The sequence below is a fragment of the Haliotis rubra genome, unplaced genomic scaffold (genome assembly GCF_003918875.1).
Source record: "Haliotis rubra isolate DU_JTF1 unplaced genomic scaffold, ASM391887v1 Scf201, whole genome shotgun sequence".
NCBI classification, from domain to species: domain Eukaryota; kingdom Metazoa; phylum Mollusca; class Gastropoda; order Lepetellida; family Haliotidae; genus Haliotis; species Haliotis rubra.
In genome coordinates this window covers 1,383,672-1,443,662 of record NW_025766015.1, presented here as the reverse complement: position 1 = coordinate 1,443,662, position 59,991 = coordinate 1,383,672, and the positions used below count along the sequence as shown (strand labels likewise).

Sequence of the window (59,991 nt, the reverse complement as noted above, 5' to 3'; positions counted from 1 at the left end):
GTTGGTGAAAGGAAACACCTGCAGTCACTAACTATACTAACTAAAGAATCGTGAATATTTGTCGATGTATTCTGTCAGGCGCGTAGCTACCATTATAAAAAAAAAAGCCCGGGCTTACTCATGATTTTTGCTTTGAAAGTTGGATAAGTCCTCCATACTATCTAAATATAAAGCGTTGCAACCTATCGGGCTTACACGAAAAAATATGCCTATAAATATAAATATATTTGTTCAGTATATATGCACATGTTATAGAGATCGTCTTGAAAGAGTGAATGAGTGAGTTTAGTTTTACGTCGTTTTTAGCAATATTCCAGCCACACAGCTGCTGAGGACACCAGAAATGGGCTTCACACGTTGTACCCATGTGGGGAATCGAACCGGTGTCTTCGGCGTGATGAGCGAACGCTTAAACCACTAGGTTACCCCACCGCCCCTCTTCTTAACACAATGGCGGATGCAATCACAAAAGCACTGGATTTGGCAAATTTAGTAAACTGATGTATTGACATGTTCCATGCTTGAGAAGAGTTCCCTTCAATGTTTCTGCGTTGCTCTATGATAATTGTCTGTTACACTTTTATGTATTTTGGAGTTTATTTAAAGCGAAGGTGACTTAGAAATGCGTTGAACTTTTTAGAACCATCTTCTGAAAAAGTGGTAATTAACAACGGCGAGCGTGAAAATTTTACTATTCTCCTCTCAGCATCCCTCGGCTGTTTACGCCCTCGTGATTTTACTTTCCTTTGGTGTGCCGATTGATAGACATTTCGACTCGAGTAAAACCATTGTAATCCCTAGACTGGCCGAATGCAGGGTTTTCTCCTTTTGACAAATACAGTCATGAAATATTTATGATTTTAGCAACTTCTGACAGAACATTCTATTCTACACAATATTAAATACATTTTGAACGACAATCAGTAACTGTCCGAAATTCAGCTAATAGCAATGCGTAAGTTACGGAAATTGCCGAGTCACCGAATGACTCGTCTGTATCGTAAATATTACGCAATGTTGATGCTCTCGGGTCTAATTGGCGTCAGGCACAAGTTTAATAAGTTAAGTATTTGTTTTGGGAGTGATGTAAAAGTGTTCTGCCCTCTTACTGAGAAGGGAATTTCAAGTGAGCAGACGATAGACGCTCGAGAGACACGGTTTTAAGTCTTGTTAAACTCCCATTAATATAACCTACGTGACATAGTCCATTAACCATGGCATACCTTTATAAACAGATAAAGTCTCTGGTCTAAATGTTCAAGTGGGCTTGTCCATTACGGGAATGTGGCGGTGGGGTAGCCTAATGGTTAATGCATTCGCTCGTCACGCTGAAGGCCCGGGTTCGATACCCCACACTGGTACAATGTGTGAAGCCCATTTCAAACTAAACTCATGAAGACATGTTTTCCCCGGTCTACACGGGTCTCATATCTGTTGTATAAGGGACGTGTTTGTTTGTTTGTTGTTTAACGCCGCACTCATCAATATTCCACCTTCATGGTGAAGCCCATTTCTGGTGTTCCCCGCCATGATATTGCTGGAATATTGCTAAACGCGGCGTAAAACAATACTCACTCCTACGCCATCATTATATATACTAGGGGTGTCGCGATACGCGAATGTATCGATGCATCGATACATTTTTACTGACGATACGATACGCGATACATGCTTGCGTGTATCGATTCCTATTTGAAAACTTTATCGATTCAAATTTTTATGCTATATCCATCTCCTTCAAAGTCTTCATAGTAAAATTATACGAGACAGCTCCGATAAATAGATGTAGCTAGCTTTACTTAAAAATAGGTTGGAAACTAACAGCTTTTGTGATTGGCTAGACTATTTTGATGGGCCAATCAGCAAGCGCGTACGTTGCCGGTAAGGTAATGCTATGAAAAGGTGCGAAAATTATGTATCGCGATACGTATCGTATCGTGACCTTAAAATCGTGATACGTATCGTATCGTGACACCCCTAATATATACTGTTATAGTTAACCACCGTATGGTCATGTTATAGCAGAATCAATAACAATAATAATGATTATAAAAATAGTTTAATAATAGTTTGTGTATGCATCTCCTTATGGTTTTGTTCTTTGAGCGTCCATTCGACAAATCAGAAAAAGTTCTACTAAAGAATAGTATTGGCATAAGACAGGAGATGTATGGAGCATTGTAACTTTCAAGTTTATCTCAACTTTCTTCAGAGAGGCCAGACGATGTTTGTTAATGTTGATTCATCTTTAGCCTGTCACACTCAGTCACACTACGAAGGCCTCACGCCCACCACCCCCGTCAGCACACATACGCATGCACGCACGCACGCACGCACGCGCGCGCACGCACACACAACACACACACCAAACCCTCCTCCAGCTCACCCCTGTCCCCGTATCCCCATAACAATAAACAAAGATTATAATTATTCAGGTTCAAAGTAACCTGGTGAAAGAGCATTAAAGCCAATTGCAAGTACATTCAAACAAATATTTAATGTAATTTAAAAAGAGGAGGAAACGGCGAATAATCTGTTTGATCAAACATTGGAGGAAAGGTTGTTATATTTGGGCGTGGTCGATCTGTTGTTGACGACGTTGAACTCAGTACTTATATGTAATCCTTTGTTCTCTATCGGCCACGCCCAGATTTACCCCCCTCTAAGGGGCCATTACCACGTGACATCAGGGAATGAGGTGGGTGGTTCTCTAATCATGTCGCTGGATGCCTCAACTTTACTCTTACAGTTTGTCAGTGGTCGAAAGCGTCGCACAAATGTTCAAAAATATACAGTTTGTATCGTCTATATGGCACAATGGTCTTAGAGCATGGGGGCCGGCCAGTTAGCCTAGTGGTTAAAGCTTTCGTTCGTCACGCCGAAGACCCGGGTTCGATTCCCCACATGGGTACAATGTATGAAGCCCATTTCTGGTGTCCTCCGCCGTGGTATTGCTAAAAGCGGCGTAAAACTAAACTCACTCACTCACTCACTCACGATCTCTATAGACGAGAGCAAGGCTGAACATGACAAACCATTCTCAGGTGCACAAAACTGATAACTTAAAACCTGGATACATTCCTCACAAGGTCTTGGTTTATATCAAGATTTGGGATATCTGATCAGACCTGACGCAGTTTACTATCTGGCAAATCCAAACATAAGATCTGAGTTCAATTCAATACTGAACACAAACACTGATCAACCAGGGTGACGAGCGAACCCTTTACCCACTAGGCTACCCCACCGCCCCTTCTCGTGAATAACATATACACTCCGGCGAGGAGTTAGTGAGGGAGTTTGGTTTGACCCCACATTGGCAGTATTCCACCAGCTTGATATGACCGCCATCAAGAATGGGCTTATACATGATGTCCATGTGGGAAACTGAACACAGGTCTTCGTCTTCACGAGCGAACACTTAAACCAAATGGCCAAGGTATTTCTGACATAACGCAGAGAGGATATAAGGTGATTGGAAGTCGTATATATATTAACTGCAATAAAATAATGTATGTAACTGAAAAATTTCTTGTATATTAGTGAGTGAGCTGAAAAAAATATTGGATTATTTAGTTCGTTCAAACACAAAGTACACCATGAAAGAATGGGCAATTGAACTATGCTGCACCAGCTATTTATCTCCTACGTAGGACATTTTAAGTACTATGTAGGACATACTATGTCCTACGTAGGAGATATCAAGTACTACGTAGGAGATAGTATGTCCTACGTAGGAGATATATAGTCCTACGTAGGAGATAGTATGTCCCACGTAGGAGATATCAAGTACTATGTAGGATATAGTATGTCCTACGTAGGAGATATCAAGTACTATGTAGGAGATAGTATGTCCTACGTAGGAGATATCAAGTACTATGTAGGGAGATAGTATGTCCCTACGTAGGAGATATCAAAAGTACTACGTAGGAGATAGTATGTCCTACGTAGGGAGATATCAAGTACTACGTAGGAGATAGTATGTCCTACGTAGGAGATATCAAGTACTACGTAGGATATAGTATGTCCTACGTAGGAGATATCAAGTACTATGTAGGAGATAGTATGTCCTACGTAGGAGATATCAAGTACTATGTAGGATATAGTATGTCCTACGTAGGAGATATCAAGTACTATGTAGGATATAGTATGTCCTACGTAGGAGATATCAAAGTACTATGTAGGAGATAGTATGTCCTACGTAGGAGATATCAGGTACTACGTAGGGACATAGTATGTCCTACGTAGGAGATATCAAGTACTACGTAGGATATAGTATGTCCTACGTAGGGAGATATCAAGTACTACGTAGGATATAGTATGTCCTACGTAGGAGATATCAAGTACTACGTAGGAGATAGTATGTCCTACGTAGGAGATATCAAGTACTACGTAGGATATAGTATGTCCTACGTAGGAGATATCAAGTACTACGCAGGAGATAGTATGTCCTACGTAGGAGATATCAAGTACTACGTAGGAGATAGTAAGTACTACGTAGGAGATAGTATGTCCTACGTAGGAGATATATAGTCCTACCTTGGAGATAGTGAGACCAATTTTCTTTTCATCGTGGCCCTACTACGCTTCCGTAGTTTAACGCCATTTTGGAAAGAACCCCAATTATAGGAAAACGGGAATATACGCAGGTCTCAGACAGATTCGAACCCATGATCATCGGCCCAAGGGACGCAACTCTGCAGGCGAATGACGGTGCCTCAGACGTCTGGCCACAATGCGCCCTCCATACAGTGACACAATCGCGTCATTTCACTGGGTCTGTGAAGCGAATTAACCCTACTTGAGTGCATGGTCGTTCCTTTGAACGCATCAGCCTCAGCCTAGTGATGGAAACCTTCCTTGGAACGAAAAGTCCTGTTGAATGACAGTTACGTTGAGTTTCAGAAGACGGATTAACTAGAGACAAACAAAGAGTTTTGAGTGAAATAATTTGAGATTGATGAAACCTCCCGAAGCACTTCACTTCAAATACGCGTTTGTGAAAAACGTCATCACTGGGACAACTTCTCTTTAACTATGATTATCACCAGAGTGATTACAGTCCTGTTGATAATTACTCGTAATCTTGAAAGTATTTCCCGAGAATGCAGTACAAAAACACGTTAACATGGCGTGGGATGTGGTCGGCCATGTTGTTTTGGCGAGAAACAATACACACTTCAACAAATGATATGGATGATTTCGATAGATTCTTAAACTTCTTTTTTTTAAACCCTACAGTTTGCCCTTAGTTAATACATTCGTAAAACTGATTTCGTTTATCTTGGGGAATATTTGTACAACGTTATAGGTTGACGACTTCTTTCATCTCAACGACGCGGTATGTTGTCTGCTTACTACATCTGTACAACGTCCTCTGTGTTCTGCTTACTACATCTGTACAACGTCCTGTGTGTTCTGCTTACTACATCTGTACAACGTCCTGTGTGTTCTGCTTACTACATCTGTACAACGTCCTGTGTGTTCTGCTTACTACATCTGTACAACGTCCTTTGTGTTCTGCTTCTATATCTTCTCTGTGTGCTTACTACATCTGTACAACGTCTTGTGTGTTCTGCTTACTACATCTGTACAACGTCCTGTGTGTTCTGCTTACTACATCTGTACAACGTCCTGTGTGTTCTGCTTACTACATCTGTACAACGTCCTCTGTGTTCTGCTTACTACATCTGTACAACGTCCTGTGTGTTCTGCTTACTACATCTGTACAACGTCCTATGTGTTCTGCTTACTACCCAGTTAACACAAAACATTTTCGAAACATTTTCATAAGGTTTCAAAATAGTTTTCAAAAACATTTTCGTCAAAAATGTTTTTGGAACGATTATAAAAATGTTTCATAATGTTATTGAAATGTTTTAAAATGTTATTCAAAAACGTCAGACTATAACATGAGTGAAACTATTTCATAACATGTCATTGAAATATTTGTAAAACGTTGCAGAAATGTTGTGCACGAACATGTTTGATGAAATATTGTCATCACGTTTAAAAAAACATTGTGCACACATTTATGCCATATCATACGAATAATGTCTAAATCTCTCAAAATACTGAAAATGTTTTGAAATGTTTTCAAAACGTTGTTAAAAAACGTCATGCTATAACGTGTTTGAAACCATTTCACAACATATTAGTGAGATGTTTTAAAAACGCTGCAGGAATGTTATGCAAGAACATATTTAATGAAATATTATCATCACGTTTTAAAACATTGTGCACACATTTATGCCATATCATACGAATAATGTCTTAATCTCAAAAATACTGAAATTTTTTTGAAATGTTTTCAAAATGTTGTTTCAAAACGTCATGCTATAACGGGTTAGAAACCATTTCACAACATATTAGTGAGGATGTTTTAAAAACGCTGCAGAGATTATGCAAGAACATAGTCATACAAATAATGTGTGAATATCTCAAAAAATACTGAAAATGTTTTGAAATGTTTTCAAAATGTTGTTCAGAAACGTCATGCTGTAACATGGGTGAAACTATTTCATAACATATTATTGAAATGTTTTAAAACATTGCAGAAATGATGTGCAAGAACATGTTTAATTGTGATCAAGTTTTAAAACACGGTTTCTGTTGTATCGTTGGTGTGACATAAACAGTACATACACTGCAATCACAAACAATTATCTCACTCAGCCATGTTCTAATGTATGACTTGTCATTAAAGTGCCTTAAAACGTTCCTGAAATGTTTTAGCCGGATCTGTCATCACATTTAAAATGTGTTTTTATTATGACTTGTTCTTAAAGGGTTTTGAAATGATATCACACCTTACACGTTTTGATAACATTTTAAAATGTTGCGACACAATGCCTCATTGTTACCGCGGGAAATGACGTCGGAATGACGTCACCCATCACGTCATAATTTTGCACCCGCCATCTTAGTTGAAGTTTATTCAGGACCCTACCACCACCTTGTCATTCGACTCATGGTGCAACAACTGGAACTGGATCATCGATGTGACCTCGGTTGCGGTGAGTTAATTTTACAGTCATTATTTTCATGTTGATGTACATTTGATATTCACTCGATTAAAATACTGTGTTACTCAAAGGTAGCGGGGTTTTGAGAAACGTGATTCAGTGTTCAAACAGAGAATCCCCGGTGACAGGCTTTTTTTCGACGATGTAAGACAAAACGTAATTTTATTTTACTAACCTTGAGTGAAAAGGGATATATTTATCTATTTCACCAAAAATATCAAGTGTTTCCTACAGAAATAGCGTTGATGATATCTTTTATCGGCGAAACATCTCCACATCTGGGATTTGTATACATTTCGCTCCAGCCATGCGAGTGAGTGTTGTGATCACGTGGCTTCCTGTTTATATCTGGTATATTGCTTGTCACCAGCAGAGACGAGAGATCTTACAGATTTTTTGCTATATTTGGTTATATAGGCAATTGATTTGCATCTGAAGTGGTATTAACGATCTCGGGTAAATAATATTGATATTTTGCATCCGCCCTACCAGTGAAACTGTTTGTGCACTCCGATCGCGAACATAATCCCCAATATAGCGCGAGCAATGTAATCGTCGAAATCACCAGAACATCGAATTCAGCCTCGCTTTGGATATATATTATATCGTTGTGAAGAATGTCTAAGAGAGTTTGTACCTAATTAATTTTATGTTACATAAAAGGATAATTAGGCTATCAAGAGCGAGCAATATATGTGTTCAAGCAGAGTTAAATTAAGGCGGTTAATGCCCCTATTGCGTTCGGTTTTCGATCGTAAACGTATGCACAAGCTTCAGTGGCCCTTATCGTTATTTAATTTTTGCCATGTTATTTCTGAAGGACATTTTATTAATTTAACATTGCGGCTAATTTTCAATTTTAAACTATGACTGAATTTTGCTCGTTTAAGTCGTTGGAAAGTTGCGTCGATTTTATACCACGAAAATGGGGAATCGAGAATAATTTCGAAATTAGTTTCTGATCCACTTGACTGTGGGATAGTTACTGGCTGTCATAGTGTGTGCATGTTATAAAAACTATTTTTTAACAGAAATGACAGACGCATTCTTGTTAATTAACACTGACTAAACTAACTGTTAAATGACCATCCTGCTGGGTTGTCGGATTGTTGTTTGTCCACTATTACCGCATGTTTTCAAGTGCTATACTAAAGCAGAGACCGATATAATAAATAATATTTATTATATGGTCTCTTATTAAAGGTACTCTGTTTTTACCACTGTGTATTCTTAAATTTTCCCCAGACAAATTAATTGATCGGTTTTGATAGATGTATTCCCTCCCAGACAAGAGCCAGAAATAAACTTGTGGGGCCTACACTATAACGGGGCGTTGGCGATGACTAGTCCTCGGCTATGAGTTGTCACTGTATGGCCACTTGCTATACCACAGTGTATGGCCACAGACTATCACAATATATTGTCAGTGAGGTGATCAATGTTTGGTGATGATTTACATAAAAATATTGATCTAATTGCTTTTGCAGGAAGGATATATAAACAATATCGAGGTTTTGACACCAATATATAAGTGACATCGTTTGAAACCGTGTTGATTAGGGTTTTTCATGATTTTCATGGTACAGTATTCCATAGTGAAAATGGCGTGGTCTCAGTTTAGTAAATGTTGGACCAAATAAAGTTGTTACAATTCTTGGTGAAATGATGTTTCAGTGAAACCCGAAAACATCGTGATCGAAAACTGAAGAATCTGGTTACAATGCTCGCCAACGAAATCATACTGCAGCTGCAACTGTTCCGATGTGTAAGGCTTTGAATCATGTAGCTAGTTACAATAGATGTGTAATAAATCAATTCCAGTTTGGATTCTGGGCTAGAAACGCTCGCCAGTAATCCAAGTTTGTTGTAAATGGGCACCCACCAAAAAACTTGAGGCAATTACATGGCAGTATGTTTCAGCTTTAGACTAACTAGATCTACTTTATATGCTTTATGGAAACGGTTCAATTTATAACTTGTGATAATGTGGAACATTGTTATTTTCATTGCAGCAAGGGCGAATATGAGACAAGCATTCCAGGATATACAAACACACTGTTACACATGATGGATTTATGGAGGAACACATCAAATAATCCAGGAGCTGTGAATTATGTAAGTGCAGCTTATAAATACCATTGTCTATAAACATGTTGTCGATATATTTTTGGGCTTTTTATTGCAAGATTTGATTTGTACTTGTACCCAGCCTCTGACCAGTAAGTGAGATTCTGTGCTTGCTACATCTTTGGTATTCAGCATGATTCTGGATATTATCATATCAATCATTACATTCCAATAGTGTGTTCATGTCCACCAAACACGTGTCTGTACAAACGTGGTAGAAGACTTAGTCTCCTGGTTAGAGTGTCACTTGGTTTGGGGTAAATGTCACATTTCAAGTACCTGCTTAAGATTATTGAAAGTTTTCTATATTTCAGAAATATGGATGACTGCAAAAAGCAAAGAAGAAGATAATGAAAACAAACTGAAAAAAGTGTACACGTTTCCAGAATTATTAATAAAATTGTTGATTACAAGTCTGCCATTCTTTTATCTGTTTTGGTGTCCTTGTAAAGATTAACTATATATGTCCATAGGGACAGTCGCTTAGAAACAGTTAGAAAGAGACATATAGAGGTATAGACCCAACCCTATTATATAGTAAATAGGTTGAGTCCAGACATCTATATGTCTTTCTAACGCTGTTTCTAAGGGAGACACGCCCCTATGTATATGTCTAACTATTTGCCACAGACATATTATGTAAATTGTTAACTGTTAGTGTTCTACGTTTTGTTCCAGTGGTTTACGTTTTAAACAAAACACCACCTAATTGTTATCAGGGCTATTCTATATGCTTGAAAAGTTAAAACTATATGTTCAAAGGAAATGTTTTTAAAACGTTTCCAGAACCATACAAAATCACATCTATAAAACGTTTTCAGAAAACCTTTATGGAATATATTCACTGAATGTTGGAGAAAACATTGCTGAAACGTTTCACGTGAATAAAACATTTTAAAAATGTTTCTGGAAACATTTCAACGAAATGTTTTGGGGATATTTTTAAAACATTTTCGTGTTAGCTGGGAAGCTACCAGCCCCCAAAACAAATTGCAACATGGAATCACAGATTCACACCCAAACCAGTTATTTACGGCGTTCTATTCACTGAATGTTGGAGAAAACATTGCTGAAACGTTTCTGGAACCATACAAAATCACGTGAATAAAACATTTTTTTAAAACATTTCCAAAAACATCTCGAAAAAACATTTCAGGAAAACATTTTAAAAACCTTATAGTTAAACGTTTTGAAAAAATGTTTCTAAAACATTTCTGGAACCATACAAAATCACGTGAATAAAACATTTTTAAAACATTTCCAAAACATCTCGAAAAACATTTCAGGAAAACATTTTAAAAACCTTATAGTTAAACGTTTTGAAAAATGTTTCTAAAACATTTCTGGAACCATACAAAATCACGTGAATAAAACATTTTTTAAAACATTTCCAAAACATCTCGAAAAAATATTTCAGGAAAAACATTTTAAAACCTTTATAGTTAAACGTTTTTGAAAATGTTTCTAAAACATTTCTGGAACCATACAAAATCACACGAATAAAACATTTTTTTAAAACATTTCCAAAACATCTCTCGAAAAACATTTCAGGAAAACATTTTAAAAACCTTATAGTTAAACGTTTTTGAAAATGTTTCTAAAACATTTCTGGAACCATACAAAATCACGTGAATAAAACATTTTTAAAAACATTTCCAAACATCTCGAAAAAAACATTTCCAGGAAAACATTTTAAAAACCTTTATAGTTAAACGTTTTGAAAATGTTTCTAAAACATTTCTGGAACCATACAAAATCACGTGAATAAAACATTTTTAAAAACATTTCCAAAACATCTCGAAAAACATTTCATTTCAGGAAAACATTTTGAAAACCTTATAGTTAAACGTTTTTGAAAATGTTTCTAAAACATTTCTGGAACCATACAAAATCACGTGAATAAAACATTTTAAAAATGTTTTGTGGAACATTTCACGAAATGTTTTGGGGATATTTTTAAAACATTTTCGTGTTAGCTGGGTACATCTGTATAACGTCTTGTGTGTTCTGCTTACTACATCTGTACAACGTCTTGTGTGTTCTGCTTACTACATCTGTACAACGTCTTGTGTGTTCTGCTTACTACATCTGTACAACGTCCTGTGTGTTCTGCTTACTACATCTGTACAACGTCCTGTGTGTTCTGCTTACTACATCTGTACAACGTCCTGTGTGTTCTGCTTACTACATCTGTACAACGTCCTCTGTGTTCTGCTTACTACATCTGTACAACGTCCTCTGTGTTCTGCTTACTACATCTGTATAACGTCCTGTGTGTTCTGCTTACTACATCTGTACAACGTCCTCTGTGTTCTGCTTACTACATCTGTACAACGTCCTGTGTGTTCTGCTTACTACATCTGTACAACGTCCTGTGTGTGTGTTCTGCTTTACTACATCTGTACAACGTCCTGTGTGTTCTGCTTACTACATCTGGTATAACGTCCTGTGTTCTGCTTACTACATCTGTACAACGTCTGTGTGTGTTCTGCTGCCACTATAATCTGTGTGTACAACGTCCTGTGTGTTCTGCTTACTACATCTGTACAACGTCCTCTGTGTTCTGCTTACTACATCTGTATAACGTCCTGTGTGTTCTGCTTACTACATCTGTACAACGTCCTGTGTGTTCTGCTTACTACATCTGTACAACGTCCTCTGTGTTCTGCTTACTACATCTGTATAACGTCTTGTGTGTTCTGCTTACTACATCTGTACAACGTCGTCCTGTGTGTTCTGCTTACTACATCTGTACAACGTCCTGTGTGTTCTGCTTACTACATCTGTACAACGTCCTGTGTGTTCTGCTTACTACATCTGTACAACGTCCTGTGTGTTCTGCTTACTACATCTGTACAACGTCCTGTGTGTTCTGCTTACTACATCTGTACAACGTCCTGTGTGTTCTGCTTACTACATCTGTACAACGTCCTGTGTGTTCTGCTTACTACATCTGTACAACGTCCTGTGTGTTCTGCTTACTACATCTGTACAACGTCCTCTGTGTACAACATCCTGTGTGTTCTGGTTTACTACATCTGTCAACGTCCTGTGTGTTCTGCTTACTACATCTGTACAATACAAGTTCTGTGTTCTGCTTACTACATCTGTATACACGTCCTCTGTGTTCTGCTTCATCTACATCTGTACAGCGTCCTCTGTGTTCTGCTTACTACATCTGTACAACGTCCTGTGTGTTCTGCTTACTACATCTGTATCTGTATAACGTCCTCTGTGTTCTGCTTACTACATCTGTACAACGTCCTCTGTGTTCTGCTTACTACATCTGTACAACGTCCTGTGTGTTCTGCTTACTACATCTGTACAACGTCCTCTGTGTTCTGCTTACTACATCTGTACAACGTCCTCTGTGTTCTGCTTACTACATCTGTACAACGCTCTGTGTGTTCTGCTTACTACATCTGTACAACGCTCGAGGTGTGTCCCTTACTACATCTGTACAACGTCCTGTGTGTTCTGCTGACACTTGTTCAACACGTATCTTCATCCCTATCACACACCCGTAATACCCGGTATGCCTAATACCCAAATACCCTCCCTGGTATCGCAGGTATGTCAGCGTCTTTCATGTGTCTCCCCCTGACCCCGAGTTGAGTGCTACTTAATATTTTCGTCACGGCGCCCTGCAATGCTATACCCCCACACTTGAAATTCCATAAACAAAGTCTTTACATTTTGAGATCCTGAAACTCGCTAAGACGCTTAAAGGGCATGTTATTAGATAACACATGGTATAACAATAAATTGTATGTAATGTTATGTACAAACCACCCATGTAATGCACACACGAAGACCGGAGCCAGAACACCTATGTCTGACATGTAGAAAACATGGTAGGGGCGACATGACTTCATAACAAGGCCCCTACTTAGTATTTTCGATCCTGGATGTGCAACACGGTCAACATATACCGTCAGTGCCTGTCTCTTATACAAATGCTCGTGGGTATCGATAGCTATAAGCTTATTTCAATACGGTTAGGGCCAGGGTTTTAAAGGTCTGAATACTTGCATTATGGTTGAAAATTCAGTATTTTGATTTGTATTAATCTTAAAAGCATAATTTACTTTGATACGGGTATCGGTATCTAAGTTACGTAGACACGGGCATCACGTGACAGATTGCAAAGATATCATACACAGTGACAGCTCATCTTTTTTCACAGACAATAGAGTTGTCGTCTGTTTTTTAAATGTTTAACATAAAATAACATTGCAAAATTATTATGTGAGTATCGTAAATGAATTTTTTTCTATCATGTCCCTTTATTATATGGTACGGGTAAAGTCTCTTCGTTGACGTTAATTCACCAGTAGTGAATGGGTACCCGGTAGGACGGATCTGTGCCTCACATGCAGCATCTGTTGCAAAATCCCGATGGAACAAAGACTGCGTGCACACAGATTCCATGGAGAGGCCAATAATGCAGCTCTTCAAACGCTCAAATTAATACCAGCGACCATCATCATCATCGACAACAACAACAACAACGATTTGGAATAAAATCAATTCCCAAACAGTGAAACCACAAAATGGCAGACATTCCGAAAAGAAAGTGTTTTAAAGCCCGATTTTAAGTCTAAAAGGGTTCAACTTATGGGGTTTCATGGCAGTATTTATTATAACGGCTATGGACAAAGGGGGACACTCTAGGATTGCTGATTGTGTTTTAAAGGCAAGATATGTATGCACTTATGTGGGTATATCATGAACAATCGTGCATTGACATGTCTTTCCGTTGTTACGGCCAAGACACATCACAATATTTTATGATATAAGATTACTTCCCCAAAAATATTGGCCGTAAGGAATGTGTTCCAAAAATGAGGATTACGGGACACACGTTTTGAATTGTAAGATTAAAAATACAATTTTGATAAAAGGGGGTGCCCCCATCCCACCCCAGTTGTCCCATCCCACCACACGAGACGCTACTAGTGGGGTATATATGATAAAGCTGTGGTATGGCGCAAGCTCGATAAAACTGGTACAATCCGTGCAGGCATAATATGTGCTTGCGCGTTCAATGTAAATACATGTATACAGTAACCCCAAAGATACCGGTAAATCCCATTCCACCTCAACCACGTTAGTTTCTAATAAAGTAATCTGATAGCAATGATAAAAGATTATATAAAATAAAACAAGATCTGAAGATGCTGACGATCAGAAAAACACATTAATTTGTTGTGGTCTTCATACAGTACACCTACCATTGAGAGTTATCTCCCTTAATGAGCACCTGTTCTATTCTCCGTGTCGAGATGATACACGCTGAAACCGTCTCATGTCATTTATCGTAAACTTTCAAGTATATTTATATAAACCCGAGCTATCTCAAACCAAACACCACTTATGGAATAGTTGCATAACGATCCTCTATTACACAGCATCAAGGAGCACAGGTCCTGCATAGATATTTGTTCGCAATATTATTGAAACTGTTGGCACACTGTGAACCCAAGCCTTGGAGATTTAACTATCACATCAAAGGGAAAGGGGAAGACAAATTTAATCATGGCGCACTCAAAGAATGCCAATACATAGATACTTGTACTTTTATTTAAGGGAATGCGCTTTTGAATTTTTGCAGACAATGTGTAACATCTGCCACGTACTATAACCGCCCATGATTGTTAAACATTTTAAGGTACAATAATCCACCCGTCCCCAGTTCTCGAACGTTGAATGTAGCTTAACTAGGTGATGTTTTCAGTGTGAATAAGAAATATGTGTATGATCTCCCGGTCGCGACAGATTCACTGAAGTTAATATTGAATAACACTCCACTATAAGTGTATATGTCCGCTTGAACACTCCGTAATATTTTCACTACTAAAGACATTATTAGACAAACTGGCATACTGTGGTGTATACACTGCAGATAATACACGGTTTGTTGGTATGTACTACTGAGAAGCTGATGCCTCGGGGGATATATCTCTTACTTCGAGTTGAATCTCGATACTGATATAGGATTAGGGCGGAACTTGTTTGTTGATTATTAGATAATTAAATCACACGACTCTTGGGAGTTCGTATATTCATACTTCGACCATTTAACACTTTTGAAGAAGTTTTTATTTAAGATGTTCCTATTAAGTTTAAAATTGTAGGACCGTCTTGTTGTAACCCTTAACACCCCTTAGCCTCCGTCTCTTCCCCTGTTTAAATCCGTATACTACCTCTCTTCTGATGAGAAGAACTTGAAATATGTAAGTTCAAGTTATTTTCTCATTTGTACCTCTCTCTCTCTCTCTTTATTAACAAGAATGAACTCAAAGGTGTGATTCGGTTCCCTCCCAGTTTTAGATCCCAATAAAACACAATCCTAAACATGATCAGAGCCTTAACGCTCTCTCTCCCTCTCTCTCTCTCCCTCCCCCCCTCTCCCTCTTCCTGTCTCCCTCTCATTCTCTCTCTCTTTCTCTCTCTCTCTCAGATGCACACACGCACACAGAGGGCATGTTGTCAGCTGGTTCATTTTTCCTCCCCTTTTTTTCGTGTTTATGTATTTATTTTATATTTTATTTGATCTCTGCACCATCTTAGTTTGGGCGTTGGAGTTGTGGTTGAAGCTTTCACTCGTCACTCCTAGACTAATTCACTTGATATGGTTTTATAATTTTAGTTGGTTGGTTGGTTCGTGTCTAACGCGGCACTCAGCAATATTCCAGCTATACGACAAACATGGGTTGCTGAAGACCGAATTATAACCCGGACCTGAACGGTTTCAAGAGTTTGTAAATTTAGATGCTGAGACTAATTCCGTGGTATGATGGAGTGAGTGAGTGAGTCCTCGCAGACGGAGACCCAGAAACAAGTGCAAACAGTGGCAGTAAGTTGCAGACCATACCGCTCAAAGACATATGAACAACAAAACCTCTTTAATCCGGTTAATTTCTTTAAACCATATATATAATGAAGTTTCTACACAGGACAAGGCAAAGTTTCGCGAGGAAACCAAACCACATCATCTGCATCGCTCCAGAATTAAGAGCGTCCGGTATAACGGCGTCCGTATTATACAGGGTACACAATACAAATTGCATTCCTTGTGCGCCGAGCGACCCGTGATCCTACTACGCTGAACGTCTCAAATGCCCATATAATCCTGCAAGGAATGTGTAGTTAAGAAGGTGACTCTCGTATTGATTTTAACAGAGACATGGAACAGCTTCATGACTTGTCTCAATTACCCTCTTAAATACACTTGTAATGTTACAATAACTGAAGTATTCTAAATGAAAAAATCTGTGCGGAATTCTTTGCGACGTCACGATCTCGTGTGAGAGTTCAGACCGACCCGCCTATCTCATGTACAACGAGTGTACACACAGTGGTGTCGAGCCGGGAAGGCTAAACTATATTTTTCAGATGTCCCGGGAAGGCTAAAATGTATATTTCGGATTTCCCGGCAGAGCTAATTTCGAAGGAAGTAGGGGAGACCGCCAAAGCTTAAGATACGGTGTCGGGGAGCATAATCCGTGTCGGGAGTAGACAGATTTCTTTTCAAAACATTGTTATAGTATTCGATTCGATTATGCTTCCCGGCACCGTAGCGCCATTGGAAATGAGCTCTAACGGGAAATCCGAAATATACATTTCAGCCTTCCCGGCACGGCTACGCTCATTGAACCGAGAAGAGTCACGATTTTAGCCTTCCCGGCCATCAACCCACACAGTCAGTGGGGGCGTCTCTTAGTGTGGACCTAGCGAGGCTTCCGTTGTACATTGTTGGGGCCAGTGCAGTCGTACAGTGGAATTACTAGAGCCCTTTTAGGCTCATTAGAAATATTAAATCAAATGTTTACTGCAAACTTGAAATCAAGTATGAAATTTAACAGACAACTTTTTAACCTAGATGCTTGATTGTCATTTTAGGAGATGCTATTTGATGAACATAAAGAATTTTCTGGATTTCATCTTCTTTTTATTCTTCCTGTTCCGGTCCCATCATCAGGTAGAACTAATGAACATTAAGATGAAATCCAGATAATTCTTTATGTACTTTTTTCTGTCTCTCTTGTCAACATTCAGACCATTACAACCTGGCTCTACATGTGGCTCTAACCTTAGCATGAAAATTTACAAAGTCAATTTTGAATTCACGGCAAACTTGAAATAACGTTAGGAAATGGTCAGATTTGTTCTTTGCTACGTGTATTACAGACCCACATGATGCTATTACATGAGATGTGTGAAATGGGCAGATTAATAACACTCTCAGTGGCAATCTTACTGTGAGCGAATCTGTCACCTGAGATGTCATTCTTACCTTACCTTGTCCGTGTTTTTACCTCTTTTTGTGTGAATGTACTTGCATGTTTTGGTAGTTTTATCAGAAACATGACACAACTTTAACTAAGCAAGTGGCCCTAAAGTCGTAATACAAGTATCTAATATCTATTAATAGGTAGCGGTCTTATTTGGGTTTTTAATGTATCACCAGGAATCGTGACATATTTTGTAAAGCATGTACCTTCAAACAAACCCTGCATTTGTCAATCAAGGGGGTAAATGATTTTTCTACAACAGTCTTTACATGAGTGTCGTTGTGGTACCTAACTGTCAGCTGAACCTGTGTTGAAAGGTACTTGTTTTTTCCCTGCCTGATAAGATAAGATTATGCGATTGTTTCTTTCTTTTTCTTTTTTAATTTAAAATTTACAATAAATTTATGTTTTGAAATTAAAATCATCTGGAAGTACATGTACTTTGAGCAAAGAACAAACGCCAGTTGGGTTAATTATGGTATACCTTAAAATATTTTCAACTGAAAATGAAATATATTATGAAATCAACTGAGAGGTATAGTTTCTTTCGTTTCTCAGTTTAGGTCTGGGTCCAGATATTCCCTCTTTACACTGAAAATGTGACTATGAAAATGTGGACTTACACTCAGATATATACGGTAACGGATTACATTAGCGCTGACACTAACAGGCAAACAGCCGTTGCTGTATAACAGGTCATTGCCAATGATTCCTAGCTTGCACTTAGGGAAGAATGATCCGCGGTGCAACACGAACACGGTCTTTGATTTTTCTCTGATGCTATGCGCACGCTGAGAGATAGACGCGCTGGGACATTTGTTATCTCACCAAGAAACATTCTAATCCTGCTTTTACAGATAAACCTTCGAGATAAGACATGTTTGAAGTGACAGATATTTGCAGCGCACTTGTATATACTGGTGTAATACACACAAGATTCACTCGAGAGTTTCAAGGGGTCCTATATCTAGAGTGATCTCCCTTTGTAAAGTTATCAGTACTGACAGTGACGGCATCAGGCACATCTGTCGAGTACTTCAGCTCAACATAGGGAGATACAGGTGTGCTTCATAGATACAGGTATGTTTGTAAACTGAGAATCAGGTGATGAGCATGGTCAATAAAACAAGGCAACCAAGCAACCGTGTCTACCGTTGTCTCGAATCAAACACTCATAAGAGTTATCACCCTTGATTGGCTTTATTGACGTTTTTAACGCGATTGGTGGGTGTTATGAGCAGTGATTGAAATAATTTTTCAACTCAACCTGACAGCCGGGCTGGTGGCCCATAAATGTTGCCTGCCCAACTTGAAAGTTGCCTGCCCACTTTTTTAATTTACATTTTTGCAATAACTGACAAAAACAAACACATATCATTCATAAATCAAATTTGTATTGATTAGGCAACATATTATGAGTGAGTGAGTTCATTTTTATTCCACACTCAGCAATATTCCAACTATATGGAGGCGGTCTGTAAATAATCGAGCCTGGAAAGCAACTTATTATGAACAATAACTTAATGAACCATTAAATATTTACAACCTGTGCACTGTGTGCTTATACAACTTTGAGCTAGATATCAATGTCACAGTCAGAGTAGTCACCGAGACAACAGATTCTTCAGAATCATAACAACTATCATCAGAACTGTCAGAGTCCTCTACTGTTGCCTTGAGAGCTGGATCTTTGCAGTTCTGTTTCATTCTCAACATAAACAGTATCATTGTCATCTTTAGCTGTGAGTGGTGAGTTTTTTTTCTTTCTAGGTGTTAAGTGTTCTGCGAGGTTTTACTCGCATAACCAATGATGGATGGCCTGAGGTTGCATCGTAATCTTCCACCTCTTCAGAATTTAGTTGGACTGTCAAGAGATTTGACACTGTGGAGCTGCTCAGTTTGTTTCTGATTTCCGTTTTGATAATTTTAGCTGAGAAAATCCACGCTCACATTCTGCTGTGGAGCCAGGTAAAGTCAACAGAAGGTCAATCATGTAGCAGACAATTCTGTGTGTCTCTCCATAGGTTTCCACACAACATTCCAGGACAGTTCCTGAAGGCTTGTGACTGAAAATAACGATATCACATTTTATAACTGAATGAAGGTTATCATTTTACTTTAGGCAGACTATATTCAAAACCTTACTAACATAAACATTTCTTCTTTACTTTCTTTAGTAATTCAACATAGCTGATGTTTATTTCCCATGTTAGTTACAAGCATCCATACTTGACAGTTCCCTTTTGAACATACCTAAACTGTAGATATGAAATGCAATGTACATCACCAAGTGTATATAAGCCTTTGCATTCATAGAGTGAGTGATAACCCTGAATGATACTTTTCCACAGCATGCATCTTGTATTTGTCTATAGAGACTATAAAACACAAGTGCACTGTAATTGCTGATGTCTATACAATAAGAAGAAGATAAATCATGGCCTGCAGGTTGTTTTTCTTTACCTATTGTAGATCTTAGTTTTTAGACTCATCCACTCCTGGTCAATCAGATCAAGCTCAATGTCAGTACGGTCGGTGAGGAACTCTCTGTAGTGGTCTGTGATGGCTGTAAGTTTGTCTGCTCCAAACTCTTTGAAAAAAGATCACATTTGCAAAATAATGCCATATGGAGCATTTGTTGTTTCATGATTGCAACTGACATGTTTCATGAATTGTATTATGAAATCATCATCTGTTAACATATTAATGACGTAAAAATGCCTCACATACTAGAATGCCTCTCAAAAGTTCATCCATGACATAAATACTCAATAAATTAGGAGTTTTGCATAATATACAACACACCTGAATCAAATGTATCTGGCCATGACTTCAAATCTGCAAGGGAGGATGCAGAAAGTAGAGAATCAGTTATGTCGGAGACTTGACTTGACATGGATATGATGACTTCATTGAGCACCTTTTTCAGAGTGGGCGATGAAACAGCCTCTCCAGACAGTGACTGGCCATGGAAAGTGTTCTTATTCTCTACTGCCGCGTAGATGAAATCCAGGTCTAAAATTAAACACAGTGCAAAGCTGTTAATAATGTAATATGCAAAATCAAAACATAGATGAATTTGCAATATTAAAAAATAAAACAAAAACTTTCTCAACAAAATGACTTACTTTTTCTTTCATCTGTTCCAGAGTAGCAATAGTAGCCTTTAACTGTTAAATCGTGGCACTCATGGATGGTCACATCCTTTCGTTGTAGTTCTGCTGATAGTTTGCTCAATGTGTTCAGGACGTCATGAAGGAAATGAGCATACACTATAAGTGATCTCTGTGTTAGGAGCTTGAAGAGGGACTTTGCTTTGATCTGAGCAGAACTGTCTGCACCACTGCCAGGCCCTGCTGTCTGTAACATGAACACTGAAATTAGTAACATTGGAACTTGATAATTTATAGCAGTAACTCAATATTGTGCAAGATGGTTTTAAACAGGTGAGCTGCTTGTTTAGTTTTGAATTTTAGTTTTTTCGTTTAGTCAGTGCCGAACCGGCAAAGAAAAAGTTTGATATTTTATTAATATCTTTAAAAGATGCCAGAGAAGTTTGATGTTTCACAAATATCATTACTTATGTTACAGAAATATTACCTGGCCAGTATGGTGAACAAAAGCTTTATAGCCTTTCCACAACTGCTGCAGAGCTGTGACAGTATGCCCAACCCATCTGGTGCCCCCAATCCTCGTAGGCATCACTGGTGCAACACCAAGTGATTCAAAAGATCCCTTTAGCATTGATCTGAATCAAAATTTTTATCATTAATAAAACACATAATAAGTTTGACAAATTCAAACAACAGTAAGCTCAACATCTAATTCTTTTATAACTGTCAAACACTGACTGTCACTGACAAGCAGAAAATTTAGAAAAAAGAACATTTGCCAAACTTATGCTCAAAGAAGCCATTATAATCTGATTGTATGATATTTTAAACAGTACTAAATTGATTGAACTCAATACTGAAGCAAAACTAAAAATAAACAAACCTTCAACCTTGAACTTGTAAGTAGCTAATGAAATTATGAAGTTTCATGGCTGTACAATTTACTGAAATTAAACAAAATAAAATTGGTGTACAAATTATAAATTACAAAACAATTATAAAAAGCAAAAGACAATAAAATTATGTACTTCATGAAACAGAAGTTTACAAAACTAAAAAAAAAATTACATAGTCAAATTAAAAAATTTATGAATAAATAAGGGTAAATTAAACCAACAATGAATGTGAAGAACTGAAGCCTTAATTCTTAACTGTCATTACAGTTTTAAAAATGTGTATGCTAACTGCCAAGTCCTTCAGATTTTAATACCTTTCAGTTTGTTGGGTAAAATTAAACACCATGTTTTTTAGTTATTTACAAGAGCAATTGAAACATTTAATTATAATAATCATTTTCACAAATTTGAATTACTTAAGCGGTATCTTATCTTTAATAACAAAAAAAGAAAGGATTGACATTAAAAAGTTAACTTACCTTTGGAGATAACCTTTGTAGAAAGAGTAGAGAAGATGAAGCATTTTCATAACGTCTGCATACTGTTTGATGTTTTGAAAGCTGCCTTGAAGCACAATTCAATCTGTGGGCCATGCAGTGAATCATGACAATGGCAGAAGAAATGTTTTTCTGAAGATGGGACGATGACACCATTCTTTTCCCAGTGTTAACAGATGCACCATCACAACCAAAGGCAATCAGCCTATTCTTGACTGGAATATCTGTGAAAGTGTTCATTGCTTTGAGCAATGCTTGATAAATGCCAAGAGAATCTGCTCTTTTGACATGGATTAACTTGACGAAAAATACAAAGATTTTTCCTCTGATAGCACATCTGAGGGTAGACAATTTCATTTCTTGTGTGCTAACATCTGTGGAGCTGTCCTCAATATTGAAAAGAAATTGGCATCTTTAATCTGTTGTTCAATTTTCAAATTCTCAGTTTCTGCAATAGCTTGTGTAAACGAAGCAGCAGATTTATCTGATGCATATGCTTTACCAGTTTCAATTCCTTTTCTGGCATCAAGTTTTCGTTGCCAAACGTAATCCATAAATGGTCTTGAATTTTTAGCTAGGGCATGACAGTTGCTAAACAGTGTATTCAGGGTTTTGAAAGCTTTTGCATTCAGTTTTCCATCGATTGCTCCGCTGGAGATTCCCAGGTCTCATTTCCTTCGCTTTGTGAAATTCCACGGCCCTAGTATGACCAAATGACAGATGATGGGTTTTAAAGCATCGTGTTTCAAATTGAGACAACCAAGCAAACTGCGGGTCCACGTTTATATCTATCATAAGAGGAAGGAATCCTTGTTTGCGACAGCGGGCCGTAACACGATCTGCATACTTTACAAAACAGAGATTGTTGGTCGGTTATCAACCAGGAAATTCACCGCTCCACTTACTCTGGTATTTACGTGTTCGTTGGGTTGTTTCATACTCCTTACTCTTTTCTTTCTTCTCAATATCCTTTTCTTCTTGTGTTTTGGTATGAAAATCTTTACAATTAGTCAAAAACTGAATATTTTTGACTGCGACATCGTGGTCTCCCTCACGCCGCCATTTTGTAACCAATACAAACGAGTAAGTAACGCTCTCTTTGATTGGTTCTTTTTTTTTAACCATGTGCCTACTGATATCCAATCATAGCGTAGCTTACTAAACCAGCCAGTTTTAGTGTCCTATTACTATCTTCACTGGCAGAAGAGTTGTCCATGTATACTCGTGGCTTCCATTCATCTTTCTTAAATCTAAATATGACATGACAGTTAAAATGGAATGATCGTCCTGAGTGCGAACTGAAAAATGTCAACCATAAAAAATTCCAGCCAGACCATCGGGCTGGTGGAGAGAATTTCCAGGCAGCCCGACTCAACGTTTACCGGCCACGGGCAGTCGGGCAGGCCGTTATTTCGATCACTGGTTATGAGACAGTGTTATACATTGTGCAACAATGTTTCACCTGTAATACATTGCACCAGTCGAGTCAGTGGCGTGTTATATTTGTGTGTGTGTGTGAGTGTGAGAGTGAGTGAGTTATTGCCTCTCATCTCACATTACACCTCAAGTTATACAAGGCCGCCATTGTGTGTGACAATCAATATACCCTGCAAGGCCGAGTGAGTGAGTGAGTTAATATTTAACGTCACATCGGCAATATCTCAGCCATATCGTGACGAAAACAATTTAGACAATAAAAAGTGAAAACATTTGGAAGATTAAAACCTGTCGACGATCAAGGCCGAGTGGCAAGCTGGATTACTGTTACTGAGATGTGAATATCACCATCGTTGCCTTTATTGATATAACTACTGCTCTTGTACTCAGCTTGTGAATGAACACGTACAAGTGTTTGTTAGGATTACACTTTTGAAATTATTCAAATCGAGTGAGTGAATATAGTTTTAGGCCGCCTTTAGCAATATTTCAGCAGCATCACTGCGAAGGACATTAGAAAATTTCTTCACACATTGTACCCATATGGGGAATCGAACCCGGATCTTCAGCGTGACGAGCGAACGTTTTAACCACTAGGCTACCCCACTGCCCGAATTCAAATCGAAAGGAAAGTTCTTTTGGCATAACGGTGTATAGTTTTCAGCTTTTTGATATTTTTGATATATTTTTAATGTGTTATACAGCCTTGAGACTGAAGACTGAAGGATTTTTTCTTACACTTGAAAGAGAGATGCTGATAAATATGTATCAGATAAAGGACTGAGAGGTGAATGTATGTGTTTTTGTGGTGTGGGGTCTTGTGCAAAGAGCTCAGGTCACAAATCAGTTGTCAGGCGCGTAGCAAGTCAATATTTTCGTCACGGTTAGCCCGATAGGTTGCAAAGCTTTATATTTAGATAGTGTTGAGGGCTATCACAACATTTTTAGCAAAAATCATGTGTAAGACCGGGCTTTTTAAAATCTATTACGGTAGCTACGCCCCTGGTTGTAGTTAAGCAACGTTGGAGCCCGATAGGTTGCACAGCTTTATATTTAGATAGTATTGAGGGCTAACCCAACCTTTTTAGCAACAATCATGTGTAAGCCCGGCCTTTTTTTTATCTATTACGGTAGCTACGCCCCTGGTTGTAGTTAAGCAACGTTGGTTACGGAAAGTCCTTGGATGGGTGATCGTGACTGGCAGCTTGACTCCTGAGAGTTTCTATGACTTCAGTCCTGCCCCACAACGCAGAACACGTGGTACATGTAGTCTCGCCTTAAGCAAGTGAGTTTGTTAAAATTGTCTCTGTTCACTCAGCAGAAAATGGGTACCCGGTGGGATAAGATGGCCTCATTGTGACTACTAACCTTCTAGCGCCTCCCAGACATCTTGAGTTAACCGGGGTAATATAATAATGTCTTAAGTGCAACTGAGCGTCTTTGCAATGTTTTTTGGGAGACACTGGCTTTAGTCGACTTAAAAGATGTGATACATCTGCTGCAGTACGTATCGTTCATAGGATGACTATCTGCTGAAAACAGATGTGGATGGACCCCCTATGTGTGTCTCTTGCGATGAGGTGTTCACCATCAAGCATATACTGCTTGACTGTGTGGACTTTTCGACTGCAAGGGACTTGCATTATGAAGCGACAAATCTGAAAGACCCATCTCATTGTTAGCTACCTGAGGGAAGCTTACCTGTACCATAAATTGTAGCTACGTAATGTGAATAATGGATTGCTTGCTTTTGAATTTGGTGTTTTGAATTTCTGTTTTTTAAATAATAATATAATGAATATATACGTTTTTAAGATAAAACTCATTTGTACTTTGTACTTAAAATGTGTATGAAATCAGAATTGATCTCGTCACTATATCGATGAAATAATTCCGATGTGACGTAAAGCCCAACTCAAGTCACGTTCATAGGACGGAAGTACGGCAGCTAGAGCCTGGCTACAGTCTATATACAGTAAAACCGCCTCCGTAGTGTAGTGGTAAGAGCGTCTGCCCGGAGAGCGATCATACCAAAAGACGTTAAAATATCGATCCCAAGCCGCGTCATAACAAAAGACGTTTCAATATGGTACTTGTTGGTCCCTGCCTGGCTCTCGGCATTAATGGGTACAACAAGGACTGGTCGGCCAAGAGTCAGTATAATGTGTCTGAGTGGGGTATTCATGCTTAACTGGGGCATGGTATCTCAGTGAGCTTGCACTATAAAACCAGCTTCAGTCTGGGCTAGTACAATCAGCCACTCATACACACGCATGCACGTCGTCATATGAGCGAAATATTCTTAAGTACGGCGTTTAACCCCATTTGACCTCACTTATATACAGTAGAGTAGATGAGATGACTAAAAGATGATCACACTGCAAGTAGACTGGCTACAGTCTACATACAGTACACAATAGGAGAGAGGTACTGAATCATACTGCAGGTAAGGACTGGCTACAGTCTACACACGGGAGGTGAGAGGAGTGAAGGACTCACACTGCAAGTAGACTGACTACAGTCTAGACATTAGACGGGAGGTGGGGACATTTGGACAGGAAGGTGCCACGCCAGTACCGTGTATTTATCCTCGATATACACCTTTGAGAACCCGCTCCCGAGTAAATAGCAGTCCAGCGTGCGAGATTTGACATCACTAGAGGTAAACAGCACGTTGGCGATATACCTTGATGGTTGACAATGTGAGCCCCTCACTTACCTCGGCAGCTTGACCGAAGACCTCTGACCACAATGTAGCCGGAATTTGACAAATGTAATTCAAATGATTAAAGCTACCACCCTCCCGTATCAGTACGTAGAACAGTGTCACCTTGTGCCAAGCAAAAAATGTCCCCTCCAAAAGCCTCAGAAAGCGCTCAGTCTGGATGTTTATGGAACCACGAGGGGACACTGTCGCGTTGTTGCTGTTGCGAAAACAAGGAAAAGGTGTCAAAATTAACCAAAGTGCGACAATGCGACATATTTTGACCTTAAAAACTGTCGCTATGTCGCATTGTCACCCTTTGGTAGAATAAATATTGTTATTCAAAGCGCGACAATGTGACATAGCGACAATGCGACAAATGTCCATTGTCGCACTTCGGTTTATTTCGACACCTTGTGCTTGTTTTTGTAAGGGCTACAATGCGACTATGTCCCTTCTTGGATTCCATAGATGAAAAATGATTATGAGGATGAAAAGGGCTAGGTGTACTTTTGCTGTGCGACCTTAAATTTTCGTATCAGGAGGTTTGAGTGGGTGAGTGAGTGAGTGAGACTGAGTTTGGCAGGTTTTAGTATTATTCCGCTGTATCAGGAGGCGGGTTGTAGGAGGGTGGGGAAGTGTGGCATCCCAAACTGCCCAAATTGGATACAAACCCGGTACTTCGAGGTTACAAGCAACGCTTTCACCGCTAGGCTATAGTACCACCTCTTTTGGTGTGTGTGTCTCTCTTCTGCATTAAGGGGCGGTGGGGTAGCCTAATGCACGAAGTTCATCCGGGTTCGAATCCCCACATGGGTACAATGTGTGAAGCCCATTTCTGGTGTCCCCTGCCGTGATGTTGCTGGAATATTGCTAAAAGCGGCGTAAAACCAAACTCAGTCAGTCAGTCAGTCTTCTGCATTAAGAGTGAATGAGTGTGAGAGTGAGTGAGCGAGTCATAGGCCGTATCGAGCAATATTCTAGAAATTAGGATGGTTTTCAAAATAGCTTTTACTCGTTGTACCCATTGCTGGAATCCAACCCTCGGGTTGGCGGGGCAATGCTTTACCCTTGAGGCTAACTCTGACGCTCTGAGACCAACATCATCAGTATAAATGGTCATGCTCGTGATTTCATTTCCAACGGTTACCCATATAGACTGACGTACAAAAGAAAGTAAACACCTGTATTTATTTCATGCATTTGAATGTTTTCCTTTTTATTTAAAAACAACATTATCCAACAAAGTCATGACTTTCATGATATTCCAAAGCACCAGGGCCCCATTTCACAAAGCGATCGTGGCGCTAATATGATCGTAACGCCCGTACTTTAACGTAGACTTACGACAGTCGTAGCGCCGCGATCGCTTTGTGAAACGGGCCCCAGGTGCCTACATTTTTTTTGTACGTCAGTTTAGTCGAAGGTGTCGAATGGCTGAACACCACGGGGCGTGAACTCAGTACGTCCTTCGTGGAACCCGAGTCTTAGCCGTCTGCAGAGTTGCGTCCCTTGGATGTTGAATCCATAATGCACCCGACTGGGTTTCTATATTTGTCAGCAGACAAACCCATTGGGTTTCACCAATGTGATAAACGTCCCAGGCCTTCCCCACTGCGGGCTTCGCTCCCATATGAAACTGAAACGCCGTGATATAACATTGTTCAAAGCGTTTAACTTAACTCACTCCCTCACTCACTCCACCCACCCACCCACCCCCACCCGACACGCAAGAAGTCTTTCTAAAATCGAAATTTAAAGGCACTATTTCACGACACATTTTTCTCAAAAATAAACAATGCATTTCTCTCAATAATACTAACTATCAGCCCTCAGGGAAGATACCATGTAATTTATTCCAAAAATAATCATGTATTTAGATTACAATATTAAAATAGAAAGTTCGAATGAATTAATGCAACGTTGCATTAAATCGACCCTCGCTCACTCTACCGGCCGAACGTGTACATCAACATAAACACCTCGGGGTCATCTTTTCAGATGATACTAAATGGTCTCATCATGTACCTGCTGTAATAGAAAAGGCCGCAAAAATTGTTTCCTCATTACGAACGCTAAAGTACGTATAACCTAGATATATCCTTTCTAGTATGTATGAAATGTATATTAGGCCTATTTTAGAATATGCATCTGAGGTCTGGGATAATTGCCCTAGCTTTATTTGTGACAAACTTGAAATGTTACAACTTGAAGCAGCAAGAATTGTAACCGGATTGCCTAAATTTGCTTCAAGATATAGTTAATTACAGTGAAACTGGATGGTTACCATTGAAAGTTAGACGAACACAAAGAAAACTCTGTACATTCTACAAAATTATTAATATGCAAGCTCCTGAGTACCTGATAGATTTACTTCCACCTTTTACTGAAACCATTTCCGGATACAACTTGCGTAACAAATCAGATTTTGCTATTCCTAAATTTAGCACCTCAATTCTCCAAAAGTCATTTATTTATGATTCTGCAAGTTTATGGAATGCTCTCTCCTCTACAACAAAATGTACAAATTCATTACCATCGTGTAAATCAAAGTTACCTGAAAAAAATGACAAAGTTCCAAAACATTTTCTATTTGGTAAAAGAAACTTTAAGACATATATATTACACACGAACTTGAGAAATTCGTGTAGTTCATTACATGTGATCTTTTTCGTGTTAATTTATCAGAGAGTAAAGCTTGCAATTGTGGTGCTCCGGAAGACGCTAACCATTTCTTTTTAAAATGTCCCAAATTTGTCAGCTGCCGTTTTGATTTGAAGCAAGACTTTGACCTATCAAAAGTTCACTTTGACATTGACACTATTCTTTACGGCAACCCTGCTCTGCCAAATACTATTAATGAAAATATCTTTCGTCATGTGCATAAATACATTGTACGAAGTAAGCGCTTCGATTAATGAATAATATGTCTTAATATTATTATGTCCATTCATTACGTCCATTCATTATTGTTCATGTTTCTGATGGGAGCGGGCGGTAATAAGTTACATAACTTGTGCCCAATCCATTTCAACATTGAATAAAATATGTTCAAACAAACCAGCCGAACATTATTTCAAGCGAACTCTATAGAGTTATGTCCTCTGGAGCTCTATTACGCAGACCTTGTGATTGAAACCAGTTCGGAGAACACCGACAACACCGCGTGCGACAGTTTTCGATGTACGGAGCAATGTTATGCATATGTTTACATTCCATATATGGCAAGTGTTCTCTGTTTAGAAGCTGTTCGCCTCGACGTTTCAATTATCAATTTCAGGCAAGTCGTAAGGGATAATACGTCTTTTACTGCATCAATAGGAAGCTAAAGAGAGCGCATATGTCCCAAAACATATTAAACAGGCAAAAACAGTGTCGAAAATGTGTGACATTGTGCCTTTAAGGGGAAGGAAAGAAATTTAGAATTTAAAACGTTTATCACAGGTAGGTTGGAGAGGGAGGAATGACCAATTGCACTCCTATTCATAAAAAAAATTGTATTCATGTATTTTTACATTTGTAATAAAAATACACTGTTGGGATCAGAAAATATATTTGTTACATCTGAGATGGGGATGTGATGGGAGGGGCTGGGCCAGGGTTGGGGTTGGGGTTGTGGGGTATGATGGGAGGGGCTGGGGTTGGGGTTGATGGGAGGTTGTGGGGTATGATGGGAGGGGCTGGGGTTGGGGTTGTGGGGTATGAATGGAGGGGCTAGGGTTGGGGTTGGGGGTGATATGATGGGAGGGGCTGGGGTTGGGGTTGTGGGGGTATGAATGGAGGGGTTGGGGTTGTAGGGAGTATGATGGGGGCTGGGGTTGGGGTTGTGGGGTATGATGGGAGGGGCTGGGGTTGGGGTTGTGGGGTATGATGGGAGGGGCTGGGGTTGGGGTTGTGGGGGGTATGAATGGAGGGTTAGGGGTTGTGGGTTGTGGGAGGGTATGATGGGAGGGGCTGGGGTTGGGGTTGTGGGAGTATGAATGGAGGGGCTGGGGTTGGGGTTGTGGGGTATGATGGGAGGGGGGCTGGGGTTGGGGTTGTGAATTGGTATGTGATGGGTTGGGCATGATGGGAGGGGTTGGGGTTGTGAAGAGGTATGAATGGAGGGAGCTGGGGGGGTTGTGGGGTATGATGGGAGGGTTGGGGTTGTGGGGTATGATGGGAGGGGCTGGGGTTGGGGTTGTGGGGTATGAATGGAGGGCACAATGGGGTTGGGGTTGTGGGAGGTATGATGGGAGGGAGGGAGGGGTTGGGGGGTATGATGGGTATGGCTGGGGCTGGGGTGTAGGGGTTGTGGGAGGTATGAATGTACTGAGGGAGGAGCTGGGGTTGGGGTTGTGAGGTATGATGGGAGGGGGAGGGGTTAGGGTTGTAGGAGTATGATGGAGGGGCTAGGGGTTGGGGTTAGGGGTTGTAGGAGTATGATGGGAGGGGGCTGGGGTTGGGGTTGTGGGGTATGAATGGAGGCTAGGGGTTAGGGTTGTGGGGTATGATGGGAGGGGTTGGGGTTGTGGGGAGTATGAATGGAGGGGTTGGGGTTGTGGGTATGAAGGGAGGGGTTGGGGTTAGGGTTGTGGGGTATGATGGGTTCTTGGGGTTGTAAGGGGGGTTGGGGTTGTGGGGTATGATGGGAGGGGTTGGTGTTAGGGTTGTGGGGTATGATGGGAGGGTTGGGGTTAGGGTTGTGGCGTATGAATGGAGGGAGGGTTGGGGTTGTGGGTTGTGGGGTTATGAATGGGAGGCTGGGGTTAGGGTTGTGGCGTATGATGGGAGGGGGCTGGGGTTAGGGTTGTGGGGTATGATGGGAGGGTTGGAGTTAGGGTTGTGTGGGGTATGATGGGAGGGGTTGGGGTTGGGGTTGTAGGGTATGATAGGAGGGGTTGGAGTTGGGGTTGGGGTATGAAAGAATGTTACATATGGGGTTTGAGGGTCACAAATCTTAAAGTCATAAGACAAATCGCACGTAAGAGGCAACTAACTAGATCGGGTGGTCAGATCCGCTGACTTGGATTACACATGTGATCGTATCCCAATTGACAAGATCTATACTCATGATGTTGATCACTAGATTGTCTGGTCCAGACGCGATTATTAACTGGCCGCCGGAATATAGCTGGAATATTGCTTAGTGCAGCGTTGACCAACAAACAAACGAACCAATCGCAAGGGCTCTGTCCGTAAATAACCTGAATCCCTAAGAAGCATCCATACATCTTCTGAGATCCGGGGCCGGTGGGGTAGCCCTGTGGTTAAAGCTTTCGCTCGTTACGCCGAGCTTGAGGACCCGGGTTCGATTCCCCACATGGGTACAATGTGTGAAGCCCATTTCAGGTGTCCCCGCCGTGATATTGCTGGAATATTACTAAAGGCGGCGTCAAACTAAACTCACTCACTCACTCTGAGGTCCGCAAAAACGCCAAATTAGCCGTAAATGCCCTGTAACTAACAATATGAAATATATCTGACATTTTTCTTCCTTGTTTTTTTCGTAAATATATTTGTTGCATATTATGTCTCTGTCTACTCTTTGCCAGATACACAGGTGGCGCTGCGAGTTCCTCACGAGTCTAGCTACGTCACTGTAGGTTAGGTATGCTGACTGTCGACCTCGATCCACGATTGGTCCGACTCGAGCGTCAAAATGTCCATGTTCGCGCGTTGGGTGCATATATCACCATTGCTTAACGCTCTCCTCTGCCATAATGGTCAATCGGAACAATTCCACAAACAGCTTATGCGCGCGTTGCTTTTGTCGAGTGCATAGACATTCCGAACGTTCCCGAGGTTTCCCGAATGCACACCGTATCAGAATGGTATCGGCGACCCCTTGCGACAGCAGATCTGTATCTGTCGAGACAATCAACTACTCCGGTATTCAGCCATTGTGGGAGAGTTATAAGTCTGTCGTTGTGCACTGGCCGATTACTGCAAATGAGAAATTGAAGGACTTTATCAGTCAAATCTTTTCCAAATATTCCGCGGGGTTACAGCAATACTGCACCATCGTCTTTTTTTCCCTGACGATGAACATAAAGTGCGTTTTGATAGTAGTTATACGACTTCGGGTGGTATGTAAATCTGACATTGATAGCAACTTACGACTTCCATGTCAGTTTGGTATTTAGTTTATGCCTGTCCGCCTTACTTCGAGCCTGCTACAGAAGATTATGTCCTAATGCGAGCTGATTTATTTTGTGATTGAGCTTCAGAAGTACCTGCCTTGATCAGCAGGCTTCCTGACTCTGTGTTTCTGCGGTGTTGTAGTCATATACATTAGGTCATGAACTCTGACTTCTCGAATATTAATCTCTGACTCCTCAATAATTAGTGTCTGACTCCTCAGATTGTTATCTCTGACTCCTGATTCCTCAATTATCGATCTCTGGCTCCTCAACTATCGATCTCTGACTCCTCAACTATCGATCGACATTTATTCTTATGTGAATCAAAGTGAACTGTTTTAATTAGTTAATACCAATGTTTGAAAATATACACTCATTTTTCTTACAACGTAAGTATAACCCTCGAAATAAGTGCTGAAATGTTATGCCAATATGAGGTATTTTTTTGCCGAGCTAAACAGGCCAGAGTTACCGCCCTTTGATTCTGACGTAATTGGTGCCACTTGAATTTAAACTGGTCTCCTGTCTAGTCCCAAATCAAAAGATAATAATACTGATATTAATCACGTGAAAAAAAAGTTCGTGAAAATACGAAGAAGCATAAGAACAGAAAATGTAAGCAGCAGGACGGATTGGTCGTGTGTATTTTCATTCATAACCTCGCCTCAATGAAAATACCAAATATGTATAACAATGTTGACGTCCGTATGACATCACTATCGGGAAGCGACTTTTTCAAAATGGCGTGTTCACTGACACGAGTTTTCGAAGGACATTTTCGTTGTTTCAAGCAACGTATATGCGTAAATGTGACATGTAAGTAGTCCGAAACTTCTGACAGTCTGCTGGTTGTTATTTTCATTTTGTTTTCATTGTGACCAAGGGAAATAGTCAGAAATTAAGAGAAGTACCGTCATCGTTGTGCGTGAGTTTGCGTCAGTTATGGCGTCATGCTTTCAAAAACTATAATATGTTGTGATGAATCTAGAAAATCATTGGCATACACCTGTTTTATTTAACTATCGCTTGCTACGATACCTTTCCCATGCATGTTCTAAAACTAATGAGCAAATGTATGCAACAAGTAGGCGAACGGATACACAGTGTAAAATCTGAGATTGGCTTTGTATACATTTAGAACAAGTTTTCTTTCACAGCGCGGCAACTCATATCTTCGATATATTTCGTTAGATTTCACTGAAACACTTCGTATTGGTGACAAAGTCCATTTGTCAGTTTATTTTGAACTGTATGAGGAATTCAGGGATTAATGTAAGGAAGATGGTGTTGAATTTTATGGACGAAACATAACCGACATACATGTGACGTGATTTTATAAACACTATGTAATATGGCTGAAACTTCACTTTGACGTTTGCGTATTTTCCAAAACATTCTCAGCGATTCTCGGTTCATTGATAATGTTTTAGAACGAGCATTGGTGATTCGCTCATACAACAACAAAACTACCGCTGATCACAATGATAGGTCTTTTTCTTTTAAATTCAATTCTCCCAGTAAAATTTGACATTTTACCATAAATTACGCAAAACGCAGTGAATGGTGATTTAGTAATGTGTCAAAACTGGCGAGATTTACGATGCATGTAATTTTCAGTAAATTTTATCTACAATCAGCGGATGCTATCATAGAAAAACGAATTTCAAACAGTGTTCAAAACTGCAAATTGCATTTATATGCGTGATGTAGAGTACTATCGATATAAAAGTGAATTAGGTGGAAGAGGAGTGACATATCGTACGATTTATGTAAGAACTTTAGTAACAAACGTAGAATGCCGGCACATTCACCGATGGCAAGCAAGATGTAGTGCATATACGTTTTATAGGTTTCATGAAAAAAGGTACTGTTGGAAAGACGACCGACTCAGGTTGTATATGTTATACAATTTGGTTACGTGGTAACACTCTTAGTACAATGTATATGTTTTTTCAAACTGCAACGTCATTACAGTGTAGAACTGACCGCATAGCCAGCTGACGGCCAAGCAACAGGTGGATTAAAACAGTAGCCTGCGCATCGAGACACAAGAACCACACCTATACCTGCACCACGTGAAATGGGTCTAATAAGGTCTGACGACGTCATTCGTTTATCGTTTGGGCACCAATGACGTCATTTCCAAGGGACATAAGCCATGGTGTGTTTATTGTGGACATAGAACTCTTGGTAAATGTTGAAAATATGAATTGATATAACGCAAATAATAAATTAGTGACTTCTGATTTATGTACGGGTTTGGATATAAAACGACTTGATAAACACTTTTTATGAAGAAAACGTGCAAGACAAAAAGGTTAATTTTCGTGTACACTTGCCCTTTAACTATCGATCTCTGACTCCTCAACTATCGATCTCTGACTCCTCAACTATCGATCTCTGGCTCCTCAGATTGTTATCTCTGACTCCTGATTCCTCAACTATCGATCTCTGACTCCTCAACTATCGATCTCTGACTCCGTAACTATCGATCTCTGACTCCTTAGCTAGCGATCTCTGACTCCTCAACTATCGATCTCTGACTCCTCAACTATCGATCTCTGACTCCTTAGCTAGTGATCTCTGACTCCTCAACTATCGATCTCTGACTCCTCAACTATCGATCTCTGACTCCTTAACTATCGATCTTTGATTCCTCAACTATCGATCTCTGGCTCCTCACTATCGATCTCTGACTCCTCAACTATCGATCTCTGGCTCCTCAACTATCGATCTCTGACTCCTCAACTATTGATCTCTGACTCCTTAGCTAGTGATCTCTGACTCCTTAACTAGTGATCTCTGACTCCTCAGTTAGTGATCTCTGACTCCTCAACTATCGATCTAACTGACTCCTCAACTATCGATCTCTGACTCCTCAACTATCGATCTCTGACTCCTCAACTATCGATCTCTGACTCCTCAGCTATCGATCTCTGACTCCTCAACTATCGATCTCTGACTCCTCAACTAGTGATCTCTGACTCCTCAACTATCGATCTCTGGCTCCTCACTATCAATCTCTGACTCCTCAACTATTGATCTCTGACTCCTCAACTATCGATCTCTGACTCCTTAGCTATCGATCTCTGACTCCTCAGCTAGTGATCTCTGACTCCTCAACTATCGATCTCTGACTCCTTAACTATTGATCTCTGACTCCTCAACTATGATCTCTGACTCCTCAGTTAGTGATCTCTGACTCCTCAACTATCGATCTCTGACTCTAACTATCGATCTCTGACTCCTTAGCTAGCGATCTCTGACTCCTCAACTATCGATCTCTGACTCCTTAGCTAGTGATCTTTGATTCCTCAACTATCGATCTCTGACTCCTCACTATCGATCTCTGACTCCTCAACTATTGATCTCTGACTCCTCAACTATCGATCTCTGACTCCTTAACTATCGATCTCTGACTCCTCAACTATTGATCTCTGACTCCTCAACTATCAGCTCCTCAACTATCGATCTCTGACTCCTTAACTATTGACTCCTCAACTATCGATCTCTGACTCCTGATCTCTGATCAACTCTGATCTCCTCAACTATCGATCTCTGATCTTAGCTATCTGACTCCTCAGTGACTGAACTCTGATCTCTCAACTATCGATCTCTGACTCCTCAACTATCGATCTCTGACTCCTTAGCTAGCGATCTCTGACTCCTCAACTATCGATCTCTGACTCCTTAGTGATCTCTGACTCCTCAACTATCGATCTCTGACTCCTCAACTATCGATCTCTGACTCCTTAGCTAGTGATCTCTGACTCCTCAACTATCGATCTCTGACTCCTCAACTATCGATCTCTGACTCCTTAGCTAGTGATCTCTGACTCCTCAGTTAGTGATCTCTGACTCCTCAACTATCGATCTCTGACTCCTCAGTTAGTGATCTCTGACTCCTCAACTATCGATCTCTGACTCCTCAACTATCGATCTCTGACTCCTCAACTATCGATCTCTGACTCATCAGTTAGTGATCTCTGACTCCTCAGTTAGTGATCTCTGACTCCTTAGCTAGTGATCTCTGACTCCTCAATTATAGTGATCTCCGACTCCTTAGGAATCTGAACTCTTACATATGGAGGCCAATGATGTAGGACAACCTAGTATCGCTGAAGGTCAAATTCGCTCTCAAGGTCATAACTGAAAATCTATTCACGGTAGGTTGATGAACTTTGGTATTCTCACCAAAAGGGTGGGGCCTTGTAAATGAAGATGAAATGTCTGTCTCAGTTCTTTGCCTCACTCCATTTAGAATGCATAAGGGTCTTTTGTATTCACTATTAGAATAATTGTGTCAACAGGGCATACTCTTCACCAGTGAATGTCTTTTAGTCATGTGTATCCTCAGACAAGTCAAATTGGATGAGCCAAATTTTTGGTTGTCTCGAACATCCAATGCTATAACCTCAGTTGGCGTATATCGGGCATATTAAACCAACATAGACATTCACAGATGTTGATCTGCCTGCGTGAAATTGTGTTCGTAATTGAGTGAGTGAGTGATGTCATGCCAGCCACCTCATTGTGCTACCTTTTAATGTAAGTGATGATGAATTAGCAACTATATACCCTACAGACTCTCTTCTTTGTCTTCATGCCTTGGAGATATCTAATGATGTAATGTCAGTATATGTCTCAGATGCCAACAGCACCTGTAGAAAGTTGATGCCAAAACCTGAAAAAGTGATATCAACGGATGCAAAGAGTGCATGATATCGTTTAATGCAAAGAGTGATATCAATTGATGCAAAGAGTGATATCAATTGATGCAAAGAGTGATATTAAATGATGCAAAGAGTGATATTAATTGATGCAAAGAGTGATATTAAATGATGCAAAGAGTGATATCAATTGATGCAAAGAGTGATATCGTTTGATGCAAAGAGTGATGCAAAGAGTGATATCGTTTGATGCAAAGAGTGATATCAATTGATGCAAAGAGATATCAATTGATGCAAAGAGTGATATTAAATGATGCAAAGAGTGATATCAATTGATGCAAAGAGTGATATCAATTGATGCAAAGAGAGATATCAATTGTTGCAAAGAGTGATATTAAATGATGCAAAGAGAGATATCAATTGATGCAAAGAGTGATATTAAATGATGCAAAGAGTGATATCAATTGATGCAAAGAGTGATATCAATTGATGCAAAGAGTGATATCAATTGATGCAAAGAGTGATATTAAATGATGCAAAGAGTGATATCGTTTGATGCAAAGAGTGATATCGTTTGATGCAAAGAGTGATGCAAAGAGTGATATCGTTTGATGCAAAGAGTGATATCAATTGATGCAAAGAGTGATATCAATTGATGCAAGGAGTGATATCAATTGATGCAAAGAGTGATATCAATGCAAAGAGTGATATCAATTGATGCAAAGACTTCACGTACTTTATAGGCATATGTATGGAAGCCGGGAGGGGACAACGCCTTATCAGCGCCAATAACGCAGTATGAAGGCGATACTACGAGACGAGAAAGCGTTAACACGATACGAAAGGGGTTGGTTGTTTTCTCGCACCCCAATGTCGCCTCTGTCCCGTTTCAGTCACACATGCTAATGCCGCCAAGCCATCGTATACGGTCCCCCCAACCTGTCCCCCGTTACACCCCCAAATGAAACTACCGAGCACCTGAGTTGACCTTCCGCCTGGACACCGAGGAAGTTCCGGAACTGACCTCTGTCATAACGGAAGCTGTCCGGAGCTGATTGACCGCTGTCCAGATATATACTACATATCACCTGTACATCTGCTGAAAGTTGTAACTTGATGATGGCGAGGTGGTGATCATGACGATGATGATTGGCGTCCGTTAATTTCCTACTCTCCTATCAGTTAGGTTTCAAACGATATCTTGATCAACATTTTACAAGCTCAAGTAATTTCTTTATGATTTTTAATGTCCACTTTACATGATATGCCGCTTTCCATTGGATGAGAGGTCTGTCACATGATCGCATAACTGATGTTCATTATGAACTACACACGTTTTCCACAAGGCTGTGCCTCGTGAAGATCCGGGGTAGAATAGGTCTTCAGCAACCCATGCTTGCCACAAAAGGCGACTATGCTTGTCGTAAGAGGCGACTAACGGGATGGGGTGATCAGGCTCGCTGACTTGGTTGACACATGTGATCGGTTCCCAATTATGCAGATCGATGCTCATGCAGTTGATCACTTGATTGTCTGGTCCAGATTCTATTATTTACAGACCGCCGCCATATAGCTGGAATATTGCTGAGTGCGGCGTAAAACTAAACTCACTCACTCACTCACAAGGCTGTATTCTCGTTCAGGCGTTCAAACGTCTGGTCTTCACTCTCTGAAGGTTCATACCCCAGTGACTCGACACAAAATGAGGGTCAATTCTTCTGTGTCTACAGCCTCGAATGCAGTCACGAAGTATGAACACATGTTCTCGTATGGAATGGTAAAGCTCATCTTGTATGTTGCTTGACTGGATTTGACCAATGTGAGTTGGTTGCTTTGTTGTGTAACGCCACACTCAGCATATAAATAATCGAGTCTGGACCAGACAATCCAGTGATCAACAGCATGATGGATCTACACAATTGGGATGCGATGACATGTGTCGACCAAGTCAGCGAGCCTGACACCCCGATCCCATAAGTCGCCTCTTACGACAAGTATTGGTTACTGAAGACCAATTCTAACCCGGATCTTCACGGGTGATATATTGCCGTAGGAGTAGATGCATTCACTCCATCACCTGCACATACACTGAGTGAGTGCGTGTGTACGTGCGTGATTGAGTAAGTGAGGCCGCATTTATCAGATTGCCAGTTCTTGGAAATGAGCTTGATGTGGGAAAAAAGCCCGAATTGGTGCAGGTGCTAAACGTTTACCACTTTGTTGAGTGAGTGAGTGTGTTTACGCCGCTTGTAGCAATATACCAGCAATATCACCGCTCGGGACATCAGAAATTTGGTTTACGTATTGTGCCCGTGTGAGGAATCGAACCCAGGTTTTCGGCGAGACGCTCTAACCACTAGGCTACCCAACTATCCCCAACGTTGATGAAACCCACGAACACATGTATGGTTCTGACAAATCTAAAAAAGATCGGGATTCGAACCCACGATCATAGCTTTGACTTAAGAAATCATAATTATACATCGATGAGAGAGTGAGGTTAAATTTGCTACTCGTGAATATCCGGGTTAGAAAATTGATCTTCAGCAACCCATGCTTGTCGCAAGAGGCGACTAACGGGATCGGGCTCGCTGACTGGGTTGACACGTGTCATCGTACCCCAGTTGCGTAGATCGATGTTCATGCTGTTGATCCCTGGATTGTCTGGTGCAGACTTGATTATTTACAGACCGCCGCCATATATCTGGAATATTGCTGAGTGGACTCATCTAATCTCACTCACTCACACATCTTTTTACAATATTTGCCTTAGGGACCACGAACAGTGGGTGCCAGACATGTAAATTTATGTTTTGGGAACTGTACACTGTGAAAGTTACCTGTACATTTAGGTAGCTCCTATGAAACACAAGTACAGATGTTCAGCTTGAGTGGAAATCGATATTTCACTTGTCACCGCATTGTTTTGTATTTACCATAATAAATTCCTGAGACGCCAGTTCTTTCATACTCAACAGTGCTCCCCCCGACCTGTGATGTATTAATAAGGGCGGCCTGTCGCCATACCTACAGCTGTCCCTTTAAGTCCAAGTATCGTCTGGCCACTCCGGGAGCAGACGCCCCATGCGAGCAGACGACAGGTGGCAATGACAGTCTCACAGTTAGAGAGTTGCATCAGGGTACAATATCTACTACTATACGGTGACGAAGCGCGGCAAGCGAATCTCGCGACAGGCAGACGACACTCCTGTATAGCAGACGACACTTTATCAGGAAGGCGGGAAGTGGTTCAGTAGACGAACAGTCGATACCTAATAAACACATAAACAGTGGATGGATTTTATAATCGTGTAGAAGAGGATATATATTTGTGAATCTTGTGACGCAGATTGGTGTTTATTATTTCCCGGATTTTGTGTCAAGGCATGCATAAGACCTGCAGTGGTGTAAGAAAAACTGGTGGGACTTTTTCTACTTTGGATTCGCCTTCTCACTAACACAACATCTCGAACAAGATACAAGGTAAGATGGAAGAATCATCGCTTCAGGTTAAAAACATTTCTTTTAGTTGTCACAGAATTATTTTTCAGCACGTGTGTCAAAGAGGATTTAAGTAACGAATGACAACAGTCTACACGGATTCTTGAATCAGAATCAGAGGCAGACATGTGCATTTAATGACGTTGATTCTATCGACTAAGATAAAATATGTATAAGTGCTAACAAAGACTTCTGGAGGAAACTTATATCGGATGTTATTCGGTGATATATTCTCACAAACATGAGAATATGTTCATTAAGAATAACAATAAAGCAAATCGAAGATGACTGCATGTCTAAATAATTTTCTTTCCGATGACGTTTCCTAAATGGCTAAAACTAAGCAATAATTTCAATATTGTTTTATCCATATCGAAACAGACTTCTCAGTAAACAGCCACAGGAAACCATAACTGAAATATATTATAAAACGTTTACCCACCATGTCGACAAAGTAAAAATTCGTATATGACTTTTATCACAAGGACACAAGCCATAACACTACATGCCTTATACACGATGCAACTAATTATAGGATCTACACCATTAGCCCCAACATTGTTACAACTGCCATTGTATAATGGACGTTAAATATAGGACGCCATTGGGCCAAATACGTGATGATATCTCTCCCGTCGCCTCCAGCCGACCCCGGCGCGGTGTACACATACTACAGTTGTTGCTGCCGTGGCTTAGCAAATTAACTTTTTAATATGTACAGTGTACATATCTGGCATACTGGCGTTATCGGGGTACATGCACACTGCTCGGAATGAAGCATACAGGAATAGCTGAACTGTGGTGGTTAATGTGTTTTCTGCTGTGGACCCAATTTGGGTATAATAGAGTTTCGCAGTTTATACCTCCTGACAGATGTTGTCATTTTTTCGTCTGTATTTATTTACCTACATATTTTTCGTATAACCTCTTACATAAAATTGAGGAATGATTGGCAGGTTATAATCTGTGATACAGACCCTGAAACAAATATATCCAAGAAAGCCCATTCAAGTTGGGCTTTCAAGTGGCGGCCGCGATGAACTGGAATGAGCTACCAGCTCACCTTAGAACAAGCCCAACAGTCACATGTTTCAAAGCAAACCTAAAGACATACCTTTTCTCTATGTTTTACAAGTGACTCCTAAATTCTATCTTGTCTGCGCTATGAGCATGCTGTCGGTGTGGATTTAGCGCAATACAAATGGACTAATTATTATTTATTATTATTATTATAAGTCTTGAAATGAAGAAAGTCTTTGGGCTCCTTTTCATTATATTTTATGACTATTTTTCATTTTTATATCTTTTCTGTAAAATAGTTTCATTATAGAGACTTGATGTTAATTTAGGCAGATTATTTATTGACTGGTAACACCTGTAATTATTCAGATAAAGTGGAGCTAACTGTGCACCCAAAATGTTCTCACAGTGTATGGCGCCATGGATTATGGAACCATTCCAAATCACTACTGAATAAATTATTTGTCAAGAACGATATAGTGAGTCAGTACTATCTGAAACGACCACGGCCGGTTCATAAGTGGCTAAGTACATATGCTGTTGTATATTGATGGTGTAGCGTGTATGTGCCGTATTGGGTGTGTTTTTTAGATGCTGGAGAGGGATATCCTGTGGTACCACTTGATATTGTTCTCCAGGTGACTGTTGAGAGAACGCGTGGACTTGGTCACGTTGACTGAGTTTGTCCCTGATTCGACCACGAACACTGGCGATATAACTTTTGAGTGTTTTGTGCATTGTGTATGCATAGTGGGCGTATGGACAAATAATACGCTCACCATTATACTTACAGAGTACCAGCCCTTAACTATGTCCGGATCCGCTGTCTCATTGAACGACCTATAGCATTTTTATATGCGAGGTATACAACGCATACCGGGCATATAAACCATAGTAAGGCGTCACCATTGTATGTACTGAGTATCACCGCTTAGCTACACCAGGATCCGCTGTCCCAATTAAGGACCTATGGCTTTTTAGTGTTATATGCAAAGTATACAACGCATAGAGGACAAATGAACAATAGTACGGCGTCACCATTCTATATACAGAGTGCCATCCCTTAGCAACCCGATGATCCCGATAGTATTTTGGAGTGTTATATGCAAGGCATACAGCGAGAGTGAGTGAGTGAGTTTAGTTTTACTCCGCTTTTAGCAGTATTTCGGCAAATCACGGCGTGGGACACCAGAAATGGGCTTCACACATTGTGCCCATGTGGGGATTCGAACCCGAGTCTTCGGCATGACGAGCGAACACCTTAACCACTAGACTACCCTACCGCCTGAGGACATATGAACAATATTACTGCGACACCATTCTATGTAAGAGTGACATCTATCAGCCGTGTCAGGATCCGCTGTCGCGTGCTCAGATCTCAGTTTTTGAGCCGAGTATGACATTTGGTTTGTCGTTGAGTACACCGAAGTTGTAAACGTGTAGGGCCAGTGTCACCTTGGGCTGTCCTCTCATTATGAAAAATTCACCGTGTCATACTGTTAAACCTTGACTCGCGCAGCAGTAAATACAAGGGGTGCACTTTAACCACGAGTGAGTTCTTGTTGTAGGAGTACGTCGCGTATTGTACGTTATACTGATAACTGACGTAGCATAACGATACGATTCAGTACCGACATTAATTAAATCGATACTGTTGATTATAGATTGGGATAACGGTTATAACAGAGAGAGAGAGAGAGAGAGAGGAGAGAGAGAGAGAGAGTTGCTTGCATGTCCTAGTTCGATATCATGCTGCATGCTGTGAGGTGAGGTGAAATTGGGTTTAACGTTGTGCTTGAGAATATTTCGTTCATATGACGACGTGCATGCGTGTGTATGTGTATGTGCGGCTGCTTGTACTAGCCCAGACTGAAGCTGGCTTTATAGTGCTAGCCCACTGAGATACCATGCCGCAGTGAAGCATGAATACCCCACTCAGACACATTATACTGACTCCGAGCCGACCAGTCCTTGTTGTACCCATTTATGCCTTGCGCCAGTCAGGGACCAATAAGTACCATATTTTAACGTCTTTTGGTGTTACGCGGTCGGGGATGCTGCAGTCTTAGAGAATATTCCACTTAGAAACAGCATTTTGGCTCCGAACCAACAAGTGCCCTCGACCAGGCAGGGAAACAGCAAGTATCACGTTTTAACCCCTTTTGGTATGATGCTGCCACAAACCGCAGATACAGAGTACTATCTCCGAGCCGACCAGTATTAATTCCCCTTTAATGCCGGGCACTAGGCAAGGAAACATCAAGTGCCATCTTATTGAAGTCTTTTGTAACGACGCGAACGGGGATCGTTCAGCCCACAAGGATACAAAGTAGCACACAACATTTCTATGACGGCGATAACCGAGACAGGCCCAAGCCGTCAAGTGATTGATATCATGAGCATCGGTCTACGCAATTCGGACACAATGACATACCTGACCACCCCATTCCGTACCTCGCCTCATATAACGACACTGGTCAGTTTGCAACAACGGTCATATAGATGAGTTAGATGCGTGTCAAAACTATCGTAAGTCGATTAAACCAGAGTTACGCAGTCGTAAAGTTAAGACCGCTTAGTGGAACTGGTCCAGGAAATACAGTCTGTGGATAATCAAGCTAACGTATTTAATAATCCATTAATAGCTCAGTATTACACAAAGTGTTTGAAAAGAACTTCTTTATTTGTAGTTCGCAATTTACGATGTAGTCGAAGTCGATCGTCCACCAAAGCACATCTAAATGTCAGTTGGTGGTAAATATATTTTCACTACCACAAATTTTACGCCACGTTGAAATAAAAACCTCCACAGCCATACAATAAAGGGAACCAGTGGGGGCATTTGAAGTATTTAGAAGATCAAAGGACACTATATATCTTGCTGCAGAACAAACAGTTCGAATCACCCCAGTCTATTTGTTTCGTGATGTCAATTGTAAAATACACAAATACTTGAAACCCGGTTAAATGCCCACTGGAAGGGGAACGTGCTAACTAGGACATCCCAGCCCTTTGATGCTGGTGCACACGGGTTTCCCACTCTCTCTAAAACCAAAAGCCCATCCAAATACCTTAACAGCCGAAACGCCACAATCATTATGTGAAATGCTTTGTTGCTGCACAAGGTGCTGCATAGCTGAACGTCCTGTGAATATCATAGACCAAACGGGTGACTTCCTACGGAGACAATACAGCAGGGCAGAGGGGTTGTCTGTCGTGCATATCGTTTGCCTGAGGGACCGAGTTCGATTCCCATCAGGGGGGACCAAATGTGATCCCTGTTCTTGGTGAAATTGCAGGATTAGTATCATTCTAATGGACATCGTTAATACATGACGGTTAAGTATGCTGTCTGTTACGTCTGATGGACATCGTTAATACATGACGGTTAAGTATGCTGTCTGTTACGTCTGATGGACATCGTTAATACATGACGGTTAAGTATGCTGTCTGTTACGTCTGATGGACATCGTTAATACATGACGGTTAAGTATGCTGTCTGTTACGTCTGATGGACATCGTTAATACATGACGGTTAAGTATGCTGTCTGTTACGTCTAATGGACATCGTTAATACATGACGGTTAAGTATGCTGTCTGTTACGTCTGATGGACATCGTTAATACATGACGGTTAAGTATGCTGTCTGTTACGTCTGATGGACATCGTTAATACATGACGGTTAAGTATGCTGTCTGTTACGTCTGATGGACATCGTTAATACATGACGGTTAAGTATGCTGTCTGTTACGTCTGATGGACATCGTTAATACATGACGGTTAAGTATGCTGTCTGTTACGTCTGATGGACATCGTTAATACATGACGGTTAAGTATGCTGTCTGTTACGTCTGATGGACATCGTTAATACATGACGGTTAAGTATGCTGTCTGTTACGTCTGATGGACATCGTTAATACATGACGGTTAAGTATGCTGTCTGTTACGTCTGATGGACATCGTTAATACATGACGGTTAAGTATGCTGTCTGTTACGTCTGATGGACATCGTTAATACATGACGGTTAAGTATGCTGTCTGTTACGTCTGATGGACATCGTTAATACATGACGGTTAAGTATGCTGTCTGTTACGTCTGATGGACATCGTCAACACTTGACGGTTAAGTATACTGTCTGTTACGTCTGATGGACATCGTCAACACTTGACAGTTAAGTATGCTATCTGTTACGTCTGATGGACATGGTCAACACTTGACAGTTAAGTATACTGTCTGTTACGTCTGATGGACATCGTCAACACTTGACAGTTAAGTATACTGTCTGTTACGTCTGATGGACATCGTCAACACTTGACAGTTAAGTATACTGTCTGTTACGTCTGATGGACATCGTCAACACTTGACAGTTAAATATGCTCTCTGTTACTGCAGATGGACAAGGACAGAGCACATATGTAGGACACTGACATAACACGTACTGGATACGGTCAGGGCGTACTGGATACGGTTATCAAAAGACCTCAGTATTTAATCTGCATATTCGTACTTGATAAAAACGACGACGACAACAACAACAACAACATTCACAAAGATAAGTGAAGAGACACTTAAGTGATGTTAGATCCAGCATATAGAAATAGGATCACTTCTGTGTTAGATTTCCCGAGTCACGTCGACAGGCTTCAGGCTGAACTATTTTCCTTTCACAATGACAGCAGCGAAAGTGGTGGGTAGAAGCAGTGTCACGTCGATGTCAACCTATGATAGCAGTGTTAGAAACTAAACTATTGAAGTCACAACCTAAAAATACAGATGTACACCGACATATTCCATATGATTGTCCAAACGAAAACAGTAAAAGAAACAAGAAAACCAGACCAAACACATAAATAAGCAAAAAATAAATAAATAAATAAATATATAATATATATAATAAATGGATATCCAAGTTAATACTGAATGAAATTAAAAGTAAAGTTATATGAATGTTTCCTAAAGGTTGCATTACTCCATTACTAATAAGCTGACCTTAAAACTAAACTAAACTGACCTTAAAATTTAATTTAATTTAATTTTTATATTTCTGATTCAACTTTGAAATGAAGTCTGAACACACTTATGCAGCTTGAACTAGTAATTTACTGCATAGAAGGTAAATTGAGGTTTACCATTTATAAATATTTTTCTTTAGGTATACCGTTTCAACTAAAATGGTAGTCTCTATTCTCGCCCGTGAAGGCATCGTAGGTCTCTGTTAGCGACAACCCGTGAAGATCCAGGTTAGAATTGATCTTCAGTAACCCATGCTTGTAGGAGGCGACTAACGGGATCGGGTGGTCAGGCTTGCTAACTTGGTTGACACATGTCATCGGTTCCCTTTTGCGTAGATCGATGCTCATGCTGTTGATCACTGGATTGTCTGGTCGAACTTGGTTGACACATGTCATCGGTTCCCTTTTGCGTAGATCGATGCTCATGCTGTTGATCACTGGATTGTCTGGTCCAGACTCGATTATTTACAGACCGCCGCCATATAGCTGGAGTATTGCTGAGTGTCTTGTAAAACTATACTCACTCACTCACTCTGTTAGCGGTAAGTGGATCTCCGATAGTAAAAGCGGAGCAGATCATACGTGCGATGTTTAAGCTAAACGGGGCCATATTCTGACCCAGTACCTCCGGCACCTCTTTCTAACGCTGGTACATACATACCATATATAATTGGTGTAATGTAAAAAGTTCGGCCAAAATATATATTAGTTTCAGGTCCCCGTGCGTCGATTTCACATTTTTAAGTTTGAGCGTTCGAACAAGGCACCTTGATCCCCCCAGCAGATGTCTAAACACATTAACACATGATGAAGTTCCGATTATCTTACAAACTTCACGGTCGGAGATGAAAGACTGTTTATACGAGCGTTGATCTGTGATCTGCTTTCGACACAATACTCCAATCTGACGGAACCTGGGAGATCTTAAATAGTTTAGTCTCTCTGACTCAAATCAGAACAATCAAACGCATGCGCTTAAATCGTACAAACAAAACGAGAACCACGTGTACAATATTTAAAAAGATTCATGCATGTTTGAAGCCCTATGCAGTGTAACGGTAGTGTTTTGTTAATATATAACCAGCAATTCTGTTGTGATAGCCCTGTCTTGCATAAAGGCTGAGTTGAGTAACCTCCCTTTATAGTCCTGGTAGTTTTTCAAACCGAGATTAACTAAAGCCATTTTGACCAAACCATGTAGAAGTGTATATTGTCTTAAATATTTAAGAATGCTTAGTTGAAATTGATATCCGTTATTAAGTTTCTAACCTCTCATTTGCTTGTAAACATAGTCATCAGGACGGTGGGATAGCCCAGTGGTTAAAGCGTTCACTCGTCACGCCGAAGATCCGGGTTCGATTCCCCACGTGGTTCTATGAGAAGCAGATTTTTGGTCTCCCTTGTGACATTGCTAGAATAGTGCTAAAGGCAGCGTAAAACGTACTCATTCATTGAATTACCTGGAAAAAAGAGAAGTAGAAATTTGAAAGTTGGATTTGAAACAATATCACAGAATCAAGTTCTTTACATTACATCCGTATGAGATTCGCCCATAACCGCAGTCAAACATGATGGAGTACGTTTTTTTGTCCGGCAGTGTATTTCTCGAACCAGGACAGGTAAAGAATGCTTCTATATTCCAGCTATCTTCACAACTTGATGGTTTAGTGTGCTGTGTAACGCCGCACTCAGCAATATTCCAGCTATATGGTGGCGGTCTGTATATAATCGAGTCTGGACCAGACAATCCAGTGATCAACAGCATGAGCATCGATCTACGCAAAAGGGAACCGATGACACGTGTCAACCAAGTCAGTGAGCCCGACCACCCGATCTAGTTAGTCGCCTCTTACGACAAGCATGGCTTACTGAAAATCAATTCTAACCCGAAATCCGTTTGTCTGTATGAGACAATGTAGTAGTAAGTATATTAAAACTGGACATTCTGAATTGAACACCTTCTCGTAATTTCCCAACGAAATAAAATTTTAATTTAATTTATTTGAAACTGTATTAGCGTGCACGCGGATAATGGAATATCAGTCGGTCGTTTCTAACATTCCGGGTACGTATACTCTTCAAAAAACGTATGGGGGAACTTCATTTTTAATTTAAGATTGAAACAATTGGGAGATATATCGGAGTCAATCAATGTTGATATGATAATAATGAATGTTTTGAGAGTGCATCACCACTTGCACTTCCTTATGACCATAGTTGTTTGTACAGTAATCCGAAACAAACGCTAACAACTGTCAGATGCAAAATGATTGTCAAAATTAATGGTCTACATTGATTTATCGACCTTCTTGAAAACCGCCAAAATCAAGAATGACACATTATGCACGTGTATGGGGCTACTGCGTTGTGCACGTGCCTCCCAAGCGTTGTATTTAGGGGTGGTGATAAAGAGAAATGGTGGTGCGTTCATAAGATGTCTGCCTTTGAGGAGTTTGTTTACGCTTTTACTTCCTATCAAAATTGTAAGTAATGGTTCACCTACTTTGTTTGGAGAGTATATTATGAACATTGTGTTAGGATAGCCACAGACCAGTGATTGACATCATGAGCATCTATCTATGCAGATTGGGATACAACATACACGTGATAACAGATAATGTTCTTTTGAATTTCAGTCTTAATAGAGGGTATCTGATTTTCACGCAGTCAAAGAAATCAGTGGACTGGGTTCCGTATACATGTAGTATGTTATCTGAACATAAAGATTATAACGCATGGTGTGATATTCCGAGAGAACTCCCTGACTGTTTACAGACATCAAATAAACCCGGATGATTCAGATGTAGATGAAATAAACCGAATCAAACACCGCAACTGCACGACAGTTGTTGAAACGAGCTTCTGATATAGCGTCACGCACTCGTGTCGCATAACTGCCGATGGCGCCCCGACAAAAACCCATCTTCACAGGCGATGTTCAAATGCAATAACGGCATGTCATCAAACATGGCACCTTTGACCCGGCTTTGTCCGCCAGTGATGTGCATGTGCCTGTACTTTGCACACACCTCTGTTGTATTCCGCTATCTGTAGACAGGATCTCGTCAGGCGTGTGCGACCGTCTATATATCAGGGCATCAAAGGGGACGCGAAGGCGTCAACACCTCTACATATATACCCTAACGGCTTGTGGGTGTTAACCCCTGTTTGCATGTTCCAGATTCAACACAAAGTCAGCACTTATCTACACACATTGGCCTTTATTAACAGATTCTGGGATGTTCCGTGTTCAGTCGATCCCCAATGTCTCGAACTCGGTTTAGACGAGTTTTCGGTTGTGTTGAACTCATCTCTCTGTCCCTGCCGATTATGCCATTATTTTTACACTGATATCTCGAATTTCCGGTTGTGTCGAACTCATTTATACAAACAGGGAGGCGGGGGGACATGCCATTATTTTTACACTGATGTCTCGAACTAGATGTGTCGAATTTCCGGTTGTGTTGAACTCATTTATACAAACAGGGAGGCCGGGGGACATGCCATTATTTTTACACTGATGTCTCGAACTAGATGGGTCGAATTCCCGATTGTGTCGAACTCATTTATACAAACGGGGAGGCGGAGGGACATGCCATTATTTTTACACTGATGTCTCGAACTAGATGGGTCGAATTCCCGGTATTGTAGAACTCATTTATACAAACAGGGAGGCGGGGGGACATTCCGTATATCGGGTAGGTGGAAATGGTGGTAGTATTTCGTGTAGGTGGAAATAGATGGCACTGTTTCGGGTAGGCTGAAATAGGTGGCAGTATTTAGGGTTTGCATGAGTTAGTGGCAGTATATCGGGTCGGTGTAAGTTGGTAGCAGTATCTCGGGTAGGTGGGAAAAGGTGGTAGTATTTCGGGTAGGTGGAAAAAGATGGCAGTGTATCGGGTAGGTGGCAGTACATCGGGTAGGTTAAAATAGGTGGCAGTATTTCAGGGAGGTAGCACTTTATATGGGAGGTAGAAAAAGATGCCAGTATTTAGGGAAGAGGGAACTTAGTGGTAGTATATTGGGTAGGTGGAAATAAGTGGTAGTGTATCGGGTAGGTGGTTTGTATTTACGGAAGGCAGAAATAGGTGGCAGAATTTGGGGTTCGTGGAAAAGGTGGCAGTATTTAGTGGTGGCAGGAATTAATGGCCGTATATCGGGTAGGTGGAAATATGTGGCAGTATTTAAGGATGGCAGGAGTTCGTGACACTATTTCGGGTAGGTGGAAATTGGTGGCAGTATCTCGGGTAGGTAGATATAGGTGGCGGTATTTTGGGTAGGTAGATATTGGTGGCAGTATATCGGGTAGGTAGATATAGGTGGCATTATCTCGGGTAGGTATATGTAGATGGCAATATCTCAGGTAGGTAGATATAGGTGGCAGTATCTCGGGTAGGTAGATATAGGTGGCAGTATCTTGGGTAGGTAGATATAGGTGGCAGTATCTCGGGTAGGTAGATATAGGTGGCAGTATCTCGGATAGGTAGATATAGGGGGCAGTATATCGGGTAGGTAGATATGGGTGGCAGTATCTCGGGTAGGTAGATATAGGTGGCAGTATCTCGGGTAGGTAGATATAGGGGCAGTATCTCGGGTAGGTAGATGTAAGTGGCAGTATATCGGGTAGGTAGATATAGGTGGCAGTATATCGAGTAGGTAGATATAGGTGGCAGTATCTTGGGTAGGTAGATGTAGGTGGCAATATCTCAGGTAGGTAGATATAGGTGGCAGTATCTCGGGTAGGTAGATATAGGTGGCAATATCTCAGGTAGGTAGATATAGGTGGCAGTATATCGGGTAGGTAGATATAGGTGGCAGTATATTGGGTAGGTAGATATAGGTGGCAGTATCTTGGGTAGGTAGATATACGTGGCAATATATTGGGTAGGTAATGGTGAGTGGAGTATTTCGAAATGGCAATATACCGTGTAGGTAAAAAGACTATGCAATATTTTGAGTAGATGGCAATGGCTTCTGTATTTAGAGTACGTGGAAATGAGTTGCAGCGACTTATAGACAGTTAAAATTAAATTAAATTGACATTACATCACTTTTTGAAAGACGAAAATACGTATCACTGTTGCCGAAGGTGGGTGGGATAAACTGATCGTATTATATATTATTATGTGGCATATTTCTCCCAAATTACCTATTGTACACTCTATCAGTTACAAGTGACCTGATGATGAAAACAAAATGTCACATCGTAACAGATAAATGGCACATAATGACCTATCATACAAGCATTATTGGTTGTCATCGTCTCTAAACTCAAGTCAATGGCCTGTACCATATACCAAAGCGAGCCGCTGACTTTTAAAAAAACAACAATTATTCTGACAAATTGGATGCGGATGTAAAACAGTCCCCATGACCATGGGAGTTTTTTCGCGACAACCTGCCAGCATATGTAGCTTGGTTCCGCGTGGAGCCAATCAGTTTGGTATTCGTGACCACTCGGGACATTCCGAACATTCTCGGGACCACTAGGCTGCCCCACCGCCCCTATTCTTGAGAGACGTGGCTAGTTGATATCAATATATAGAGCCTGACTTCGATATTAGTTAATATAGATTTGGACATGGACATGTCCGTAAACGAAATGTGTCAGTCTCCGAGTGAGTGGAGTGAGTTTAGTTTTACGCCGCACATATTTGTAAACCTACGCGTCTTTCTACGCAAAAGAGCTTCGATAAACAGGATATTATGGCCACCTCAGAAAAGGAAGCAATTGAAATTACAACTTCCGGTCTACTAGCAGACAACAATTAGGAACCCTTGTATAACAGTAGATTGGACAGTAGATTAGTATCTGACTTGGTAACCAACCATGTAGTTGAGTGGTATATACACTATACGGCGTGTTACCCGCTAGAGTGAGTGAGTTTAGTTTTACGCCGCACTCAGCAATATTTTCAGTTAAATGGCGGCGTTCTATATATAATAGAGTATGAACCAGACAATCCAGTGATCAACAGCATGAGCATCGATCTACGCAATTGGGACCGATGACATGTGTCAACCAAGTCAACGAGCCTGACCACCCGACCCCGTTAGTCGCCTCTCACGACAAGTATGGGGTCCTAATGATCAATATTCTAACCTTCACGGGTCGAATGCAAGAAATGCTGCTTAAACCAGAGGTTGATAAACAGGATTTGATGATCAATTCTAACCGGTATCTTCATATACCTCAACATTGGATGTCAGAGGGAAGGATTTAAGGCATTGAGGGTTGTCTCCCTTTTGAAAACTGTCACGTGAACTTATGGTTACATTCATGGTTACATTTATGGCTACGCACAGTGAAAACATGTTTGAGATAAATTGCTACAGACTAAACAATCATAATCTTCTTAGAATTTAACAAATTTGACAGTGAATGTTTGTCTAATACAATGTTTGAAAGAAATGGCATATACTTTTTTCGCAAACTTAGATACTTGGTGCATACAAACATGACATGGAACTCATCCTCTATAGCGCCTGTAGTACAATTAGAACAGATCAAATCATTTTTACATTCTGTAGAAATACCATGTTTATGTGCCCTATTTACACAGAAATCATGAAAACCAATCAGGATGTGTCCGCTTAATGTGAGGCGAATCTAAACAGAGTCAAGTCGTATACATACACTTTGGTTAACCCCCCAGAGCTCGGTTATGGCGAAAACAAACTATGATCCATAATCACGAAGAATCGGCGAATCGAACCCGCGGATCCTTGCAACAAAGGGCCGCAACTCTCCGCAGTGTCACAACTTCGGGGTGATATATTTTGGAAAGTAGGCGCTATTTCCCGACACCTTGATTTTGCCTTTGAGAGTTCTGTGAAGTACTAAAACATTCAACGCGTTTTTGTGTGTTCTCACTAACCTCTCAAACTACGTGTCGACGTTAAATTGAAATCGTTAAACATGACTGACATGTTCGCTTTATATCAATTTTAACTCAAGCTCCTTATGATACCAGATAATTTCAAATTATTACATTCTTCCTTTTGAATTCTAATCGAAGTATGTGATTTATTAAAATTCAGATCATATTTGTCAACACAGAGCTGTGGGCGAGCAGACGGACTGTCTACACTATATTTACTGTAGTGTCAAGTGCTGCACTCACAGGCAGTATGGGCTCTTGGCAATCGTAAATCACGCACTTATAAAACCTCATACGTTAATTATACACAGTGCTGCATATACTTCACTGTTAAATACAGATGCTCGTTGCTTCCAATCGGCTGTCGCAGAGAACTGAAGAGTGAGTGAGTGAATTTAGTTTGACACCGCACTCAGCAATATTCCAGCTATATGGCGGCGGTCTGTAAATAATCGAGTCTGGACCAGACTCCCCAATGATCAACAGTATGAGCATCGATCTACGCAATTGGAGACAGCTTAGGAGGGCGGATCCATGTCGTTGTAGTTGTTGGAGATCGGAGATCGGTTGGACAAAATGGCACATGGGTGTTGTGATTGTAACGTCAAAATGGCTTGGTCGGAGATTGAATGGTTGTGTTCTAAATGGCTGCAGGGGATTGTAAAGTTAAGTTGTTAAAATGGCAGCCGGTTGTATGAAGATCGGTTGTTAAAATGGCAGCAGGGTGTATGAAGATTGCTTGTTAAAATGGCAGTATATGGGGATTGTATGGTTAAAATGGCGACAGAGTATATGGGAATTGTATGGTTAAAATGGCGGCAGAGTATATGGGGATTGTATGGTTAAAATGGTGACAGAGTATATGGGGATTGTATGGTTAAAATGGCAGCAGTATATGGACACCCAGTAATATGTTCTGTTGTCCACTCAAGATGACAGACGTATTAGGACCGAGTATTAGGACCGAGATTCTCCGTGAGGCTTTTTCGAAATTAAAGTCTTCGTGGCCCAGAATACATTTAGGTGCGGTGACATTGCCACATATCTGATGTAAGATTAGGATCAAAATTGAAATATCCTGGAAGTTAAGGTTATGTCCGTTTAATATACCGTTAAACCAAATCCATATTCGTTAAACTAATTGAAAACATTCCCGAACTGGATTAACTTGTCCTTATGCACTTCAGAGAAGGCTCAAGTACTAGTGAAATTATTAGACGAATGAACCGGAACTGACGTCACAGTTGTCCATGACAAGTACGGCTGTTACTTGGAGGCGAAGGCAACAGGAAGTACGTCCATTAGCCAACAGGCAGCTAGTGTGTCTGAAAAGTATTAACTGCAGTCACCGTGTCCTACAACAGTCTAAATACCACAAAAATATATATTTCATTTTGGTTCTGAGTGAGATTTGCACTGGATATAAGCTAGTCAGCGGGTGCACGAACAGATGTAGTGGCTGATGACACGAGCTGACTTCCGGCAGGGCTGCCATTGTAGCAACGGGAGTGTGAAGCCATTGCTGCAGTTCCGCAATACAATGGGACGTCCGTATGGTTTGATTTGACACCGGCTGATGCATGCACTTATGTATTCGTGTCATCACAAGTGCTACTGTGCTTCAAAAGTGCCTCTTCATGAGCTTGGACAATCCAGCAGTGTAATGTCTATTGCCCTGTTGACAAATTGACACGCTTTGTTTGTTTTCTTTTATATTTGCTGTCTAATAGAACAAAGCTATTTTCATTCTCTGCTGTGACTCATGTGCCTGAATGTCTCTTACATTTTGGAATCACAAATACATCACAATCTGTTCATAATCGAATCTGGATCAGGTAATCCAGTGATCAACAGCATGAGCATCGATCTGCGCAGTTGGGATACGATGACATGTGTGAACCTGACCACCATATCCCGTTGGTTACCTCTTATGACAAGCATGGGTTACTGAAGATCAATTCTAACCCGGATCTTCACGGGTCGTAAAACGTAACAGGAACGTGCACACAATCTTGAAGTACCCCCGATTCGATGACGTCAAGCATGACTAATTACACAGTAAAAAAATAAAATGTAAATAAACTTCAGAGATATTGAATAACATATCAAAGCAAGTGTTAGTCTTACAAGCATTTAGGATTTTTTAAATATTTACACTTGGTGCATTCTTGATCTTTACGGTTTTAAATAAAGGGTAGATAAATCACTGTAGACCATTAATTCTGACAATCATTTATTTTTTGTTTCTAGCCGGGTTTTTTTGTTTGCAAATGAAAATCGTGCATACACAACTCATCTTTCAAGAATGATTACTGTTCAACAATGGTCATAAGGAAGTGCAAATGGCGATGCACTCTCAAAACATTCATAGTTATCATATCAACATTGATTGACTCCGATATATCTCCCAATTGTTTCAATCGTAAATTAAAAATAAAATTCCCTTACTTTTTTCGAAGAGTATATTATAAATGTCAGTTCAGTGATGACGTATTATTACCGGGTCCTGCAACAATGAGGGTAGTAGGGTCGGTGCCTCGTTCACACACATGCCAATACATCACTATGACAGATGTGTCGTTTAATTCGACAGCAACACCATAGTAAGCTGAATATCACCCTCACTGGTCAACAATCATTGGAGCTGACCTTTGTGACGGTGCCTTTTGGGCCTGTAGTTCACCTATACTAGACCGACTGATGTCTAAACTTCATGCATTCATGGTTAGTCACACAATTCCAAAGAGACATCCGAATGACATGGTTTCAATGGGCAAAGAATAGTCCCCATCTGTTCCGGATGTTGGTATAGCCTTGTGGTTAAAGCGTTCGCCTGCAGCGTCACAAGGTTCCCGCCGCACTCTAATAATTCAGCCGCATTACGGCGGTTTGAAAACAATCGAGTCTGGACCAGACAATCAGTGTTAGATATCATCTACCCAATTGGGATACTATGGCATGAACAAACCAAGTCAACAAGCCTGTCCACCAGATCGAGTCTGGACCAGACAATCAGTGTTAGATATCATCTACCCAATTGGGATACTATGGCATGAACAAACCAAGTCAACAAGCCTGTCCACCAGATCGAGTCTGGACCAGACAATCAGTGTTAGATATCATCTACCCAATTGGGATACTATGGCATGAACAAACCAAGTCAACAAGCCTGTCCACCAGATCGAGTCTGGACCAGACAATCAGTGTTAGATATCATCTACCCAATTGGGATACTATGGCATGAACAAACCAAGTCAACAAGCCTGTCCACCAGATCGAGTCTGGACCAGACAATCAGTGTTAGATATCATCTACCCAATTGGGATACTATGGCATGAACAAACCAAGTCAACAAGCCTGTCCACCAGATCGAGTCTGGACCAGACAATCAGTGTTAGATATCATCTACCCAATTGGGATACTATGGCATGAACAAACCAAGTCAACAAGCCTGTCCACCAGATCGAGTCTGGACCAGACAATCAGTGTTAGATATCATCTACCCAATTGGGATACTATGGCATGAACAAACTGTCCACCAGAGTCAACAAGCCTGTCCACCAGATCGAGTCTGGACCAGACAATCAGTGTTAGATATCATCTACCCAATTGGGATACTATGGCATGAACAAACCAAGTCAACAAGCCTGTCCACCAGATCGAGTCTGGACCAGACAATCAGTGTTAGATATCATCTACCCAATTGGGATACTATGGCATGAACAAACCAAGTCAACAAGCCTGTCCACCAGATCCTGTTAGTCGCGACTCAATGGGTGGGTGAGTGAGTGAGTGAGTAAGTGAGGGGATGAGTGGGTTGATGAGTGAGTGGGTGGGTAGGTGGGTAGGTGGTAGGATGGGTGTTGGGTTGGGTTGGTTTGGTTTGGTGAGTGAGTGAGTGAGTGAGTGAGTGAGTGAGTGAGTGAGTGAATGAGTGAGTGGGTAAGTGAGGGGGTGCGTGGGTGGGTGAGTGACTGAGTGAGTTTGGGAGCGCGCCTTTTGGTAGAGTTATAACCCAAATCGCCAACACGTGTAAGTGAGTGAATGAGTGAGTATGGTTTACCAAGGCAAGTAAATGCGCATGCGTTGGAGAGTTTGGCATAGAGTAGAGTATTTAAGTCATATCATGACCTGTCCGATTGATGAAAGAGAAACGTGATGCTTGTCAACGACAATGGATTATTTGTGGACCAAGGATGTGGTACCGACAAACTAAAGTCATAACCAGAGCGATTATAAGACTCGATCCCATGTTTACAGGATTCTGGCACGAGTAGGGGAGACTACTCTGAACAGCGAAATGCGTCGCATTGGACGTCTCCCTTGGGGAATGTTTAGACCAGTATTAACCAAGTCGAAAATATACACTGTGTACAATAGGAGCCTTTCTTATAATAGGTATCTGGATGTGTATGATATGTGAAAATGTTTTAAAGTTATGTAATCCATATGTGACTACACAGAATTCTCAATCGGATAAACCCGTGAAGATCCGGGTTAGAATTGATCTTCAGCAACCCATGCTTGTCGTTAGAGGCGACTAACGGGATCGGGTGTTCAGGCTCGTTGACTTGGGTGATCGTATCTCAATTGCGTAGATCGATATTCATGCTGCCGATCCCTGGTTGTCTGGTCCAGACTCTATTATTGACAGACCGCCGCCATTTAGCTGAAAATATTGCTGAGTGCGGCGTAAAACTAAACTCACTCACTCTAACGGGTAACACGCCGTATAGTGTATATACTACACAACTGCATGGTTGGTTACCAAGTCAGATACTTATACGACAATTTACTGTCCAATCAACCGTTATACAAGGGCTGCCTAATTGTCGTCTGCTAGTAGACCGGAAGTTGTAATTTCAATTGCTTCCTTTTCTAAGGTGGCCATAATATCCTGTTTATCGAAGCTCTTTTGCGTAGAAAGACGCGTAGGTTTACAAATATGGCGTCACCTCCCAGACTGGTTGTTGTGTACAGATGTAAGCCAAACACGGATATGTCCAGTATCTTAACAGGCTTTGCTGTTGTTCTTAACACGAGTGTGTTGGGTGTACCGTAGCGGTGACATCGGTCGGACGTCCAGACACAATGACTTATTCTCGAGGCACGAAATGTATACATGGAAAGTTTATCCTTGTGGTGAGATGCTGCAAAGAAGAGCAAAACAGGACCCCTTCTCCAACCCATCACACGCCCAGCCCCCTACAACATCCTTACTTCGTGTCAGTTCAGGAGATCCGATCAGTTTCTCCCCATCTCTCATGTAATCCGGTATCAAGTCAAGCCTACTCATCTCACTTCTGTACGCCCTTCACTCGTTATCCTCAAATTATATCTACACATTGCCCCTACCTCCAGTACACCCGATAATTTTCTACCCATCTCACCACTATTAGTTCCAGCCCATCTCACTCCTATCAGTTTCCACCCATCTCACTCCTATCAGTTTCCTCCCATCTCACCACTATTAGTTTCAACCCATCTCACTCCTATCAGTTTCCATCCATCTCACCCTGATTAGTTTCCATCCATCTCACCCCGATTAGTTTCCACCCATCTCACTCGTATTAGTTTCCACCCATTTCACTCCTATCAGTTTCCACCAATTTCACCCTATCAGTTTCCACCCATCGAACACTATCAGTTTCCACCCATCTCACCCTATCAGCTTCCATCCGTCTCACCCCTATCAGTTTCCACCCATCTCACCCCCATCAGTTTCCACCCATCTCACCTCTTTTAGTTTCCACCCATCTCACCCTATCAGTTTCCACCCATCTTACCCCTGTCAGTTTCCACCCATCTCACTCCTATCCGTTTCCACCCATCTCACCCCTATCAGTTTCCACCCATCTCACTCCTATCATCAGATCACACCCATCCATTGCCGCTCCCTCCAGTACACCCGATCAGTTTCCGCCCATCTCACCCCTTTTAGTTTCCACCCATTTCACCCTATCAGTTTCCACCCATCTCACTCGTATTAGTTTCCACCCATCTCACTCCTATCACTTTCCACCCATCTCACCCTATCAGTTTCCACCCATCTCACCCTATCAGCTTCCATCCGTCTCACCCCTATCAGTTTCCACCCATCTCACCCCTATCAGTTTCCACCCATCTCACCCCTTTTAGATTCCACCCATTTCACCCTATCAGTTTCCACCCATCTCACCCTATCAGTTTCCACCCATCTCACCCCTATCAGTTTTCACCCATCTCACCCCTATCAGTTTCCACCCATCCTATCATCAGATCACACCCATCCATTGCCGCTACGTCCAGTACACACGATCAGTTTCCACCCATCTCAATCCTATCATTTTCTAACCATTTCACACCTATCCTATCACCACACGCACCCATTGCCGCTCAGGTCAGTTCACCAGATAATTTCCCCAGTCTTAACACTCACCACCATGTTAGCCCGAAGTATTCCGTAGATGGACACCTGAAATTGGCTTCTCACACTGTACCAATGAAGGGAATCGAACCCGGTATTCGGCTTGACGAACGCGTACTCTAACCATACAGTTACTTCTCCGCAACCCTTGTTTATCTTTGCAGTAATTGAATTAATTTATCAACATATATCAAAAGACGTATCCTGGAGAGTCCCGGCCCGTATATAACACAAGTCCACCCCGAAGGTTGAATAACGCGCACAAAAGCAAAAGACACACTT

The 59,991-nt window shown here is 40.9% G+C and overlaps 1 protein-coding gene and 2 long non-coding RNA genes across 3 annotated transcripts; 1 reads left to right on the top strand and 2 right to left on the bottom strand.

The window, feature by feature from the left end:
- Positions 1-6,943: 6,943 nt before the first annotated feature.
- On the top strand, positions 6,944-9,529 carry LOC124275705. Its single transcript, XR_006898340.1, has 3 exons — positions 6,944-7,016; positions 9,038-9,140; positions 9,467-9,529. It is a non-coding gene; the product is annotated as an uncharacterized LOC124275705 (long non-coding RNA).
- Positions 9,530-19,501: 9,972 nt separating this feature from the next.
- On the bottom strand, positions 19,502-20,332 carry LOC124275706. Its single transcript, XR_006898341.1, has 3 exons — positions 20,255-20,332; positions 19,913-20,039; positions 19,502-19,515 (listed from the first exon to the last, which is right to left on the bottom strand). It is a non-coding gene; the product is annotated as an uncharacterized LOC124275706 (long non-coding RNA).
- A 228-nt stretch (positions 20,333-20,560) lies between these two features.
- LOC124275716 lies at positions 20,561-21,999 on the bottom strand. The gene is made up of 3 exons (XM_046711356.1): positions 21,938-21,999; positions 21,050-21,197; positions 20,561-20,809 (listed from the first exon to the last, which is right to left on the bottom strand). Exons 1-3 carry the CDS (start codon positions 21,985-21,987, stop codon positions 20,561-20,563), a joined length of 447 nt encoding a protein of 148 aa, XP_046567312.1. The 5' UTR covers positions 21,988-21,999.
- Between the last annotated feature and the right edge of the window lie 37,992 nt (positions 22,000-59,991).

What these genes read in the sequence shown, in the direction of transcription:
- LOC124275716 (XM_046711356.1), bottom strand. Translation starts at nt 21,987, where the DNA reads ATGAAAATGCTTCATCTTCTCTACTCTTTCTACAAAGGTTATCTCCAA. An exon ending in TACAAAGGTTATCTCCAAAG is followed by an intron (nt 21,198 to 21,937) that starts GTAAGTTAACTT and finishes ATTTTGATTCAG; the next exon opens with ATCAATGCTAAAGGGATCTT. An exon ending in TTGTTCACCATACTGGCCAG is followed by an intron (nt 20,810 to 21,049) that starts GTAATATTTCTG and finishes TTCATGTTACAG; the next exon opens with ACAGCAGGGCCTGGCAGTGG.